At 36.3% G+C, this 63,069-nt stretch overlaps 1 protein-coding gene across 1 annotated transcript; it reads left to right on the forward strand.

The window, feature by feature from the left end:
- Positions 1-7,607: 7,607 nt before the first annotated feature.
- Positions 7,608-52,144, forward strand: LOC121419999 (adhesion G protein-coupled receptor B1-like). Its single transcript, XM_041614509.1, has 12 exons — positions 7,608-7,855; positions 25,221-25,351; positions 31,390-31,499; positions 37,110-37,212; positions 38,903-38,995; positions 41,200-41,324; positions 43,939-44,005; positions 46,004-46,095; positions 46,829-46,955; positions 47,612-47,653; positions 50,205-50,690; positions 51,311-52,144. The coding sequence occupies exons 2-12, from the start codon at positions 25,301-25,303 to the stop codon at positions 51,476-51,478; spliced, it is 1,464 nt and encodes a 487-aa protein (XP_041470443.1). The 5' UTR covers positions 7,608-7,855; positions 25,221-25,300; the 3' UTR covers positions 51,479-52,144.
- Positions 52,145-63,069: the final 10,925 nt, after the last annotated feature.

The following is a 63,069-nucleotide window of genomic DNA, read 5'->3' on the forward strand; positions in this document are numbered from 1 at the left end:
CTTTTTTTTGTTATGATTTACCATTTTTTCGGCGAAGTCATTTGAAGTTGCTTGATTTTTTTTCTTTTGGAGGGGGAGGGGGGGGGACGCTTTAGACCTAATCATTATTTTCAAATCCAATCAATCTCGGTCGCAGCAGGATTGGAATTGTTCATCACATTCAAAACATATACCCTGCATAAAACTGCATGAACATTGTTAACTTTCTGATATCTGTTTAGCACAACAGGTATTTGATTGATGTTGTATTTGTGGTTTTTGTTATTATACGAATTTTTTTATCATATTTATACGAATATTTTTATATTGGGCTTACTCTACAACCTCCGCTTTCTAGCAGCCTCCTACCTTCCAAACCTTTTTTTTATGGTTATCTTGGTTATTTAATAATGATAATAATACATATGATTTATATAGCGTCTTTACCATTTTGTTTAAATGCCCGAGGCGCTTGAGAAGAGAACCATACATCAAATCAAGAGATATAAGAGAAGTGCAAGAAAATGTACATTATGAGGAAAATGTCTGTCTTCAAACCTAGTACCTGCTGGTGAGCAATAGCAATGTTAGGTTGTTGTACATATACTATATATGAATTTTCTTTGTTTTCTTGTCTATTATTTGTCTATTGCAATTATATGTATCGAGATGTATGGAGCAAAACATATAGTAAATGTTGGAAATGGAATAAATACAATGAAATGAATCCCAAAACAAATGAGAGGTGGGGGGGATGGGGGGGGGGGGGGGTTGGCAAAAAACAAAAGAACAGGCGCGACGCCATCTGATACAATGATGCAAGGCCGACGTCAGAGCATACCATAATAACGCCTACAATATCATTGCAACTTAACATTAATTAGAAAGTTTTCGCACAACGACGCGGAACAAATCCCAGAACACAACAAATACATTTAAAATGCAAGTCAAATCACAATGAAAAGATGGGAGGTAATTGTCGAAAATGAGTAAAATCGGAACGGCAGTTTCGCCCTACGTTTAGGAGCTGACGAAAAATTGAAAACACAGTTTGTCCAGAGTCACGGACGAAACTGCCCTTTCGATTTGCCGACCCTCGACAAGCCTTCATTGTCACGAACATGACGAAGGGCATTAGACAATAGATTCTCTACGTTCCCTACAGCGGTCTGCATCTCCGATGCGAAAAGCCCCCAATAAAAATGAAGCGAACCTTCTTTGGCTCCAGAATACCTGGTAATTCTAATTCCCTTTCCGCAACGAATATCAATATTTGTCCAACTGGGAATACAATGCATATCGGACTGATGATATCCATGCCCTAATTGATATCATTTAGAGATGCCCTAATGATTTTATTTGATTCCGTAACCATTAGCAACCCCGTCAACCATAGACCTCACTACCATCGGATATTAATTGAACTCTAATCATCAGCCGAATCTGGGTAATCTTGATGAATAACGCGGGAATGATAATGACCTATTTTTGTTCGCTATTTTCACGAGGTAGTGACCTCCAGTTTATAATTAAAATGCGATTTGCTTTGTTTTGTGTTCTTTCCTTCGGGGCAACCGTTCTATTCTAAGTAGGGCCCCTGTTAAGGGTTGGAATATTGTCACGAAAAAAAGTGTAGTAGTTTTTTTTACCAGTTTCTCGAAACGTCCTTATTCTCATGCATTTCAGTCTATTTGTTCTCGAACCTTGCAATGCAGCGCTGGTTTTCTTTCATTTTATTCTCTTTCAAATTTCATTTCATTTTGACATCCTTCCGAGTACATTAAAGAATCCTACAATATTGTGAACGTATCAGTAGATTCTCTTTGTCAGAGCACATAGTTATTTGAAGGGGTAAAAACTGTTCATCATGTTTTTATCATCATATTCATATGATTACCAGGGCTCAATCATGTAATAAACATGGTGGGTCTGATTAGTGTTTTTGCTTAAAGGGATGGTCCAAGCTGGCAATATTTATATCTCAATTCATAAAGTAAAATTCACAAAGCAATATGCTCACGATGGCGGTCTCCTGCGTTCATTTATTACATAAAATATATATGTTTACAGTTATAAAAGATTAATTAGGTGGTCTGTCATTTATGACAGATCACCTTTTAATTTCGTCAGAATTTTCTTATTAGGTGGTCTGTCTTTGACAGATCACCTCTTAATTTCGTCAGAATTTTCTTATTTCTTTCTTTCTTTCTTTCTTTCTTTATTTTTACGGATTTTCTTGTCGCCAACTTTTCTCCGAATCGGCTGAATCAATTTTGCTGATTTTTTCGTCATACATAGGATCTGTCATGGACACGTCAAAAAAAGCTTTTCAAGGTCATTAGGTTATGATGACGTCATCTAGGCGCCATTTTGTAAAATCACATTATCAATCATATTTCCATTATTAATTATCAAAAATCAATCAAATTAACATCACATCAACTTCAAGTCAAGGGTCATCCGGTCATGTCATCAAAGGTCACCTGAAGGTCACGACGCGCGCGTACGCGCGCGTCAAAATTTAAAAATGCTCAAAATCACTTTTTGACCAAACGAGAGTATGTTTCAGGTCATTTTAAGCATTTCAAAATTTTGCGCGCGTAACGCCTTAACGCAACGCAGAAACACCGTTTTTTTACATTGCATTGATAATAAAATTCTGAACAATTTGATACTTTGATCAACCTTCTACGATCATTAATAACGAAATTAACACCCGTTAAAGTTTGCAGCACGTGTGCGCGCGAGCTCTCACTATAGGCCATATATGGGCAAAAACATGCCTATTGCAAATTCACTGTAGCTCTTTAAATAGTCCGTTGACCCCCATTTTTTTTTATATATATCGATAGAGTATGAGTTGTAGATTTGATTTCATGTCACAGTTGTCCCTCAATTAGATCATGACGTCATCAAAATGGCGCCTAAACTAAAAATTTCATTTTTTCAAAAATGACGTCATCAAATTTATGCAAATTTGGTTGTAACTTCTCGAATATACATCATTTTTCGCCCAGATTTCGATATGTTGTAGTTTAGAATGTACTCTTTCTCCTCAGTAAACATGAATATTCGTTTTGAGAAACGCATCATTGCGTAAAACAGCGATGAAAAGAGGCATGTCATTTTTCCTCATTTTGCGTGTAATCTCTATGGGACATGACTTTTTCTCAAAACCAGATTCGACATTCCTCTATTTCGTGAGCCATATCTCCATTTTTTCTTGTCAGTTTTCTTTAAGCTTTTAGTATGTTGTAGCTGAGATTCTAAGCTTTCGCAAGTGTGCCCACCATTTTTTGATCAGATGCCGGGATCATGCCCGTATTTCACTTGCAAAATTGGACTTGTAATTCTCAAAATTGCTTACGTGTATTCTCTATGGGGAATATCGTGGCTTTGACTGCTTTCTAAAGGGCGCGGGTTCGAGTCCTGGGGTGAACCAGATGATTTTTTTTTCACTTTTTTTTCTTTTTGCCGCTTCTTACATGATCCTTTATGATAATTTAAAGGTATAAAAGTTTAAATTTAGCAAGATAAAACAGATTATAATTACTTTTTTCATATCACATGTATTTTGCGTGTAATCTCTATGGGACATGACCTTTTCTCAAAACTAGATTCGACATTCCTCTATTTCGTGAGCTATATCTCCATTGTTTCTTGTCAGTTTTCCCTGAGCTTTTAGTATGTTGTAGCCGAGATTCTAAGCTTTCGAAAATATGCCCTCCATTTTTTGATCAGATGCTGGGATCATGCCCGTATTTCGCTTGCAAAATTGGAATTGTAATTCTCAAATTTGCTTACGTGTAATCTCTATGTGGAATATCCTGGCTCAATGGATAACGCATTTGACTTGCTTTCTCGGGGGCGCAGGTTCGAATCCTGGGGTAAACAAGATGATTTTTTTTCCATTTTTTTTCTTTTTACCATCTCGTACAAGATCCTTTATGATAATTTAAAGGTACGAAAGTTAAAATTTAGCAAGATAAAACAGATTATAATTACTTTTTTTCATATCACATGTATTGTCATACATCAAAGAGACCCTTTTACAGTGCTTTATCATCTCCCGTCTTTCACAAGCATTCTATCCATAATCAACATTCAGTTGTCATCATGAAGATCACATTGATCTGCATGAACATGGTAATAGTGATCATGATGGCAATAATAAAGACAGACCACCTAATTCGTCCGCATGACGAATTAAATTCTAGTTATTATTTTTATTTATTTATTTTTACGGATTTTTCTTGTCGCCAAGTTATCTCAAAATAGACTTGATCAATTTCAGTGAATTTCATGTCATCTATAGGATCTGTCATGGACACGTCAAAATAAGCTTTTCAAGGTCATCACGTCATGATGACGTCATCTAGGCGCCATTTTGTAAAATCACATTATCAATCACATCTCCATTATCAATTATCAAAAATCAATCAAATTTACATCACATCAATTTCAGGTCAAGGGTCATCAGGTCATGTCATCAAAGGTCACCTGGAGGTCATGACGCGCGCGTACGCGCGCGTCAAAATTTAAAAATGCTCAAAATCACGGTCATTCTAAGCATTTCAAAAATTTGCGCGCGCGCACGCATGCGTGCGCGTTTCCGCGCGTAACACCTTAACGCAACTCAGAAACACCGTTTTTTTTACATCATTGCATTGATAATAAAATTCTGAACAATTTGATACCTTGATCAACCTTCTACGACCATTAATAACGAAATTAACACCCGTTAAAGTTTGCAGCACGTGTGCGCGCGAGCTCTCACTATAGGCCATATATGGGCAAAAACATGCCTATTGCAAATTCACTGTAGCTCTTTAAATAGTCCATTGACCCCCAATTTTTTTTTCATATATCGATAGAGTATGAGTTGTAGATTTGATTTCATGTCACCATTGTCCCTAAATTATATCGTGACGTCATCAAAATAGAGCCTAAACTAAAAATTTCATTTTTTCAAAAATGACGTCATCAAATTTATGCAAATTTGGTTGTAACTTCTCGAATATAGATCGTTTTTCGCCCAGATTTCGATATGTTGTGGTTTAGAATGTACTCTTTTTCCTCAGTAAACATGAATATTCGTTTTGAGAAACGCATTATTGCGTAAAACAGCGATGAAAAGAGGCATGTCATTTTTCCTCATTTTGCGTGTAATCTCTATGGGACATGACTTTTTCTCAAAACCAGATTCGACATTCCTCTATTTCGTGAGCCATATCTCCATTTTTTCTTGTCAGTTTTCTTTAAGCTTTTAGTATGTTGTAGCTGAGATTCTAAGCTTTCGCAAGTGTGCCCACCATTTTTTGATCAGATGCCAGGATCATGCCTGTATTTCGCTTGCAAAATTGGACTTGTAATTCTCAAAATTGCTTACGTGTATTCTCTATGGGGAATATCGTGGCTTTGACTGCTTTCTAAAGGGCGCGGGTTCGAGTCCGGGGGTGAACAAGACGATTTTTTTTTCACTTTTTTTTTCTTTTTGCCGCTTCTTACATGATCCTTTATGATAATTAAAAGGTATAAAAGTTAAAATTTAGCAAGATAAAACAGATTATAATTGTTTTTTTCATATCACATGTGTTTTGCGTGTAATCTCTATGGGACATGACCTTTTCTCAAAACTAGATTCGACATTCCTCTATTTCGTGAGCCATATCTCCATTGTTTCTTGTCAGTGTTCCCTGAGCTTTTAGTATGCTGTAGCTGAGATTCTTAGCTTTCACACCTGTGCCTTCATTTTTCGATTTGATGCCGAGATCATGCCCGTTTATCGCTTGCAAAATTGGATTTGTAATTCTCAAATTTGCTTACGTGTAATTTCTATGGGGAATATGCTAGCTCAATGGATAACGCATTTGACGTGTTCGTCCGTATTGCTGACGTGTAGGTCCGTGTTGCTGACGTGGTGGTCCGTGTAGCTGACGTGTAGGTCCGTGTTGCTGACGTATTGGTCCGTGTTGACGACGTGCTCTGCCGGCATGATCCGTGTAGATCCGTGTGAAGCTGCCGTGTTGATGCCGTGTTCACAGTCATCTGGGGCAAAACTATCCCGGACCTCCCCGGATCATGCCGGCATTGCCGTGTTGATCCGTGAGGTATAATCATCTATCTTGTATGTATCTGTTTGAAGATGTATGTCTGACGATTGTCATCACCACATCAATAATCACATTTAGTAATGGTCAAAACTTATTCTTAGGATGTCTACGATCAAGATTATCAATGATATCTAAATGATTTATTTCATACATCAGACGGCACTGAATGACAAATCATGACAGACCACCTAATTCGTCCGCATGACGAATTAAATTCTAGTTTATACTCACATCCTTATTTGTATTTATCATGTAATATGACCACATTGTTTATATTGTGAATTATTTTGTATATTGTGATTATAAATCATTTTGTATTGTGTTTTTGAACGCAGAAATAAATCCAAACAACAACAATATGCTGAAAATTTGATCAAAATCGGATGACAAATAACAAAGTTATTGAATTTTGAATATTTGCATTATTCCGGTGAAACAGTTCTAGGCATTTGCCTTCATGAATATTCTTTAGGAGGACTTATGATGTCTTATCCCCACTTGTTCTTTTGCATTTTATTATGTATATTGAGGTATATTCAAACTTTTCTACCAAGAACTAAAACAGGTGGATCGACAACTGATTAAGTGCATTAGATATTCATTGCTGCAACTTATTTCATCATAAAGGAGGCATATCATTAACACATTTATGAAAAATGAAACAATTATGATTTCATGTAATAATATACGGTATAAACATCGTCAGCCCTGAATATCCCTTTAATAAGCTACTTCTATTCACCTTACGAGGCTGACCGTGTATACTCAATGAAACTCGATATTGTGAGTTACAATGAATGTCAATTTAGATATAGAACTACTGATTTATTTCTTTGTTTGATTAGAACTATATCATTGCAATTCAAATTTTAGCATTTACGTATAGTGAGGAAAAAAGTACATTTTTGTATAATACATTTCAAGAAGCATTTTATATCATCTTCTTTGTCTTTATGATGTACAATCTGATACAAACATAATCACAGACATCGTAATCACCTCGTTCTAATCAATATTTTTAAAACATTCATCAGTTTTTGTTTTTCATCAAAGTCGACTATCATTCAGTGTTCATGGTCTTAAATCTTCTTTGTACGTATCACTATTCTGTCATTAGCCATTAATATGCATTTACCGGCGTTTTTATCAAATAAAATGAAATCAAACTAAATCATATAAAATTAAAATCTGTAACTATTTGGGCGAGATCGTTTGGGGGTCACTAACCTCTTATAAATTCTCTCGTACATCTGCACCTGCACCCTCACCCACACAAAAACACACCCTCGCGCGCACACACATTCACGCATGTATACACACGAACTCCCTCTTTATCTATAATATACATCATTCGTCTTCCCGTCTTCAGCACTTTTCCTGTCTTTTCAAGCTATCCACGTGCACAGTTCCCTATTCATGTTCCGTAGTAATGATCTTATTCCCGTCCCCCGCAAGCTTTCTCATTTGATGAAAGTCAATAGAAACGAGTCGAAACACAGGCGCGGGTCGCCATGGCTTCCATCTATCTTAATTAAATTCCCATTTTTAATACCGTCGCTCTCAATAACTCGCTCCATTCCTCGCCTCACTCTCTTTGTTTGTGGCTCTCTTCTTTTATTTCATGACTGTCGCATCCAGCTCTCGCCTTGCAGTCGGAGTGTTCACAAGGCAGCTCTTGGTTGAAAGCTATCCTCAAACACCCTTCAAGTCTGCCATTTCGGGGCAAACAGCTAAGATATTCTGCACGCATTTCTCTGCAAAAGGTAAGCTGCCATATTCATTATTACACAGATTTCAACCTATCAATCACTTTCCTAACCTGTGCTTGTACCACAGGGCACTTCATTAGGTACTGTTTTGTTTCTGAAACCTGATGCTTCGCATTGCGTCATCACGATTTTGGCTGAAAATTCCTGCTTGTCTCCAAGGGCTGAATAAAATGTTAGTGACTCAATATCAATCTGTCAAATCATTCACGAGGTGTCCGGGATATGTTGTGTATTGTGGCAATGACTGGAAGTTATTTTTTCTTGTTTCTTGCCGAGATAATGCGATATCGTAAGGACTTCTTGGTGCTCAAATTTATCTTGCTCGAATTTACATCAATGTTGTAAAAACAAGGTGTTGCAAGTCATTTCAAACAAAGTTACCATAATAATAAAGGACTGTTGAAATCCTTTCGCAAGTTTTTTTTTCTATTTTCTAGAAGAACAGTTTGGGTTTTAATATAATGGTACTATAAAATATAGAAAGTGCAAGAATGGCTCCCTTCGACATGTTCGATAGATTTTGATGAAATTTTCAGTGTTATGCTTGTTGAATTTTTCTCTTTTTATTCAAATCAAGTTTTTGTTGGGGTGGACTTTTCCTTTAAATTTGTTTTGATGGTGGAGTTCCATTCAACCTACTACGAAAAATAACTGTGCGATTCATTATTCAATGCGTGAAGAAAAATTAATATACTTGTATAATGCAGTGTTGTAGTGCCTTGATGCTCGGCCTTGGCCTTAAGGCGCATAAAGGCCTACTTATTCAAAGCCTTTGCCTTGAACATTCAACCCTTGGCCTTGAGAGGGCCTTGACCTTGGCCTTGAGGATTTTGAGCCTTGAAATTTCAAGGCATTTTCAAGGCATTTTGTATTTTATACTTTCATTTGTTTTTATGTAAGTAATTATAACTGTTTCAATTGTTCTGTATATCTAATGACACTAAATACTACCAGTCAGCAGTAGCAGCAGCATTAAGTGTACTTAGCAGTGCCATCAATTGCAATCATCATCACATAATTATGTAACAAAGAGAAGTGATGAAAATTAACATTATTTATTGGTAATATGTTGTAATCACGACTAATAAGGATAGTGACAATATCAATAATAATGATAATAATTATGATAAGGATTATAGTGATTTTATGACAGGAATAATATTCTGACAGATCTGACTGCAATTTTGACAATTGTCATACTTTAAAAATAGCTTACTCTAAAGAATGATAACAAGGTTGATTTCTATTCCATTATTTTCTTTGACCAACAAGAATGTTTTAAGTCTTAATGATATTCTGAAAAGATTCGGTAAACTTGAACACAATCTTCAAATTTGTCAATTCCGAATGGGATATGGCATCAATGGCATGATGAGCAAAAAATTTTGAGGGGCCAATGCATGACGAGCAAGTGAGCACAATTTTTCACCCTAACTAGAAAAGCTAATTTTGTGATATAGTGTGACAATATAATGATATCGCATTTAAATCCTTTCCTTTAATTAGTTAATTCTTGTAGATGGAACTTCTTGTCTCTCTTTTTTTTCGGGGGGGGGGGCGCTGATATTTATTAAACAGGCGAGAAGGAGGAAAGGGAAAAGAGAGAGAGAGGAGAAGGTGGAGGCTGGATAGGCAAAATATACTGCAAAATCAGTTAATATGTTGATAAGCAGTACATCTAATTAAATTGTTTATATTTTGTTTTGGGTCTAGTGTCTCAGATTGACAAAACAAAGAAAAAAAAGGTTACTTATTTTTAATCATTATGGTTCGACAGTGAATTTGTTTTTGTGTCAGTGTGGTTTGATAGAGAATTCTACTTTATTGTTTCAAGAAACAATTAGGATTTACCCTCCCCCAACTAATGGTATGGAGTGCGCCTTGTTTATTTTATATCCTTTTGAATATAACTTTATTTTGTTAGTATTCTTTATTCCGTTTTTTTAGGTAAAATAAATGGAGAAGATACAAGAAATGAGAATTGAAATTTAAAAGTGGTTGTAAGCAGGAAAATATGAAAACTGACAAGAGTCCTAAAAATGACTAATTTTCGGGTCAGCATTTGAAAATTCCAACTTGCGCTTTGTGCTTTCTTGTCCCCCCCCCCCCCCCCTCCGGCAAAATTTTCTGTAGGAAAATATGCCTATTTTCCAAAATAAAAAATGACCTTTTTTCCAAATTAAATATGTCCTTTTTAAAAAAGAAACACCTTTTTTATAGTATCAAAAACAATAAATTTTAGGTTCCATAATCAACAAATTTTGGATTGTGCTCGCATAAATTATTGTTAATTAAGGTTCGCATTCCATTTACACAAAAAATGCTTGGAATGTCCAGTTTTCAGGTCTGAATATCACAAATTTTTGAGCTCGCGCTTTGCGCTCGCATTATTTGATTGGCGAGTTGTGTATCCTATTTATGAGTCACTAAATGCAATCCAGAACAGCTTCCTTTTCTGGTCAGTAAAAATTTCAGCTCGTGCTTTGCGCTCGCGTTAATATTTTTAGTAAGATGCACACCTTTTTCATGATTACAAAAACAGCTCGGAATATTTAGATTTCATATCTTATTACACAAAATGTCCAGAAGTTTGAGCTTGTGATTCGTGCTGGCAACATCTCGCAAGAATGCCCTTTTAACAGTGATTAGCACCATAATTGACCCAAAACCGAGTTTTACAACTTCTAAAAAGCCTAAATCAAAATATCTGTCTTATCAATTGGAAATCACTTAATAAAGCTTTGCTGAACTTAATTTCACAAAACACACAACTTCTTCACACAGTAGATAATCTCATTTTGAAAATATCTGTTTGCACCAAAATTCTCATTTTGACTTATACTGTAAGCGCATTTTTGGCTTTGACACCCCCCCCCCAAAAAAAAAAAATATATATATATATTCTGCCTCCACTGTCCCAGGGAGAGGAGAAAGACATGCCAGGATCAGATCACCTTGGTAATAATAATTTTTGCAATGTGAATCGCCTAGAAAAATAATTAGATTTACAAAGGTAACTATAAACTATAAATTATATTCGTTTCAAATGTATAAGGGTCAAAAATTTTGCTCGCTCACACCATTTATACATTTGGTCCTGTGTGTCATGTCTGCCGCCTAAGTATTGTTGTCTAATTGTTCCATATATTGAACAATGAAATGCCTTGGCCTTGAGGTTTTCAGGCCTTGGACTTGGGTTTCTATGCCCTGGCCTCAGCCTTGGGTATTGAAGCCTTGGCCTTGGGTATTAAAGCCTTGGCCTAGGTGGTTTGAGCCTTGACTACAACACTGGTATAATATATTTGTATGCCTTCCGACATACTCTGAAATAGGGGGGGTCACATTTTCATCAGTTGCGTACAGATGGGGAAGGCTTGGGGCGCTTGCCCAACTAAATTTTTCACGACCAGGAGAAAAAAAAAGAAAAGGAAAGAATAGAAAAGAGAGAAGGGTGAAATATGATATTATTTTCTCGATATTGTGTCAGACTCTATCACGTTATTAGATTATTGTAATAAAAATATCGAAATTTTTACTCGCTCGCAACTTTTTTTTTAAAAATAAATATTTGCCTGATACGCCATATCTCGCCCCCTCAAAATATTGTGCTCACTACACCAGTGAGTATTATTGTGCAATATTATGCACAAGCATGTCGCTCATTCCCGCGAATATAGAGATTCCGAGATAATTTCGTAGTTTTACTTTTCGCGTTGGACTATGAACGAATTGATGATATGTGACGAGACTGATTTATTATATTTTTCCCTGTCCACTCGATTCTGTGGTGAATCAATAACTTAACCTTTCAAACTCCAATAAAGGAACGGTGACAAATGGGACTGGTAATCACATCTCTGTTTGATACGGAGGGGGCTGCAAACAGAGCAGCCAGGCAACCGATGCTCGCGAGAAATGATGACTTGTCAATATCACTCTCACATACATAGACACACTCTTGATGTAAGTTCCGATGAATTAATTTGTGGCCATGTACCACGTATCATTCCCACCCCTCTCCCTCTCTCTGTTGTTTATTCCGTTGCCATGGTAACCGACCATAGAACACCGACGTTTAATGTCTTCCTTTCATCTTGGGCTCGTTTGCTTCAATCAGTCTAATGTTTAGTGCTGAAAGCAGAAAAAAATTATGTTCGTATGCAATGGCGCAGTGGCATAATAAACGGGGTGCCTTGGGGGGCATTGCACCCCAAAAGCTTTCATGACCAAATAAGAAGATGGAGAAGGCTGAAGAAATGAAAAGGATGCTAGTTGAACCATGACATTAGCACCTTGGTATAATTCAAAATCTATCACAAAATTAGATATCCACTTCAAAATTTTCAAAGTTTCGTTCGCTCGCAGTTCTTTGGATCCCCCAATCTGCCAAGCTACCCCCCCCCCCAAAAAAGAAAAGAAACGGCAGTGACGTAATGAGTCAAAACTCCTTAGAGGGACAGGACATGACGTATGGGGGGAATCATTTAATAATTGGAAGCGATGAAAAAGTTATACTATTTTGAAATGAAAATCAAGTTTTTTTGTGACAGAATTCAACATAAAAGCCAGAAAATACTTTAATTTTTAACTCTTTCCTTTTGATTTCTTCCGTCTTCTCCAGGTTTTTTGTATTGTGTGTGTGTGTGTGTGTTTAATTCCTCTTTGACCGCGTTTTTTTTAATGCAACTGCCTACCCCTAATCTAAATATACGTGTTTGCATGCTGACATTTCGTGTTCCCATGAGATGCAACGAAACAAATCGAGTCATTGTTGCATTCGTTTAATTTTTCCCCATTTCGGAAATTTTTGAAAATGTTTAAATCTCTAATAATATCGCTATAATCATTTTCCACCCGAATGCTTTGTTGAACTTACAAATGTATTCTCTGTTCCCCGAGTCATGCTGTTGTTTGTAGTCCGTGCATCTGTAACGGTTTCTAGTGACGTCACCATAATGTTCTCGACTGATATGAATGTATGATGACTGATACGTGCTGTCGGTGGGCGGTTGCGTGTCAACATACATATTTGATGAGGCTTTTTCGACATGTTACTCCATTACTCCAAAACCTAGGAAAAAACACGTGATAATGTATACTTACATGACTGACATGCATCAAGATGGATTGAGAAAGGAATGGCGTTTACAAAGTAAATCAAATTATGTTGGTGTCGCTTTGATCTACCATGACGACCACTCCTCAGCATGCGTACAGTAATAAATTCACCAGAATAAAACCATAGATGGAGTGACCGGGAATTACAGGCCACCACCTTCTTCCTGTACCAGATGGTGATGATGATGATGATGAAAGACTGTGATTCTATAACATCATGTTTGTCACATTGGTTATCCAGAATATGTGTTAGCAGGTGGATATATATTTTTACGTTGTACAATTATCTTGGAATTTATCTTCAAAATAAATAACTCTGTGGAAGGGGGAAAAGCTGACAAAGTAAAGGCAAAATACGATACAAAAAATGAAATGAAATGGGGACAACCTGGAGAGAATAGCTTGTAAATGAATGTTTCCGTCAATAATTGATTGTAAGTGACATAATAAATCAAAATATCTTACTTCTTCATATAAATTTGAATATAAATATTCTTTAAACATTTGAGAAGGCTTATTATCCCATTCTCCCACAATAAGACTAAATTATAAGCTTGGATTATAATAAGATGTGACTTCTTTATATAGATTTGAATATAAATATCTTTTCAACAAATTGATAAGGCTTATCATTCCATTCTCCCAAATGAAAGACTAAATTATAAGCTTGGATAATAATAAGATGTGACTTCTTTATATAGATTTGAATATAAATATCTTTTAAACAAATTGATAAGGCTTATCATTCCATTCTCCCAAATGAAAGACTAAATTATAAGCTTGGATAATAATAAGATGTGACTTCTTTATATAAATTTGAATATAAATATCTTTTTAACAATTGATAAGGCTTATTATCCCATTCTCCCAAATGAAAGACTCAATTATAAGCTTGGATATTAATAAGATGTGACTTCTTTATATAGATTTGAATATAAATATCTTTTCAACAAATTGATAAGGCTTATCATTCCATTCTCCCAAATGAAAGACTAAATTGTAAGCATGGATAATAACATATGACAAAACAAGTGAAAGGGACAACACGAAAAAAAAACCTGACAAGAACAAAAAATAGCAGAACGTTACAAAAACAAGGCATAAAAAACGATATAAGGACAAGACATAACATAATAATACAAGGACAGACAAAAAAGACAAGTATGAAAAAAACACGTGTAGATTTTGGTTCCCTCCGACATACAGATCATTTTTGTCACGAGACTCGATTAACGTACAGTTTCATGTATAATATACAAGTCAGTAATATAATAATAAAACAAATCATGTGAATACAGTATGTAATTTATGTATATGGAAAAAGGCAACAAAAAACCCCGGAATAGCCATGCTATTCGGCTTGAGTATAATTGCTTTCTCATTTTATAGTTGAAAGGTAAAACGAAACATAGCGATTTTTTCTGTTTAGAGGCTCCTATTAGGTTAATGAATTGACCGAAATGGCGGATGTTCAATTGATAAAACCTCTGAAGAAAATATCTGTACAATAAATAAACGAAAATAAAAGGTGAAGTCGACAGTCAGATATGGAATGTCAGACATAGATCCTATCCACTGGTAGTAAATATTCAACCCTCGAATTTCCTCCTTATTTTTATGATTTTTTTTAAAGTGCCACTTTAACACATGAGTCTCTTGAAATTTTTTTAGGCCTGTGGTAGCCTAAGGAAGATTATGAGATTCAAGAATAAACTAGTCAATAACTTACCCTGGTAGGGGTAATCCGTCGGTACACAAATTAATGGTGCATCATCACCGGATTATGGCGTACACGAAATCACCCAGATCACGTGGTCATTAGTTTCTGACCAATCAGGCGTTTGGGTTATGTAATATCAGTTGGTTGCATCAAATTAAAATGGCAATTGTTCGTAACATAATCTGGCCACAGTAAATTCGTCCCCGGCAGAGATTATCTGTAGGGTAAGATGGATTAAGGAATGAAATCCGATATTAGAAGCATTCTCATATCATGATTGTTTCTGGCTTTTAAAGCCCCTGGGCTGTGGCTTTACATATTTTCATTGAGCCTTTTTGAGGTCGAATGGAATCTCGGTTTCTTGGCTCTTTTACATAAATACCTGAAATGAATGCATGCAACATTCAATAAGCTAGGTCTTTTAAATTAAATAGCACACATGATTATCTCTTCTACACTGTATAAAAGAAGTGCGAATTTAGCACTTACAGTGCTTGTATAGTGACTGCACTTCGAGTGCTGATTTTCTAGTTCAAATTTAAACTATATCAGCACTCGTAGCACAGTCACTATACAAGCACTGTAAGTGCTAAATCAGCACATCATTTTTTACAGTGTAAGAGTACCAGTGATGATCAGGAATATTTGCATATGATTTGACCGAAGAAATTATATTGCTGGATGATAGTGCACCAATTCTTTATCGACTGAATTTTTACTTCTTAATCTTTTGTCATTTCAGATAAAAGCTTTAAAAAGCTTTCGAATTTCCACTTTAATCAATGAGTAATGCCATGGTCACATTAATTCTACGGCGGCCGTACGGCGAGTCGAAAACAGCCGTTTTAACATTTTTGTTCACCTACATATAGGTGGTTTGAATCAAAATTGATAAAACGGCTGTTTTCAACTCGCCGTACGGCCGCCGTAGAACAAATGTGACCATGGTATAAGCTGTCTCGTAACTACTATTTATAATGAGGGAAATTCCCATGTAACCCGTTTTTTGGCAACAGAACGTAGCCCTTGAAGGACAAGTCCACCCCAACAAAATGTTGATTTGAATAAAAAGAGAAAAATCCAAGAAGCATAACACTGAAAAGTTTATCAAAATGGGATATAAAATAAGAAAGTTATGACATTTTAAAGTTTTGCTTTATTTCGCAAAACAATTATATGCACATCCAGGTCGATATGCAAATGAGGAGACTGATGATGTCATCCACTCACTATTTCTTTTGTATTTTCTTACATGAAATATGAAAATTTTGTCCTCATTGTCAAGTGAAACAACAATTCATTCCTCCCTGAACATGTGGAATTAGCATTGCTTAATACTATATGGTTCAGTCAAGTTGGTCTTTCGCGTCAAATGTTTGAGAAATGAAATATCGTATAATTCAAACAATAAAAAACAAAAGAAATGGTGAGTGGTGGACATCATTCACCGAATCATCTGCATGTCACTGAGTTGTGCATGTCACTGTTTTGTGAAAAATAAGGGAAACTTTAAAATGCCATAACTTTCTTATTCTACATCCGATTTTGATGAAATTTTCAGCGTTATGCTAGTTTGATTTTTCTCTATTTATTCAAATCAACATTTTTCTGGGGTGGACTTGACCCTTAATGAATAGCCTACTCTTGTACGACCGTGGCTATTTTTGGACTACATGTTTGTGTGTATTTCAAACATTGATGGGAATGTACAAATGAGCTCATCAGTGTGGGAAAGAAGAGAGGAAAACTCCTTGGAAATTTATAATTGTCAAATCGGCATGTGAACATGGCCTTGGGGTGCTGATTTTCACAGGCAGCACCCCCAGGTATTCTGGAAGTTGAGTAAAATTGAAAAAAATGTAACAAACAAGACCTTCTTTTGTAGTGAAACCCTTTTTGTGATTTTCATTGTCTCGGGACCAATTTAAGGTCCATTATATAGTTGAAAGCCTTGCTTTTTTCCTTTCCGAATTTCTCGGGAACGATTTGACCTTCGTTTTGTAGTGAAAAGCTTCTTTTTTAAATAAAATCCAAATGAGCGGGGGGGGGGGGGGTTCAGGCAAGAAAGAGCACGTAAAATTATCCACAATAATGAATAATAAATATTATACACAATAAAAATGTTTTTCTGTATTTTTTTTATTCAGCATTATGTGCAATGACGAACCCCCGATGACGCAACGGCAATTAGTATTAGCCGGTATGGTCATTAAATCTGATGTAATTGGCGATCGTGACATAAATAGAACTATCGTAACATCGTCCTCAGCGCTACCACCTCTGGCGAGCGTGTGAAGAGACTTCTGATAAGGGCCGTGTGTTGTCAGGCGTCATATTTTATTTTGGGCCTCTGTACTGCCAAGGTTGTCAGACCTCGTGTATCCCCTCCCCCATTTCCTGCACGTTGCGTCACCTTTCTTTTCCTTCTATCCCTGTATTGATCTTCTTTGTGATCTCCTTCCTTTTTACCTTTCTCCCCGTCCATTACCACTATAAATGCAACTGGGACCCGTTGAAAAAAAATATTTACTTTATTGGTAGTTTTGGCATTTAGCACCGGGAAACTCTCTACAACGCATCGATTCCTTTGGAAATCCAATTAAAGTCAAATTGGAGAGAGGAAAGGCTTTTGTCACAAGTTGGTGGACTGGGACAGCAGATCATCCGAAGAAATACACTACACGAACAATTACAAACATGTCGTTGTCCAGAATCAAGATATTTCGATGCTGTCACAGTCCACCAACTTTTGACAAAATCCGCTCAACTGTCCATGGTGATTTGACTTGCATTTTCAAAGGAATTGATGCGTTGTAGAAAGTTTCCCCGTAGTAAATGCGGAAGGTTTGGACTATTATGGTATCAACCCTTTGTGTCATTCCCTCATCTCCCCAGCCCCCCTTTTACCTATATGTCTGTTTCTATGCATTCGTTTACCCCAAGTGTATTTCTGAAACAGACTAAGGTATGTGGCTTTTGTATTGTTAAAACAATATTTCCTTTCACCCACGTCCCTCTTGCTAATTAATAGAAATAATTGAAATAAAATACAAGCTTTTGCTTTTAAGCGCCTCCCCCATTTTTACAAAGTATAATTTAATTTTCAGTGTCATATTTGTGTATTCACGTATTGCTATTTAGTCACTTCAAGTGTAAAGATGACGCACTCTTATTTCTTGCATTGACTTAGTTAATTCATTTTAAATAACTCTGGATTTTTCTGATTGCATTTTGTTGAAAACGATTTGAAAATTTTGAATCATTTATTCATTTACTTTAATTTTCATTTTATGATTTAATTTCCATTAAAAAGGGATAAACATTAGCAGCTATAGATTACAAGGTATAAGCCTGTCAGATTTAAAATGATTGTCAGTAAACATCGACGATTAAAATGAAGTTGTTTTTTATCTTATCTAAAATACTCATAGTTAATAGAAAAAAAATCAAATTATAAAGCCAACTTTTATCAACCAACAATAAATTGTATTCAACGTAAGTAGGGTGAATTGAAAGAAAAAAAAGAAGTGAGATGAAATAAGACTAGCATCCAACAATATGCAAAGAATGACCAGAAACCCGAGTTTATTGTAGAATTTAAAAAAAAAGAAAATGAAAACCGGTTGCCGTTTAAAAACAGAGATAGTTCACACGATGTACACTATGTAACCATGACAACAGCCCTGGACGCGCCACCAAATCTACAAATGTAATTACTATCACAATAGACAATGATTGCATACACCTCGGCGGGGACCAGGAATGGTACGTACCCTAATTCGATTGACGTTGCATTATCGGCCGCTATCACTCGCCCTCATCTTCTTATAGCGGCGATTCTGTACTACAATCGAATTGAGAAATGTGTGGTGTCCATTAAAGGTCAAGTCATTTTCCAACAAGAAGTTGTTTTGAGCAAGAGGGAGAGAGAGAGAAAAGCACCCAAACGGCCATGAGACTGCAATTTCTATCAAAATCGGATTAGATGGTATTTTGCAAAATAGTAATGCGTAATTATTATAATTAAAATATTTAATATTATCTTTATTATTGTTAGTATTTGTTATAATTGATGTTTCAATATCATTTAAAACATAACATGAATCGGGTACATCTTTGCCTAAAAACTTGCCTGGTCTGTCATAATGATGGGGGGGGGGGGCTTGGACGGCACATTGGACCCCCCCCCCCCGTCCTCTCAGGCAAGAACAGAAAACGAGGGAAAATTTGTATTTTTGCGAATACTTAAATCTATCACAAAATGAAATTAAAATTTGTATTTAATAATGTAAAATGTTTCCTCGCTCGTTCACAGATATCTAGAATACCCGTGCTCTACGTCAGGCCCCCTTCGTAATCTTTAGGCTCATTACGCAACAGCTAGTAGGGAAAAGTAATTTTACTTCATTTGTCGTTAACAAATTGTGAAAATTTGCAATATTTAGCCTTATTCAATCTTACTGCAAATTAATGAATATTCGTGATGATGCGCATATTATATCTAGTTTTACAAAATAATGCTTAAACATTCAATCACTTCCTTATTTGTTATCCGATTTTGATGAAATTTTCAGCATTTTGCTCTGTTAATTTCACTCCATTTATTTAAATATGAATATTCTCAGCCGCGACCATCACTTTAAACCGATCCCATTATTAAAAACAATCGAATGATATTATTTACGCCATAATTATGTAAACAAGAAAAGGGATTTTGCTATATTAGATTCTCTTGCAGTAGTCCGCTTTACTCTATAACCTTTTCCGCGGACATAATTATCAATTTCTTTAGTCCTCCACCTCTACCTGGTTAAATATGAACTGTCTGCAAGTGTTTATTCCACGTGGGAACAACCCCCTAAAACCAATCAAGTATATTCCTCTATCCCAGGCACATGCAATCAAGTTAAATTATTCTATATTTGCCTCCAATTTTCGATTCGTTTGGAAACAGTTTGATGTTATACACGTGCCCACGCAGTGTCTTCGTGATGGCGGCGAACATTGTGCTTGCGTGTGCGCATGTCCAAAACGGGAACTCGTGACCTTTTCAAAGTCTCATTGGAGGAATTCGAAGGGGTTCACATAATAGGGGGAAACGTCAGAAGATTATTGAATACGAAACGTGGAATGAAGGACTGATCCTTTATTCCCCAAGCTGGACACATTTTTCTTTTTTAAGTTAAGTTTTCTGTGACGGGGCCCTTCGTGAACTCTGTTATTGTATTCCATGCATGGGATCATGTGTCTAATGACAAAGTGAAATGCAGATAAAAACGTTTTAAATTTTCTAAGAAATTCACACTTCATCGCATAATTCTCTCACACTGCAAAAACTCCGGTGTTGATTTAACACCAGCCCGGAATCTATATACATGTATGTCCACACTATCACTGTTAGAAAATTTATCCTTAAAATAAAAGAAGTTCCTGCAGCAGAGTCTCGAGAACACCTGTAATCTTACCAGATTGCGTAATCTTACAGGAAATTGGTATTTGGTATATGGAACCTTACAAATTTCCTTTAATAAAACAGCCTTTTCCCCTTTTTAAACAGACCCTTTCTGTTAAATTGCAGAAAAATTCCTATTTTATGAATTTACAGAATGATTCTGTTATTGCTTTTTGCAAAATCTTCTGGGGTTTTTTCTGTAAAATCAGGGTTTTTTAAACAGTGTAGAGAAGTGTTAAACTAAACCAGTTTCGTTTTGGTCTAACACACGGAAGGTGTTTACACACCACCATTTAGTATTAAAACAGCATCGGTTTGATTCCAAACTGGTGTTGTCTCAACACTTCTCTGGTGTAGACATATATAGATTCCGGGCTGGTTTTAAATCAACACCGGAGTTTTTGCAGTGCACTATAACTGATCTGTACTAAAGATATAGAACTGAGAACAGTAAAATGTAAAAAAAAAAAAGGAAAGATGACAAAACACTATTACGACTTTTCGCCTATCTGCCTATAGGGCTTCGTCGCATGTTGTTTTGTTTAATGATAATAATAATAATAACGTTTTATTTACCCAGGGTTGCCACTTCAATCATAACACTGCTCTTTCAGCGGGCCCTGCATAACATAACGTTTTGTCTTGTGTGTCCTTTTCACTTTTCTTCACATCTTGTAATATAATCCAGCCTTGTTTATCTTTTACTTGGGAGAATATGTAAAAAATATACATATTTAACAAGGATTTACACATAATTTTTACAAGAAAGGTATGATGACTTGTATATTTTATATATTTTGAACTTCAACGAGAACGATATATCATTTGTATATTATATATAGATATATATAGTGTTGTTTTTTTGCATGAATATGTTTTATTTGTTGTAGGAAACCTTCGATAACAAGCTTTGCTTTCCAGATAGTTCCTTTTTCATTTCAAAATGTTATATTATATTTTGCTTTACTTTGTAACTTTGTTAAAATTTTGGAATGAATAAATTCGTTATCAATCAATCATCATCAATAATATGTTATTATTACCCTTCTCCAGTCTAAATGCTGAGCGCCAAGCAAGCAGAAGTTCCCATTTTTATAAGTCTGACTTTATAAGTATGACTCGGCCGGGAACAAAATTGAAGAAGAAAAAAAAAACCATAGGCTATGGGGTTATCAAAATCAATTTATATATAAATCTCGCCAGTTTTTAATATTCGTTATGCTCGGGTATCACGTTAAATTTGAAAAGTAGTGTAACTCGAAGTGTGTTACTTGCATTTAGTTCTGACAATATGCTGTGAGACAATTATGGCTTTAATCAGACAAACTCAGACCTTTATGATTGTACATAAAAAAGACAGGATTAAAAATTGACTTCGCAATTTTAATGAAATGCGTATATACATTTAAAAGGTCTGATACCCGGAAAAAATGCAGAATGAGTGACAATGAAGTAGTGTATGAAAGGTAAAATATTCAGCAGCATGGACATCACTACGAAACTAAATATTACAGCAACGCGTCCATTTTTACAAATTTTATTTTGACATCAAGCTTTGGAAAATGCCCATCACCACGGCGTGTTACAAAGTACCAAGCTCAGAATTATATTTCATTTCGTCTGATTAGCAAGCATGCCTGCCTATTATTATGTCGGATATTATAATATATATTACAATGAGACAGCAAGGTTATCCAGCCGTGCTGTTCTTTGCCTTCGTATCCTCCAAATCATGGTATTGATCCGGGCTCATATTCTATTAATTCCCCGGGGATATAATCATTATATTGCCCGCAAGCGACAAATTGCATGGAATATTCAGTTACCAATAAACAACTTCTACTTTAAATGAACTGCGGCGAGAGATATTACCAATAAAAAGTGGTTGGAAAGTCTGTTTCATTGTAGGTAAGGACATTGTTTTCATTAGCACTGTTCTCAATGGAACACTCTAAAAAATGAAGTGCTAATTTAGCTCTTAAAGAGCGTGTATAGTGACTGCACTTCCGAGTGCTGATTTGTCTAGTTCAAATTTGTACTAGACAAATCAGCACTCCGAAGTGTAGTCACTATACACGCTGAACTAGACAAATCAGCACTCCGAAGTGCAGTCACTATACACGCTCTTTAAGAGCTAAATTAGCACTTCATTTTTTAGAGTGAACAATTTCATTATGACAAAGCCAAAATACAAATAAAATTTAAAGAAAAAGAAAAGAAAAAAATTGTTTTCTGAACATCATCCCACGTTCTACACTTACACGTACTTTCACTTTTCAAAAGGAATTGCTTTAAAAAAAGAAATAAAAAACAAGGACAGTGAAAGCTCGAATTTCCAAGTGTATCGTGAAAATATTCATCTTGGATACGATTAAGTTTATAAATATGTATTTCACATATTCTTCAAGTATGCTAATGCCCTTACTTAATATAATTAATATGTTTAATTTCAAACATAATTTAGCAAGCGAACGGAGCGAGCAAAACAGAGTGAAAGAATATACCAGTTAAGATGAAAACAATATCAAACTTTTGATATTTTGCCAGTGTAGACGCTATTTATCATGTTTATGGAATCCCTAAGTATCCCGGAAAAATCTAGAATTCTTAAAATATCGGAATTATCCTTCGGAACCTCACAATTTTATTCAATTCCTGTTAATAGGCAGAAATGGTAGCTCTTGTAATGCACAAAATCCTAAACTATATTATCCTGTTCTTTGTTTTTTATGAATAACTAAAAGTAAGCAATAAAACAAAGCGGTAATCCCGGTATTGGATACCTTCTGTATTATTAAAGACCCTGACCGTTATAAAAACAATCGCATACCAAAATAAAGGTAATGATTCATACAATACAAATATACCAAAAAATATTACATATATCTCCTTCCAATAATTAAAAATATTAAATAAAAATCAAAGAAACTGCTCCTCCAAGGTACGCTTCGATTGAGCACCCCAACGTCGCCTGGAAATGATGATGCACGTTGTGTCTGGAGGGTTGTGATTCCATAGGTTTGTGTACAAAAGCATTAGGTATTTTCTTCCATTTTAATGCTATGAATCCATTTTTTTTCGCTTTCAGATGAAAATGGCACTCAAAATTATTCACTGTTCAAATTGTTGTAAACCTACAACTTTCACTACCTTGTTTTGTGATTTCTTTGTATGGCTCTTATTGGGCCTAAATTGGTATGTCAGGAAAAGATGTTATACATAATCTAAATGCACATATAATTGAAATCTGCGCCAAATAAGCAGGAAAAAATATGGCAAAAAATAGTTCAAACTGTAGATTTCATAAATTCAAGCTTGTGGGAAAAAATATATGTGATATCCCTCTGTGATAGGAGTGAAGAAAATGAAATGCGTTATCTGGAAAGCAAAACAAAAACTCCCAGTTTTTCTGTGTACAAACCTATGGAATCACGACGCTTCTTACACAACGTGACGTCACGGTCTCGGGGCAGGTGAAAAGCACAATAAATCCTATTTTCTAAGCGGGGTTCGAAGCCCGATAATTGCAATATTCTTAAGCAAAATACTCAGCGGGGAAGCGGTGAAAATGCATAAAGCATTCCTTGCTGTATTCAGTAGCTTATAAGCTTTCGATTGGTATATAATTTGTTAATTTTATTTTCGGGTCCGGTCTGGATTTTTACTAGTGATTAACTGTTTGATCATGCGATTTTTTAAAGGAAATTAACTCACATAAAATATATAACCGTGGTTCCGCAAGATCGATCCCTCTGATCATCCGTGCTCATTATTAACGCATAATTATCAGAGCTTGATACTGCACTACCCTCTTGATCGTAAAAATAGGTATTAGCGTTCCAGTTGCCGTACAGCATTCGACATGTAGGGTGTTAGCACTTACATTCAGGTTTTGATAATAGGAATCGGTGGCGTAACTAGCATAGAAATATGAAGGGGCTAGATAGGGCGTCTCGCGTAAAGGTTAGTTGAAAAAAAAAAATTTGCGGGCAAGCGAAGCGAGCAAAAATTTCGACATTTTTCGTAGAAACCAAATTGTGCGATAGATTACGACATGATATTCCGAAAATAATTTTATATTTCACCTTTCTCTCTTCCTGGTCGTAAAGAATTTGAGGCACTGTAAAAACTATGGTGCTAAACTGACACCAGTTAGTGTAAATAGAGGACCACGCCATGAGGTGTTACACCCTAGATAGGAAAGTTATACCCTCGATAGGAAATAACACCAAAGAGTGTAAATGTAACAATATAGGTGTTAAACTCACACTGTCAATTTAACACCGGTGTAAAATAACTAGTGTGATCCTTTACGTGCACCGGTTAAAACCACAGTTTTTGTTGTGTGTGGGGGGGGGGGGCAAGAACCCCACAAGCCTTCCCCTATCTGTAAGCCACTGATAGGAATCAACAGAATGAGGCGACTGAACAAAATAAAGAGTGATTTTCAAGTTAAAAAGGCGGTAATAATACTTTAAAGATGACGAAATTTGTAACAATTTACATGCGTTTGTCTTCGAGAAGTGTATGTGGGAGAGAGTAATATTTTTGCGCACTGAATCTAATCGAAAAAAGAACACCAATATATATTTTTTTCTTTTGATATCATATATATTTTTTCATCATAACTTCAGCACCCCGAAGATTTATTTTATTTATTTACTTATTTCTTTTTTTTGGGGGGGGGTTGTCGCACACCTGGAAATAAATATTGTCCCATTGTCCCCTGTTAGGGACAAGAATGGTTATTTTGCATTTGGGGGATATTTGTATGTACATATGTATTCAAACCCACACCAGACATTTTTACACACAGGAAAAAATGAAGTGCTAATTTAGCACTTATGGTGCTTGAATAGTAACTGCACTACGAGTGTTGATTTTCTAGTTCAAATTTATACTAGAAAATCGGCACTCGTAGTGCAGTCACTACCCATGCACCGTCAGCGATAACATGGCTAAATTAGCACCTTTTTTCATGTGTGTCACTAGTGATTTTAGATTTACGCGTGACCAGCTCTTCAATATCGTTTTTATTTTATTTTCATTTTTTCATTTGTTTCCAACAGGTAATCTATGGGATGAAGCGAACATTCCTGGGCCTTCATAGAGCCTACGTTCACTGATATGATTATATCAACAGACACAAATGATTATATCAACAGACACAAATATGTCAGCAACTGTTACGTCACCTATGGTAAGTCTGAAATCGGTATTAGCGTTGGAGATTAGTCTCTAGACTTTGAAACAGTGGGTAGTGGGTTCAAATCCCAGCCATGGTGTAGCTTCCTTCAGCAAGAGGTTTATCCACATTGTGCTACACTCGACCCAGGTGAGGTAAATACTAAATGGGCACCTGGTTGGAACTCCTTGAAATGCGTGGGTGCCAAGCTTAAGCCGGAGTAATAATATCCATTAAGTCCTTTGGAAGCGCATAATCATAATGTGATATGCGATATACAAGAGCTGTTTATCATTATTATAATTATCATCATCACACTCTAAAAACAAATCAGTAAAAAATGACTAGTTAATGGGGTCATCTGGGTGCAACTGTTATTCTAGTCATATTTGACCATTTTCTAGTCATATTGTACTAGAAATGAAATATTTCTGACTAGAATATATGTTAGAAATGTGAATATCAGTGATTGCCATATCAGTCGCTCACAGCTGACTACTGGTCTAGTTAATTTTACTGATTTGTTTTAAGAGTGCATCATCATCATTTTTATTACGTTTATTTGATAATAATTCTGATAATGATTACACTAACTTATAATAGGCAGCGCCTAGCATTTGCCTTATTAGAATAGAGTCAGCGCTGTACAATAATGCAGCAGGATTTGTTTCTTATATATCTGTTTTTGTAGTGTATGCCATCTTGATTTATGTATTCATTCTTTGTAAATATTGTACATAATGATTTTTATCTCACGGCCCTCAAGGACAGCAGTTTGTTAGCTGATGAGGCCATCCTGATTACATAAAAATGAATATGAAAATAAATTATATAGTTTATTACCACGAATCTATACGCTTACATTTTACCAGCAAAAAGCTTTTTGCATACATATTTTGATTGGAAAACACAACGTGCAATGAACAGCAAAAGCGCACACTCCTTCAACGTTGAATTGGTTATAATAATAATATAATAATATAGGATATTTATATTGCGCACATATCCACCTTGTTAGGTGCTCAAGGCGCTCCCATATTACCCGGCTAAGCTAGGCGCACACAGCTTCTTAAGGAATTACTTCCTACCGGTACCCATTTACCTCACCTGGGTTGAGTGCAGCACATTGTGGATCAGTTTCTTGCTGAAGGAAATTACGCCATGGCTGGGATTCGAGCCCACGACCCTCTGTTTCAAAGTCCGAAGACCAAAGACTAATCCAAAGACTAATCCAAATCCGAAGACTAATCCAAAGTCCGAAGACTAGTCCGAAGTGTAATCCGAAGACTAATCCATGCATATTATGGCAGATGGAAAAAGTATAAGCATACTGACAAATATATTAAACAAAGATATAATTTCCTCAATGATACAAAGACAAATCGGTTTCCCAAAATAAACATTAGACATGAACACCGTTTTCGGAGGTGATAAAATCAACTCCAATTGATAAAAAATAAAATCACCATGGAAATTCGTCGATTAAGTGCATTACATTACAGTATGCTCAATGGACCCACAGATCGTTGCGAAGTCATTTTGAAGATTACAGAGTGAGTGGGCGATATGGATACGGATCGGGATATATATCATTATTATGAACCGATAAAAGTTTACCTGGGCTAATGATATGAATGATATGGCAGTGCATATTATATTATATGCCCCCAGTATAACAGATTGAAGCAATCTAATGGATAATGTATATTGGAAATTTCCCAGTGGAATATCATTTTCTGCAGGTTCAAGTGGCAATGTAATAAACCAAATTAATTATCGAATTGCCATTTCACCCCCACTGTTAAAGAACAAGTCCACGCCAGAAAATGTTGATATGAATAAAAAGAGAAAAATCCAACAAGCATGACACTGTAAATATTTATCATAATTGGATGTAAAATAAGAAAGTTATGACATTTTAAAGTTTCACTTAATTTCACAAAACAGTTATATGCACATCCTAGTCGATATGCAAATGGGGAGACTGATGACGTCATCCACTCACTATTTTATTTGTAATTGATTATATGAAATATTCAAATTTTCTCCTCATTGTCAAGGGAAACAATGATTGATTCCTCCCCGAACATGTGGAATTAACATTGTTTAATACTATATGGTTCAGTCAAGTTGGTCCCTATTGTCAAATCTGTAAAAAGTTAATCATTGTATAATTCAAACAATAAAAACCGAAAGAAATTGTGAGTGAGGGACATCATTTTCCGTCCCATTTGCATGTCACTGAGTTGTGCATATGCACTATTTTGTGGAAAAATAAGCGAAACTTTAAAATGTCTTATATTTCTTATTTTACATCCAATTTTGATGAGATTTTCAGCATTATGTTTGTTTGATTTTTCCCTGTTTATTCAAATCAACATTTTCTGGGGTGGAATTGACCTTTAAAGGTGTGAGCAATTACCAATAACAACAACAATAATGGATCAAACAATGAAAACAAATCTTGAAGACATAATTAAATCATTGAACGAAGAAAAAAAAGTAAATAAATGATAAATACTAACGTCATATTTACCAAGGTTAGCCACGTCAGTCCCGAAAACTATTCTCCCAACTGGCTTTCACACGGCTGCCGTTGCGTTCAAGCATTCGAGGAATTTCTTCCTACCGGGTACCCATTTACTACACTTAGGTGGACAATGGCAAATGAAGATAAACTCGAAACCAGGACCTCGTGATTCATATTCCACAGATTTATCCACTCGCGCGCAACACATCTACATAATAGATAATAAATAATTATTAAAATACGAAGACAGACAAATGAAGAACAAAAATAAAATGACATGGAAATGAATTCATAACAAGCTTGCGAATAATGTTGGTTTTATTGGTGTTGTTATTATCAATAATCTGCTGTTTATGATGCAAAGTAGGAAAAGGGCGAAGAAGAACAAATATAAAATGAAAATAAATTTGAATAAATATATAAATAAATATATATTGATTTATTCAGCGCAGAAATTATGTGCATAATATATTCTACTGCGCTGCAATTAAGACTGGTGAAGTGCTTGAGAACAAAATTAGAAAAGGGGGTAAAGAAATTTATGGGAATTATTTGAATAGGTTTTAAATTTAAGTTTGAACGTTTCTACTGATGGACAGGATCTTATTACATACGGTAAACCATTCCATAATTTTGGGGCTGCACAGGCAAAAGCACGATCTCCCAAAGTTATCTTTGTATTATGAGTGGGGATATGAACGAGCAATTTACCATGAGAACTACGCAGGTTGTGAGAGTGTCTGTGAACTTTCCTTTGTAAAAGCTTAGAAATATAACTGGGGGCTTGGCCATTATACGATTAACAAAATCTTGAAAGACATTCGTTGGCGAACTGGAAGCCAGTGCAGATATTTCAAACGACAAGCTTGTGATAAATGTTGGTTTTTATGATTGTTTATTGATCACTAATAATGCAATGTCCGAAAAAGCGACACATACTTTTATAAGTTTATTATCTAAGTATACAGCGACTAAATACATGTATACTGTTCATGTATATCGAGCAAAACAAATTAGGGAACCGGGCCTAATGTATCGCATTTAAAGGCGCTATGGTAAATATAAGGGACCGAACATTATATTAGATATCAGGCCATCAATACATTAAATTAATGGTTATTAAATTGTTGATCTCTATTAGATATATGATGCTCATGCCCTGCAGGGATAAACACAGTGCCACACAATGTAATCACAGTGTGTTCACATAGTTGACTGCGAAAAATATTGACATCAGGTTAAAATGTTCAAATTCCACAGTGAAGATATTTTCACACTGTGGACACTACACTCTAAAAACACTGAGTGAAATTTGACCCAATATTTGTTAGAAAGGGAACATGCATATTTGCTGTGTATCTCTTTACCCCATATTGGGCTATTTCAACGCAGCATTGCGTAAAATTCACAAAATATTTGGTATATTACTAAATAGGTTCATTATTGCGGATTGAAATAATCGCTAGAGGGTATTCATTTGTCACGCAATCTACTTTGGTCAACAAGGAAATTCGTGATCACTCTCGCAAAAAGTGTTCACTGGCTCTCTAGGAAATTCGTTATCACTCTCGCAAAAAGTGTTCACTAGCTTACAAGTTCACGAGCTTTCGAGTGCCGCTGCAACTCTTTATCAAGTGACACGGATTGTCCGATATCGTACTGTATTTATACTAACCTCCAAGACCGTACGCACAAACGCGAGAACAATAGGTGGGCACTGATCCGTTGTGTGATTGGTCAGGAGTTATTTGGTATATTTTTACCAAACCAACACGCATGTTCCCATTTTACCCAATATTGGGTAAACCTTCTTTAGAGTGTAGACAGTGACTGTTCACAGTGTGTTCCCATGGTCGACTATGTGAAAAATATTATTCACACTGTTAAAATGCTCAAATTCAACAGTTTGAAGATATTTTCAAAGTGTGGACACCTTGACAGTGTGACTGTTCACAGCGTGTTCACATGGTCGACTCTGCGAATATGTGATTCACACAGTTAGAATGCTCTAATTCAACAGTTTGAAAGTATTTTAACATTGGCGACACCTGGGGCCCGACAAAGAGTTGCGATTGTTCGGATCAATCGTAACTATGGAAAGCGAGCAAAGTCAACATATAAAATGAATGTTTGTTCAAAAAAAAAATTCTAGATATGATTGTACATGTATATCCATAAATTCATTGATTTCTTGACAGGTTTGTGTGATCTCCTTTGTTTACAATGGATATTTTGCAAATTTTCTGTAGAAAAAAATTATGACACTGATGGATTTCCATAGAGTTACGATTGATTGGATCAATCATAACTCTTGTTATTCACACCTGTGATTCACACTGTTCAAATGCTCAAATATAAACAGCGTGGAGGGGATTTCACATTGTGTACCACACTGTGAACACATTGTGGCACACACTGCGGCGGCACTGTGTTATTTCCAGTTTAGTATATACATATATATGTATAAGTAACAAAATATGCTGAAGATAAAAGGTAATGCTTTCAATGCCAATATAGTTTTTATTTACTCGAATTTTCGACGGACCTCCGTCTTCTTCAGGAGTATATACAATGTGTGGTATCAATCAGAGAGCGCATCCTCAGACAGATGTTGTTATGATGACTGGCTGAGGATGCGCGCCCTTCACAGAAACATACATAGTAACGCTTGTTTGTAATTATCTAATTGTTACGTAACAATTAATATTGCGCAATAACATTTCTTGTTACGCAACAATAAGAAATTTAAGAGATGAGATGATAGAACGAAGATCAAATTGGTTAAGAGAAAATGGTTCTCTCGAAAGTATTAAGTACGGATAGGTATTATTGAGCAATAAGAGAAATTCCTGTGTGAATAATACATATATATATATATGTGTGTGTGTGTGTGTGTGTGTGTGTGCGAGGGTGTGTGTGTGTGTGTGTAAAGCTTTACATGCACAACAGCTATTTAGCAACTCTTTTTTATTTAAATATTGTAAAGAAATGGATGAAGAGAACAATGGTGGGCGTAGCTTAAATAAAGGTTCCCCAGAGCTATCTACCCTTTGGGAAAATATATATATATATATATATATATATATTCAGTGGTACTAAAAGTTAGTGAACCCAACCAGACAACCAGAAAATGCTCTCATTCATTCATGCTGAGCGTTGAATGGAGACAACATCACAAACTTTTTATGGTCTGTCAAATATGTACAAATTGAAATAAAGTGAGTGAGGGACATCATCGACTCTCTCATTGCATGTTACCTAGTTATGCAGTAACTATTTTGTAAAAAAAATAAGCGAAAATTTAAATTGTCATAATTTTCTTATTATACATACGATTTTGATGAAATTTCAGAGTTATGCTTGTTTAATTGTTCTCTATTGATTAAAATCAACTCTAATTTGGGGTGGACTTGATCTTTAGGTATGTTCATTTTCTGGTGGGGGTAATTAGTTTTTTTGGCACTACTGCATTTCTCATTTTTCTAATTGTTCACTTGTCTATAATGGTTTTTATTTCATACAGACGGTTACTCCAATAACGACGGATTCCCTTCCACCTGAAGTAACTGCGGCTCTCATCATCTCCATCATCCTCATATTCTCAACGCTTATTATGCTAATTTATGCAAATAGGTGAGAAAATATGCCCACTTGTATTAGATCACGTGTGACAATGTGCCCATGATGAACATTATACATGGGCTAGAAGTTTCGACACATGCGAATGTTTGAAATTTAAGAGCTGAATTAGAAAAAAAAAACGGAAGAAAAAAGTAATCAAAAGAAAACAGTGAGCGAAAATGAAATGTCGCTTAATATTCCAATGCCAGTTTGTATACTGTCAATTGGTGTGAAGGAAAATGAACACTTTACTTCCCATTCCCTCATCAATTCATGATTTTTGTAAGAGATATTGCTACCAAAGGAGACAGAAATCTCATGAATTTTATTGTAATATGTTCGTAATGACCGTCGAGGGATTGATTAGTGGTTCCTGAGGTTTTCCATTCCTTAATATCAGCTGTCAGGATTATAAACCGCGATGTGAAATGGATAAAATACCAAAGTTCAAAGTAGTTGTTACTGTCTGTCAGACTGTTCCACGTTGTAGGCAACGTCTTCTTTCTTTTTTTCCTTTTAGTTACAGTGTATGAAAAGGATTAAACGTGTCCTTTGGTAGCGGATTGTAAAGAAATGTGAGTGTGGGTGTGTGTGTGTGTGCGTGGTAGATTGGATGTGTTTGTATATGACTGTGTGCGTGATGTTATGTGTGTGTGATATGTCTGTGGGTGTTTGTGAAGATCTGTGTGAATATGAGCATGTACACTGTGAGAACTGCGGTGTTAAAACTGACACCAATTGGTGTTAAGAGAGGACCATACCCTGGGGTGTTAAAATTACACCCTAGAGATTAAACATAACACCAAAGAGTGTAAATGTAACAACAAGAGGTGTTGTAATAACACCTATAGGTGTAAAACTAACACCACCAATTTAACACCGGTGTAAAATAACTGGTGGGGTCCTCTATGTACACCGGTTAACACCACAGTTTTTGCTGTGTATGTTTGGGTGTGCGTGAGTGAGTGGGCGGGGTTGGTGTGAGTGTGTGTGTGAAGGTGCATGTTTATGGGTCACATGACAGTAGAAACAACGCAATTCTACTTTTCCTTCAGGATATTCTCAGCTATTTATTTATCACCCACAGATGCCCTTGCAAATTGCTAATTTCATTTATCGAAAATAAATTTTACTTTTTACCAAGTCTCATTGTCATAAATTTTATTCATGTCTATATCTATTCATCTCATACACATAATTGGCAATTTCCAAAGTTAAATTGCATTATAACTTAAAATCTCCGAAAATATAGTCAAGTGAATAAGAGCTTTTTGAGAAAAATTTGAATCCCCCTATCTTTCTCGCCCCTGTCCTCCCCTTATCTTCTTTCTCTCCTTTGTTGTTGTCAATAAAGTCAGTACATTTTTAATTTGTTTACCTTCACTTTATCAATAATACATAGAACGGTTGAACAATTCCTTTATACCCCCGTCACACTTATTCGGAATCAACAGGAATCAAGCAGAACCAACCGGAATGAAAATTTTTCAAAATTCGAGCAACATTCGGGAGGGAATTTCGAATTGATCTAAATTTGTAAAAATGCCGTTCGATGACCTCAATGCTCCTCAGTGACTCCTCGGTGCTGACTGACGTTGCAGCAACAGCTAGCCGTGCTTTTATGCGATTCTATTCTCCCACGAATGCGATTGGAATACTTGGATTGTGGTTGAAATGTCGTCAGAATATTTGGAATGCAGTCAGAGTGCTGTTGGACTGCACTTTGAATGCCGTTCGATATTTTTCCAGTTCGAATGCACCTCGAAAGTTTTGAGCATGAGCAAAACATTCGGGCCGGACACAAGAATGGACCCGAATATTTGGAATGCACTCAGAATGCAGTCAGAATTTTTAGAATGCACTTCGAATATCCAAGAATGTTCCAAGAATTTTCATTCTGATGGCATTCCCGCTCATTCCGCCTCTAGTGTGACTAGTACCTCCGTCGTATGCTAACTCACAAACCCACACGTTTAACACCCACTTTGGTGTTTCCTGAAATAGTCGATTTGACATTTTCCGAACCTAGAAATGTTCTTTCCGATGAAGTTTTTTTCTTGATTCGTGTTCCTATGGGGTCCTAGAACAAATTCAGCTTGGTTGCCAAAAGTTGCCATTTGGGCAATTTTGCTAATTTGCATAAATCCAAAATGGCCGCCAGATGCCATCTTGAAAACCTAACTTTTGAACCCCTGTCCACAAAATGATGAGTAATGACTCGTTTTAGGGGTTTAGAGATGTGTAGAACTGATTTCTGTAATCATTTTTTGCAATATAAGGTCATCTTTAGGTCAAATCCAAGATGGCCGCCATATGCAATCTTGAAAAATTGACTTGTGTTCCCCTTGCCCAAGAATGACGAGTAATACCTCTATTTAGGGGTTTGGGGTGTGCAGAATCCATTTCTGCTTTCTATTTTGCAATATAATGTCATCTTCAGGTCAAATCCAAGATGGCCGCCATATGACGCCATCTTGAAATATCAATTGTTGAACCCTTTGCCCCAGAATCATGAATAATAACTCTATTCATGAGTCATTAGGTATGTTGATTCAATTCATGTAGTTATTTTGCACAAAAGATAATCTTCAGATCAAATCCAAGATGGCCGTCAACCGCCATCTTGAAAAATTACTGTCTGAGGCTTATACGTGTTAGAACTAATGTAAAGGGATTTCAGTAAGAATACTCATTTCTTTTATTAATTCTCGAGTTTATTTCAACATTAATTGCTCAACTTAGAATGAATCCTCTTTAGGTTTGGGCTATCCATTTCGAGTGTATTTTTTAAAGGTCCATTCATACCTTTGTACTGAAGAGGCTTTTAGGGTCTTATTTCAATTTGAAAGTGTTTTATCAATATTATTTTTCTAAATCAATGTGTCCAATGATTGGTAGGCATCAGTTCGCCTTAAAAGACGATGGTGTAGCGCTCATGGCGCTAGGCCTTACATTTTCGAGAGTGACTATAGAGCTCCACTCTAGAGTGGCAGTCTCTAGAGAAAATTTTTACAGATGAAGGAGGATGGCGCTGAGACACGTTTATATAGAGATGCTGCCCTAGCCTTCCTCCTAGGCCTTTGGTCTGCCAATTTAGCATTCCGATTATTTTCTGACGTCTTGACCCCTGTACTTAGTAGCTCTCCATAGAATGGATGGCGACTATCATCTACACCTTCATAAGTGTTAGTGTCTATATGCCGGCAAGTTTTATGTCATATTTGCATGTGTCTTTAAAACGGAGTGTGACCTATCGATGGGGTGAGACCAATCACACAGCTTACCTTACCTTGGCGAATCCAAGAAGGGATTCACCAAGGTTTCATTGGGCAAACATGCCCCAACCACCTGAGGTGCCTTTGACTAAGGAGCGAGAATAAGCTTTTGATGCTCGCACGTGCGCTGAAGGGCCTCTGTATTTTTCACTTTGTCCTGCCATCTAACTTGCATGATAAGTCCGAGGCAGCTGACATGGAAGGTGTTTAGCCACTTTTCTTGGTCGGCGTACGTTTTCCAGGACTTACTTCCGAGCAGGAGCTTGGCCATGGCTGTAACAGATTTTACAATCCTGATGCTTATATGCTTGTCCTGTGAAAGGGGACAAGAGACATATAGTCGGTCCAAGGTAGGTGAGGAGTCCACCATAACCAGACGAGTGTGTGCTGTTGATATACATATCTAGAGGACAGTCGGTGACTTGAGTCTATCAGGATTTCTGACTGTCTCAAAGTCTGATGGATGGTCCAAACCCCTTACATGCACAAGACAGGCAGCTGTTATGTATGACTAGGTCTTGTACTCCCACTTCTTGAGAGGCAGGGGCGACATCGTTTCCGTAAAACATTTCACGAATGAGAACAATCCTGACCGTGGAACAGTCTTGGGGAGTCTATCTTCTGCAGGAGGCTCAAGAGTGCACTCCTGCTGACCAAGTCAATGGCTCTTGTCAGGAGGAGAAGTCCAATAATAATTAAAAAGGAAGTTAATAATTAAATCAATTATTTTGAAAAAAAAAAACGGAGAAATCACTTTTTAATTCAAATAATACTTTAAAGTAATTTCACTGGAAAAGTATGGTTGCACAGAAATAAAAAAGGGATCAAAACTCCTGAAATCATAGCCCAAACCTTGAATGGTATAATTCTAAAGTAAGCAGTTAATGACGAAATCTATCAACCATCTGACCATCTTAGACATGACTTGACCTCGAACTAAAAATGGAGTGATTAAAAGAAATGAATCATTCTCACTGAAATCCCCTTACATGAGCTCCAATACATAACAACAACCTTATTAGGGACAGCACTTCTTCAAGGTTCAATAGTCTCGGAAGTAGTTTTTTTTTATTTCTTAATATGGCGTTTAGTGGTCATGTTGGATTATTTTGACCTGGAGATGATCCTACATTGCAAAATTATGAACAGAAATTGAATAAACATACCAAATAACTCACGAAAAGAGGGATATTATTCATGATTCTGGGACAAAAACTTGAGAATTAATAAAAGAAATGAGTATTCTTACTGAAATCCCTTTACATTAGTTCTAACACGTATAAGCCTCAGACAGTAATTTTTCAAGATGGCGGTTGGCGGCCATCTTGGATTTTATCTGAAGATTATCCTTTGTGCAAAATAACTACATGAATTGAATCAACATACCTAATGACTCATGAATAGAGTTATTATGCATGATTCTGGGGCAAAGGGTTCAAAAATTGATATTTCAAGATGGTATCATATGGCGGCCATCTTGGATTTGACCTGAAGATGACATTATATTGCAAAATAGAAAGCAGAAATGGATTCTGCACACCCCAAAACCCCTAAATAGAGGTATTACTCGTCATTCTTGGGCAAGGGGAACACAAGTCAATTTTTCAAGATTGCATAATGGCGGCCATCTTGGATTTGACCTAAAGATGACCTTATATTGCAAAAATGATTACAGAAATCAGTTCTACACATCTCTAAACCCCTAAAACGAGTCATTACTCATCATTTTGTGGACAGGGGTTCAAAAGTTAGGTTTTCAAGATGGCATCTGGCGGCCATTTTGGATTTATGCAAATAAGTAAAATTGCCCAAACGGCAACTTTTGGCAACCGAGCTGAATTTGTTCTAGGACCCCTTAGGAACACGAATCAAGAAAAAAACTTCTTCGGAAAGAACATTTCTAGGTTGGTGTATTGAGCCTATGAGACTGTCAAATCGACTAAAATAACCATCCCCAATCATATCAGCTTGGACCTTTTCACACGTGAATATTGAATCATCATTGTAATGATTGCTATTGCAATCGTGACTGTGATTCGCGTTTGTGATTCTAATCATGTTCTAGTTTGGTTTCACACGTGCTAAATAATAATAATAATAACTTAGTCTTATATAATAGCGCTTTTCATGAAATCCATATCAAAGCGCTTTACAATGTAGAACATACGAAATATACAAACAAAAGTGAAATTAGAAATCATATAACAAAAAAAATAAAATTAAATATTTGTCATTAGCCTTAATTTTCACTGAAACCATCATTCAAATCACGATTTTTTTTACCGTGTGAAAGGGCGGTTCGTAACATTTGAACACTAATGAATGAATATTCTGAATTTCCTCCTAGGAGGTTTGAATCTGATCGAGCCATCACCGTATGCTGCTTCCTACTGACGATGAGTGCACAGCACATAACTCTTGTTAGCGGACTCTATTCAACATCAAACCAAGTGAGACAGAGTTCTTCTCTTTTTTCAAACGTTCTTTCCTGACGAGGCCTCCATCTATTTCAAGCTCCAAGCTTAAGATGAAGGTCTCCCACATTTCAATTTGTTCACATTATATATATATATATATATATGTAGACGTACATATCATTGTGAAGAGCAGGGACCTATTACATTGCGAGGTGCTTTCTTGTAAATATTTAAGAGGATGCTATAAATACAGCGAGAATAAGCAATGAGACGTAGCCGGGGTTCAGATCATCAAGTTTGACAAGCTTTTCGGCCATAATTGGGCCTTCTTCAGGTATCTGAAGTACAAGAGAAACAAGTGGCCATAATGTGCAAACAAATTTGTGGAATATGTATACACAGAAGGGGGTTACTACAACTTAACTACGGCTTTTATATATATATATATATATATATATATATATATCAGGTTTCTGCGATATGTTCTAATAATTTAAAAAACGGAAATATATCAGGGCCCGTTGCAGAAAGAGTTGCAATCAATCGCAACTCAAAAAGTCATACGCAACTTGATTTCCAACCAATCAACAGCGCGCATTTTTGACTTGCGATTGATCTTTCTGCAACGGACCCCTGGTTTAATTATATTTCGATTGCAACGTTAGATTGTATGTAATGTATATGTTATTAATTATGTCATTTACCTGTTGTTATGTTATGCTGAAAAATATTATTAGACTTGTAAATACGTTTGTTATTGGAATGTGGAAATAAGTGAATCAAATCAAATTCATCGTTCACTCGGACCTTTTAAACTCTCTAAACAGTTAAAGCGATTTATACACACAGTTTCATAGCGAATGCATCAACTTTCTAATTTATTCCAATTATTATTGTTTAATTTTCTGCATGCCAAATACTCTGAAACCCACGTGATCTCCCTTCTAGTTTGACTTTCTTAAAATGCTATTTTCTTTTGCTAGATTCTATAAATCTGTAACAAAAAACCTAAATTATAACATTAGATATAAGTCGAGTTGTAGTAAATACTGTTTTCTTGGGAAAGACAGCAAAACCATGGCTACTTACAAATATATCGTCCTACGGTATATCGAATTCTTGTTCTGTTACATTGACTAATCATCGTGAAATCAAATCTAAACTGACAATTTCGATTACACTTAAGGTCGCCAAAACAAATATGCACGTGCTTATTTTGCTCATTTCTCAGCAATTACACAATTTTCTTCCAAAATCCTTTTGGGCTTTTGCACATTTTCTTTTTTATTCATATGTAAAGGTACTTTGGTAATTGGATTACGTACGAACTCATTTTGATAGCTTAAACAAGTGGAATTTGTTAAGGCTAAGTTTGCTTTCAAGAAAAGTTTTGAAAAAAATGCCAGAAAAAATAAAAGATATAAATGAATTTTTCATGAAAATCCTTCAAAGATTAAGAAGGTTATTAGAATTTAAGTCTTGATTTGTGACGTCAAATATCAGCTTCTAGTGGCCGATCGGGGAAAAAAGGGGTGAAATATTTCAGCCCCTCCCCTTCTTGGCAAAGGCTGGACCGTCCCTGCTGCAAAAAATTGTTGGTACATTGTGACAGGTTATAATGTAACTAAAAAAACAAGATATGGCCCAATAAAGATTTAAAAAAATAAATTTGGTCCACTCATTTATCTATTTATTTGTTTATTAATTCATTCAATCTCCACAGGCTGCTTGCATCGCTGTTGCTTTAATGATCCACTTTTTTGAATTATCCGAAGCATTCTGGACTTTAGGGATGATCGTTCAAATCGTCTTAAAGGTACGTTATCCCGTTATTATATTTTTTTTACTTTAAAAGAGAATACCTATTATCATTATTTTTAGCGTCTTGAAGGTAGGCTATCCCGTGACATTTGTGAGTTTTGAAAGAAAATAGTAACCTATTATAATACGTTTTTCTATCGTCTTGAAAGGTAGGATATCCCATGATATTTGAGAGTTTGGAAAGAGAATAGTTTCTTTAATGTAAGCTATCCCGGAATATTTGTGCCTTTAAAAGAGAATAGTAACCTAGTATTATTATTATTTTGCTATAGTCTTGAAGGTAGGATATCCCATGATATTTGTGAGTTTTAAAAGAGAATAGTAACCTATTACTGTATTACTTTTTTTTCAATCTTCTTAAAGAAAGCTATCCCGTGATATTTGTGACTTTAAAAGAGAATGGTACCCTAATCATTTAGGTATTAAGGATCTGTTAATGAGGAACACACAACGTTCTAATAGTTACACTGTAAAAATTGTGGTGTTAAAACTGACACCAATAGGTGTTAATAGAGGACCACACCCTGAGGTGCTAAAACACCCTAGAGATTGAATATAACACCAAAGAGTGTAACTGTAACAACCATAGGTGTTGTAATAACACCTATAGGTGTAAAACTAACACCACCAATTTAACATCGGTGTAAAATAACTGGTGTGGACCTCTATGTACACCAGTTAACACGAAAGTTTTTGCTGTGTAACAATACTATAATCATTAATAATGATAGTAATAACATCAAAAATAATAATAATAATTATATACTTAAAGTGATAATAATGATAATTAAAACAATAATAGTAATAATAATGATAATAATTATAACAATTGAAGTGCGTACGCGTTATATAAAGATCGCCTGATGCAAAATTTTCTCTATAACTCATTACAGCGGTTGTAGAGCCGTTGTAGGCGCTTTGTAGCATTACTCAATGGTAAGGTATACTTCCTTTCCGTTTCGTTAAATACCGTGGAAACCTTTGCGTCGTACTCTCAAATTTCCTAGCTTGTAAATCAATAAATAGGATTACGGTTCCACGACATTTGCTCCGGCGACAATTGCTCCGATGAAAAATCTGCACGTTAAGCCAAACATAAAATCTAACCTCCAAGGTTAATAAACCCTAGTCGTTATCTTTACATTATTCTGAACCAAAAACTCGATTACAATCCGAACTGTATATGCCTTCTGAGATATTAAAGGGGAATGAAACCTTTGGATCAAATAGGCTTGTGTAGAAACAGAAAAATCAAAGAATAAGAATAAAGAAAGTTTGAGAAAAATCGGACAAATAGTGAGAAAGTTATGAGCATTTGAATATTGCAATCACTAATGCTATGGAGATCCTCACATTGGATGTGTGATGTCACTGATGAACAACTTTCCCTTTGGTGGACTATAAAATACCCTCAAAATATCTCTTTTTGCTTTTTCTTATGATGATACAAACACTTTATCCATGATGTATTCTTAAAAAATATGTATTACATGCCCTCATGTAGACAGAACACATGATTTATGGATAGATGTGATAAAAGAGGCAATTCTAGTGAAATATATACTAAAGTAATGGGGAGAGTTGTTCACAAGTGACATCACACATCTTTGTCGCATTGCCAATTTGCTATCTAACATAACATTAGTGATCGCAATATTCAAATGCTCATAATCTTCTCATTATTTGTCCGATTTTTCTCAAACTTTTGTTGATCTGTTTCTTTGATTTTTCTGTTTTGACACAAGCTATCTTGTTCCAATAGTTTCATTCTCCTTTAAGGCCGGAGCAAGTGTCCTGCCACCTTGGTGACTGTTTCCTCGATTAGATTAGACAGGGTGGCCCGTATTCTGAAGTCAGGTTTAACTTAAACTCGGGTTTAAAGCTGTGGTTTAAGTATATATGGGAAGCCAAGAGAATCAATTTTTTTTATTAAGTTGAACCTTTCTTATGTTTACCGTGCTCTCCTGATTCATCGATGGTGAAGACAATAATCTATTTATACTTCCTAGACAGTTATGAATGATTTGAGAGCCAAATGAGCTGAAATATGATATCTCTACCGTTAGTGATTTATGTAACAATTTGCTATCCATACTTAAACCACAACTTTAAACCTGAGTTTAAGTTAAACCTACTATCAGAATACGGGCCCATATGTTCATGAGACATTTATTATTTATTTTGTTTGCTTGCTTGCAGGCAACGTATAAAACTCCTGACATTGGTAGCACGTCACAGTACTGCGCACTTGGTTGGATAACACCGTTATTTGTGGTGGCCAGTACGGCGGGTTTACAACTTGATAAATACGGCAATGCAAAATAGTAAGTATCGCAATCCTCAGTGCAGCGAATATCCTGCAAAACGTTCCTAAAATCCATTTCTGATGAGGCAATGTATGACTATTATTATGTCATCTTAGGAAAACCCCAAGCCCACGTTTGGGATATCATGGTATTTGTTTGGTATTTATAGTATATGAATTTAATTGTATACTTAGAACGCCATGATTGAAATGCCCTTGTAGCCACTTTTTAATGAAATACTTATGATAAGATTTATAAGATATGATCATTCGACTTTATCTTTGAAAAAGTACCCTTCAAACCGTAATATATCTTTTCTTTAGAATTATTATTTGAATCCTTTGCGAGTTAAAGACGAATCTTTAAGATAAAAAATAGATCACATAAATCCCATATTCGATTGTTCCCTAGCCACTGTCCTCCTGGATTTATTCAATTCCCTGCAATTTAGAGTTTACTCATTAATGATTGTGAATGTGATTATTGTAACACATAACATATAATAACGAGCATGACCAGTATTCAGTAAACGTGTTTGTAAGCTGAGGCATGTACTAGCTCAGATGGAGGCAAAAACTGATGAATATTCGAAACAAGACGGCTAAAGCTCTATTATACTCGTTATGCTTTGATTTGTTTATCGATTGGTGGATTATTTCAATTTCATTTGTGCGTTACCACAACGTTCTAATTATGTATACAAGAAAATAATTGAACAGTGACATACGCAATTGAGAAACTCAAGAAATCTTGATAAAGGATTTTAGCTCTCTGAAATCATTGGATGATATTTCCTTAATCGATTGGTAATAAAGTCTTCCCCTGGATTAGTCTTTGCAAAGATTGATTACACATCCGTTATTTTGCCTAATGTTTCATTTAACCTGTATACCTAAACCAAGTAAGGAAAGGTGATGGATGGAACTGTCACATGTTCATCAATATTAAATGATAATTTCAGATTATGTTATCACTCTCTTTGCTGAATTTGGTTCATGGCCATCCTTTTTCAATAAGCTGGCAAGTTTATTGCCTAATATTTCATTTAACCTGTGTATTCAAACCAAGTAAGAAGAGGTGATGGATGGAACTGTCACATGTTCATCAATATTAAATTATATTTTCGGATTATGTTATCACTCTCTTTGCTGAATGTGGTTCATGGCCACCCTTTTTCAAGAAGCTGGCAAATTTCGCTCATGAATTATGATTAATGACTTCATATGTTAATAACTAATTGACGACTTGTCTTGTAAAGCTTTACTTATGACGCTTGCGGCAGTTATCTGAGAAGGAGAGCCGCCAGGTTATACATAGCGCTGAACATGCTCAAGTATATCACATCTACAAATGAAGGTTTTTTTAAGAAAAAGCAGAATCAGACTTTCTAAGACTTTTATCAATTAACAAATTTTGTCGTGTTCGCTAAAATATGCAAAACATACTAGGGTCCGGGAACGACATTTCTGTTTCTGTTTTCTGTTTTGTGGTAACTCCCGTAGGAACTCGGCAGGACAGCATTTTGCTGGTAAACGCCAAGCTGGTATAAACATGATAAAACCAATTACCTATGAAACGTTTTACGTCTAGGTTAATCAGTCATAGTGGCTGACGTTATAGACGACAAATATCACTCTCGGGCCTTTTTATCAAAGTGGAGACAATGGCAGAGTTGGGATTCGAACTCACAACCTTACGATTATGAGTCCAATGCTCTAACCACTGGACCACACGACCCACACTGGAGGAGGATGTGATAATTACCGGGATAATTAAAGAAATAGGCTCGACAAGACAATTTCTTGTTCACTACGAAATGAATGTGATTACGGTCCCCAAAAATTGAGAAGAAACACCAAAATGGATTTAACTCCCACGTGAAATATAAAGGTGATTTTGGTCTGAAAAAAATAAATAGCAAAAAAAAGACAAAAGAGTCAATTACATGTGATTTTGGTGTTAGTAGGAGTAGCTTTGCTGATAGAAATGTACAAAGGAAAAAAAAACATTTCAAACGCTCAAATCAAGTTCCGGTTATATTTTCTGCTGGTTTTATGTAATTAAATTGCTGGAGATTCATTAATGATTGGTGACATTTATTAATAAATTTCATCCCCTTCCCCCAATTCTGCATGATTGTGTTCACCGTGTGTTCATAATCACTGGCGTACAGATGGGGGACGGATGGGGGGAGGTCTTGGGGGCCATGGCTCCCTAAAGTATAAAAAAACAAATGAATCTCCCCAAAGTATCATAACCAAGAAAAAAAAGAAAAGGAAAATAAAAGGGTGGAGTATTATATGATTTTCTGAATATTATGTCAAAACCTATCAAATTTGTATTAAATAGCTAAAAACGTTGTTGCTCGCTCCCTTCGCTGCCTCGCATTTTATTTGTAATTTTTTTTTCTCTTTATAATAAGCCATATCTGCCCCCTAAACAATTTTGGCTCAGTGCGCCACTGTTCATAAAGAAATTCCGTGGTCTGACGGAACTTAAATTCAGTGAAATTTGCTGTTTTCTTTATTATGGCTCAATGTGGACTCTACTCACCATTGCTTTGTCATGATTCTAACTCAGATCACGTGATTAATATGACTTCTTTTCTTAAATCTTTTATTCATCATTCCAGCTGTTTTCTTCCCGTCGAGGATAATATCATATTTGCCTTCCTAGTTCCTGGTCTACTTATCATCATGGTAAATACGCACAACAGTTTTTCACTTAACATGTTGTTACGATACTGCAACAAATAACAATGAAAATTTAGTTCTAGATTTTATTTCTTTTTCCTTTATTGCAGGAAATAGATAATTCAACAAAATTAGAAATAAACAATGATCTTACATGTCTTGAAGAGTTAGTCGTGCAATCCAAGGTTATGATATAAATACAAATAACATCCAATTGGTTGGCGAAGATTCCTTTAATCAAAGCTCACAATGATGGCGATAATGAGATTGATGTTGAAGCACGATGAATAACAAGAGTCACTGTAACGAGTTGAAATGTCTGTGAAGACGATGTTGATGATGATTAACAGTCAATTTTAGCAATCCATGGGTTGAAAAGCGTTTATTAAAACAGGTTGATGATCTCGATGAGGACTGAGAATTCCTCTCTCAAAGTAACTACAAACAGTTCATTGATGGCGTGCAAATAATTTCATAGAAGATAAATGTTGTATTCCAGTTGGAAATAAACTATGCTCTGACATAAAGTCTGGTGTGAAACTCTGAGATCTGATCTGATATGATGATGTCCTTGAAGAAACTGCCAGCTTATATACAAATTATTCACTATTCTGGAAGCTTCTAGTATTGTCTACTAACAGAACATTCTGCCAATTTCTAGAGCAGTCTAATTTTAGAAGACTCTTGAATGACCTCAGTGAAATTAACAATGTAAACAACATAGCTAATTATATTGTTCTTCTCACTGCCACTAGGAATCTATTGTCTGTCTTAGCACATTCAAGAAATAACAGATTATTCTATTTCATTAAATAGCATGCCTAACAAAGCTTAACTGAGTCATTATGGAATATCCTTAATCATTCTATACTATGAATATCCTTAAAGAGAAAAATGAATAAACGAATGTAATTGCTCTTACAATTCCTATATATAACAATGTTCAAAGATATTCTCTAGTGAGTTTCAAGAACCAGAAGTTAAAATTAGTAGTTTCATTTTGACGTCGTCGGTTCCACAATAGAAGTATCGATAAAACATTGAAATGGGACAAATCCTTTATCAATCAATCTTTCAATCAGTCAATCAAACAATCAATCATTTAAAAAGATGCGTCTAATTATGTGAATATTACAATTTATGAAAATTATTTTACATCAGTATCAAACTACAAATCACACACGTTATAACATTTGGAAGCATCGAAATGAGCTTTGGTAAGATATGAATAAGTAATATATTTGTTATAGCAGTAACTATGACCTTTTTTTCTTTTAAGGGGGGGGGGCTGAAAAAAAGGATGTGTATTCTATCACTGAATGTGCGTTATAAATAGCTACCATAGAAATGTGCCACTTCAGATATCTATTGATAGTAATGAGACTTTGGTCTATTATTTCATTAGTATTGTAAATTTATTACTTGGTTTCGTTATTATTGTAGCATGAATGTACAGAGTTGTGAGTTAAGGTGTATCATTTAAGTGGGCCTATATTCAAGACTATGCAGTACGCCCTTCAGAATATTGCATTATGGGTTAGGAACATGGCCGGATTTGGGTAGATTATGACTCAAGGTAGTGCTAAGGCTTCTGGGTCCCGTAACACAAAAGTTAACGATTGATTGTACGCTTAATTTTAACGATTGATTGTACATTGTAGTAAATGAAATCAATCGTAGAAAAAATGTTCTACGATCATTTCTAAGCTCTGTGTTACGGGCCCCTCGTTTGAATTTGTTAAAACTTTTCTGATAAGTTGCGAGAATCAGCTGTTAAAAATCATTTAATTCGTTTTCAATCTTCTGGCTCAAAGTTTCACTACTAAAAACTTTTATGATTGATTATTTTGATATTATAAAATGTTAAAACATTCTTTTCAATATTCTAGACTACAGCGTAAGTCATAACATTTTAAAGTATCGAAATAAGCTTCGTTCAAACCTAAATGTGTTAGTAATCTATCTATTATGGCAATTAACATTTTTTTCCTTGTTTTTCCATAGACCAATTACACATGTTTATGCTATGTTCTTTATGAATACATCACGACGAAGAAGAAAGATAAAAAGAATCTCCCGCAAGTCTTGTCGGTGGTGTAAGTATCATTTCCGCTTACACTCTTATTGAGAAATTCTGCATAACTTCAAAATGTCATCAATATCTATTTGACACCCATTTCATGTAACGTTGTCGTTTTGCAGTACATTACATTATACCTTATTACGTTGATGTATCTTAGTGGTCTTTTTAGGGGCTCCGTTTTAATGTTTTACATTAATTCATAAATCATTCATATATTTTTAATGAATGATTAAGACAGAGGTTTCTTCGAAAATCTTCTCTGAAAAAAAATCAACGCAAAGAAGGATGAAGGCGATACATGAAATTAACTTTTATTCAATTCATTTATTTGCATATTCAAATCGAATAGTATAAAAAACATAATAAATGATACATAACAGAGTTGGTTAAAAATTACCAAAGATAGCAATATCAAAAGCTACAAAAATTACAAAGAACAAACCAAGAAACAAAACACGTATGTAATCTGAATATGGAAGAATAGCCAAAAGCCGAAGACAATTATTATCAAGGGCAATCCCAGATTAATTTTGGTATAGCCTTCTCAATATCACTCTACCAATGTTTCCTAGGAAATTGGTTATACACCAGCTTGGCGTCTACCACCAAAATGCTGTCCTGCCGCGTTCCTACAGGAGTTACCAGAAACAGAATTTGATTCTCCTTTTATCATGTTTACCATTGCCATTTTTCTCCAATTTCCCCTCTAACGTATCCCTATTCTAATCTCCTATCCTCTATGACAGGCCTAATGCGAGAGCATGTGCAGTGGTATCAGCCTTCTTACTTCTTGATTGGTCTTTTTTCGTGTTAGCCCTTCGCCTCAATGTCACAGCAGTCAACATCTTATGGGCTTTTAACAAATTAGTAGAAGTAAGTACTTTTAGTTGTGGACGCACCATGCTTTCTTCTTGATATAGACTCCATCCATACGAAAGTCTTTTATGCCTCAGAAGCTCCGTGCCTTTTTTCATTTGTTTTACTTCCCCACTCTTTTTTTTTGGGGGGGGGGCATAAGAGAGGGATATTGGTCTTCCAATACCGCTTTCAGTAACTCACTGATCCGGACCAGTCTGAGACTAAGTCGTAAAATACGAGTTTATGAAGGGCAGTTCTATGTTTTGAACACTCTTTTTTGATCGTTTGTTCCAATTAATCTCGATCCATATCTGATGTTAACAATTTTGTGATAAACAGTCATTATAACACGTTTTAGAAATGGCAAAGAAAAAATGAAAAATGCAACAATTATATATGGTTTTATTTGTATAGTTCAGGGAAAATCTGTCGCGAGAAAGCGATTCTTTACTAATATTTATAGATAAACGTTCATTGCACTCGGTCGCAAACAACAAGCCAGAAGAGCTGGCGTTAGGTCAAACTGGCATCACTTTGGTTAGCTCGAGAACATGTCGACGGATACTTTAGGAGTAAATATTTTATTTATATTTTTATTTTTTAATACTTGTATTTATACTATTGGAGGAGCATTATAATTAACGCCTTTCTTATTCTTTGTTTATTTTCAGAGTATTTGCATATTTTTCCTCTTTGGAGTCTTCAGTACAGAGGTAAAACGAAAGTGCTTTTGATATTTTTTATGTTTAATCAATGAATTTAGTTTTAAAATTGGTAATTTGTTATTCATTTGATTTTCATTGAAAAAAAGATGTATCGTTATTTCCGTTATGTTCACAATGAAATTACTCTCGAGGATTAAACATGTTTAAAACCCTCAGATTTCTATACTTTCTGGTATTAAATATGTATTTCTGAAGTGTAGGTTTCTCCTTTATGGCATCACAGCACTTCTTGAGTTAATGATATGATTTATAATAAATAAAGAGGATTTAAAATAGGAGGTGGAAATAATTTGTGAACTAATTTTCGGCATTACTCCTATGTGTCTAAGATCGCATGCTCGATCTTTAATGAAAATCATAAGTCAAATAATTTTGGAACCAGTGGGATTCGAATCTGTCATCTACTGTTTTCTGGGCAGCGACTCAGCTACCAGGCTATTCACGATGAACTGGAATACAAAAACCCTCTATCCTCTTCTTTCTGACTCATTAACATGCAAATGCCGTCCGTCGTGGACAATAGATAGTAAATAAAGAGGCTTTTAATAGGAGGTGATAATACTACATGTATTTGTGAAAAAATTTCGGCATTACTCCTTTGTGTCTAAGATCGCATGCTCGATCTTTAATGAATCGCTGCCCGGCAAGCAGTAGATGACAGGTTCGAATCCCACTGGTTCCAAATTTTTTCTCACTTATTATTTTCATTAAAGATCGAGCATGAAATCTTTCACACATAGGAGTAATGCCGAAAATTTGTTCACAAATATGATTTATGATTATATCTTTTCTATTTAAAGAGCGTATGACTGAGGTGGTAGTCAACAGTATCCCTCTTTCTCTCTTGAAGACTGATATAAACATGATAAATAGGCCAATTATCAGTGTACACTATTTGAAATTATTATTAAATCATCCACACTTTGCGGTTCATTTATTTGTAGAGTACATTATTCTATACATGCATGTATTGTCAGTCGATTGAACTGTGGCTAAGAGATCGTAGAACATTATTGTCACGTATAATTCTGAAGGGACGAGCTTATCAATGGGTTTTCGCAACCAAGAAACGCTTTATGGAACGTAGAAATATTGTCCAATGCCCTTCACGGCAATAAAGTCTTTGTCGGGGGGTGGAGAATCGAAACAGCCGGTTGGTCCGTGGCTCCGTACAAACGACATATTTGCATTTTTTTCGTAAGCTCCAAAACGCTGAACGAAGCTGCCGGTCCGATTCACCAATTTTCCAGAAAGATATCTCAGCTTTCCATTGTGACTTGACTTGCATTTTAAATGCATTTACTGTGTGCTAGGATAGATTCTGCGTGACGGTGCGAAAACTCCCTAATTGTGCTTGCTTCTTATAGCGTTTACCACTTACTTTATCAGAAATCTCTAAGCGCTCTACAGTAATGCAGCATAATTAATGATAATAATAAATAATAATAGTGATCATGGTGTTCCAGAGACGCTCATGGCGCTAGCGCAGCAACAGTTCCTTCCAGTGGCGGACCGTGACCCGAAGGAGACCAATGATTGGAGGGCACTGTATTCTTTGTGAACAATGCTGTACCCCTCCAATGCTGTGTCTCCTCCGGGTCACAGTCCGCCACTGGTTCCTTTGGATATAAATATCATATTCACAAACAACTATAAAATATAGTCGACAAAGAAATCTTAAATCACTACATGTAGTCTTGCAGCATTAACACTGAAAATCCAGCTCTACATCTTGGTGGGGCCTGGTGCCCATGTGCTTGCTGCTCCATTCACCGACAACCTAAGGGACAAGCCCGGTCAGCTCAGAAGTCACAAGAGCTCTAGCAATTAAGGGCAACAGCCCCAATAGGAAGCAAGTCAGACCATGTGTGTGATGATAAAAGAGTGTACTTTACATGCATACAAAACAAAAATTATTTCTATTTAGGCAGAGCAGCTTTCACGCGCTCTGCGTTTCAAGGAAATAAACTCTTACCAGGTACCCATTTTCTTCACCTGGGTTGGGCGCAGCACAATGTGGATGAATTTCTTGCTGAAGGAAGACACACCATGGCTTGGAATCAAACCCACGTCTCTCAGATGAAAAGACGAGTGTCATGACATTTAGACCACGACGCCCCACGAAGCTTCCCTATTTGGTTTTGATGGTTCCATCCTCAAAAACTTTGTCTACTCAGAACATTCCAGGGATAGGCCTTCTTCATCCATAGAATTGCCATTACCCGATAGCATCTTCATCCAAACCTTGGAACAAATTTAACGATCATGCTTGATCGTTGCAGAAAGAGTTGCAATTTAATGGAAGTATACAAATCATGCGCAGTATAAAAATCAGAGGCGCACGCGCTTGCTTTTTATTGTTTGCATTCAAACTTAACCCCTTCTGCAATGTGTCCCTCTAGGCCTACATCGTGGCGTATTATTAATATGTGAGATGTCAATGCTTGAAAAATGATGTATTTAGCTTTACGTTAATTTTATTATCACAATACTGTTATTCATTTTTCCTTTTCCCTTTTTCTCCCACCAACATTTGAAGGTACAAACGGAATATGAAAGACGTGTTGGACCATGCTGCCCGTGGTTTCGCAAGAGTTCTCGAGCGGTCATGGACTCACCGTCACCGCGACCTGGCTGGCGGGACGAGATCTCACAGATCAGTAACATGGGCGAGAACAGTATCGCTATGGACAATGAAAGCTCTGTTGTTTACGCTGGTCTTAATTCCAATAATAATACTACCAGCGTTGCATCATCGTCTTCGAATCACGCACCGGGATCAGCGACTTCGCGGTTCAACGCAATCCTCAACTCCAGCCTCAATTCGAGTGGGAGAGCGAGCACGATATCAGGCGCGTTGATGAGCAACGGTAATGGGGAAGCCCACGGCTCAGAAGGGACCAGCAAACAGAACGGTCGAAACGGATCCAAAAGGATACTTATTGATCATAAGAAAGCGAAGGACGCCCTCAACGATTCGACTTCATCCATTGCTTCCACTGTTGCGTCAACGTTAAATCTAAAAGTAATTTCAAAGAACACTTTCTTTCGCAGTGTTGCTATTTTCTTCTTTCATCTCTTGTTCATCTTTCTCACCCTCACCCGCCTCTTGATAAAAAAAATGCCAAATGATGAATAGTTAAAATGTGGGGTATATTTGCGACACTTTTACTCAATTTTGACAATAAGTCTTGCTTTGCAAGGTATTCAAGTTATAAAGTATCTAAGATTTTCTTCTTTTTTTTTGGGGGGGGGGGGGAATTACATTTGCTATGGTGTAAATTCAATTATGTGGTAGAGTTAACTTAATTTTGCAATAAAGAAGAAATGGAGGCTACCAAAGTTGAAGCACTAAAAACATTATGTACATTTATTTCCACGTTTCATTTTACTAAGTTCACATCTAACTTAGATTAAGTTGTGACTAACTTTAATTAGCTTTCAAGTAAATAGTATAGTAACCATGCAAATGTTGTACTTAGTCTTTATGGCCTTGAATGTTAACATGAAAGATACGAAAGTAAATAAAAAAATTCAAAGTAACATCCTCTTAATTCTGAATAAATCCAATTCTCTTGGAATTTAGAGTGAACTTTCCGATGTGTGTTATAATGTGTTGTTTTCTTTTAATTTTTCTGTATGCAGGCCAAGCTTAAAGTGTTTCCAGTTCGTAAAATGACAGATCAGACTGAGCATGTGAAGATGACCAACACGGACCAGTCAGACTCTCCCGATGATAGCCGGGAGACCAGCCCTCAACCGGCGCCGAAGAAAAGAGTCGGCTGGGGAAAGATAATGGCGGGAAAGACGTGATCATTAAAATCAAGGTTGATCTATATAAAGAACACTACTTTGGCAGAACCGCGGATGTGTCTTTCAAATAACTTTACATGTTAACCAGCAAAGACGGAGCACCTAGCAGGATCAACTTGTATCAACTGGGTTTTCTGATGTATCCGTCTCCGGAGAAGAGAAATAGAAATTACAGTTCAGATGAAACTTATGATATCGATATAAATAGATGTCGCTTACTTCTTGATGCCATACCAATTCTGCCAATAATTTTCGGCATGCTGATGAAAGAAAAATGCAGAGATACGATTCATGAGAATGAAAATCTGAATAAGTATAGCATCGGAACGGAGAATAAATCTTACAGATCGTAATATGCACAAAATATAGGGGCGGTTCCATATGACGGGACATTTTGTCAACAATTTTTAGCCTCTTAGCTGATTGCTTGAGCGATGAAAAATTATTTTTGGTCAATAATAAAGCTATAGTGGGTAGTCATGTGAAAAACTGATTACCAACAAAAAAATATTTGATTATGGCTGAATTAAGGGCGAAAATTTAGTGTGTCGTACGGGACTCAGAAATGTCCCGTATACGACATGCAACATTTAGGTCATTTTTTACACGACTATAACAACAAACATAAAATGAAAATTGTCCCGAAAAGTCACTCACTAGCTAATGAGATGACAATAATGTGATCTGAATCAGTTTTACAAACTGTAAATAAGTTTTGGAGCAAGGGGAAGCAATCCAAATTTCAACACCAACACTAAGGCCAACACCGGACTTGAAATCACCCATTGACTAATCAAACAAGAAGTGGTACTTGTTCTGGCTGTACGAATAGGCCTATATAATTCATGTAATGAAAATTTTGATGCCAACCATTTTTCTTTATCAGACTGATTTCGTACATAGGAAACATTATTAAAACAATTTAATTGACACGATGCCATCATTCTTTATTCCCTGTAAGACAGTTTTTCCACTGATTTCCAATAATCGATTTATGATCATAATTGACATATGCAGGTAGTCAAGACAGAATTAAAACAAGAGTAGTTGCAAAGTCACTCAATTACAAACTGAGTGGTACTTTTGATGCCTTAATTTTCTTGAAAGACCCAGATAAGTTTTTAGAATATTCCTTACGCAAACTACAGGGGAAAGTGATGAATAAATACCATAATTGCAAGGAAAAGTACAGCGCCTGTTTTTTTTATAATCTTTTTTTAAAGTCTTGCTTTGGCCCCGCAGCCTTTTACAGCGCGGTGGTATTCCAAGGAATAAATTCCTGCCAGGTACCCATTCATCTCACCTGGGTTGAGTGCAGCACAATGTGGATGAATTTCTTGCTGAAAGAAATTACGCCATGGCTGGGATTCGAACTCTCTGTTTCAAAGTCATAAGACTAATCCACTGGCCCACACCGCTAATTCTCGGGTGTGGATCTTTCGTTGATATGCCATGTTGTGTAGAGTTTGCCAAAGTTGTAAATGCCAATAAAATGTCCAAAAGTAAATTTAAAAAAATATCTAGGTCTACCCTAAGTGTCCACAATCTTATACATGTCGTGCACACTGTATTTAAAGTTATATATATTTTTTCTACAAAGCCAGTCTTTCTGTTCAGTTTGCCCGGGGGCGTTAATCTTCCATTTTCGTAATCGTGTCGATATTTCTTTTCGATTTCGTCCTATTTTGTCGACTTAAGAGTGATTTGCTATGTTAACAAGCATTCTTTCTGTGAACCTAATTGATACCACATTGCTGTATATATATATCTTGCATTATCATAATTATGCTGATGTCTACTAGTTTATATAACGGTCTTGTTCATTTCGTTTTCCAGGGGGTGTTTCACAAAGATTGAAGTATGACATAGAGTCTCAATTGAATATCTAGTTGCATGGGGTATAAAAGGCATGGTCGCATTCATTTGGTCAGATCATGCTACGTGCATTACTGTATATATAAATCAATAAGATTTCGCGCTGCATATCATGTACGCGTCGACATTTTAGTGCGACTTAAAGCCATACTTAAATCTTTGCGAAACACCACCATGCAGGACATTTTCAGGTGTTTACTTAATTCTGAAGATAAGGGTTTTTTAATGTCTCTATCCGCCACGTGTAAATTACAGTTTTAATACTGGCTTTTACTGACATTGGCCCGTATTCTGAAATAGGGTTTAAATTAAACCCTGGTTAAAAGTTGTGGTTTAACTATAGAAGTCCAATTGGAGTACAAATCCCTAATAGTACACATTCAACATATTAAACTTATATTACACCCACATATTTCATAATTTGCTGGGAATGATAACTTCAGTATTTTTCTTCATTATGAAAGGAAAAAAACAAAATAGTAAACCGAATTATTTTAGCTTTGGGCTCCCCATAATCTTAGCAAAGAGTTAGACCGTGATCTAAGTTAAACCTGACCTCAGAATATGAGTCATTGTGTCGCCAATAACAACAGGAGTGCATAGATATTTGTTATATCACCATTTTGTGACGAGGGATTTGGGCTTGTCATTAACACCCATCGATATCAATAGGTGGATAGAGCTTCCACGCACTCATTGAATAATAATAATATATGTGATTTGTAATGCGCGAAATCCACTCGGCAGAGTGCCCAAGGCGTAGTGAAAGAAGAAAGAAATAACGAAAGAGAAAAATTACAAATATAATAGTAACAGACTTAGGTAGAGTAGGAAACATTGAATAGATGAGTCTTAAGGTAACGCTTAAATGTATCAATGGACGTGCATTCACGGATTGTCAGGGGAAGATCATTCCATAGAACAGGGCCAGCGTGAGCAAATGCCCGAACCCCCCATGTCTTAACGGATTTAGGAATAACTAGGGAACCAGAGTTGGATGAGCGTAGGGACCTGACAGGAGTGTGTTTGTATTTTTTAAGACAGTCGGGAACAATCAAAGTACTAACCAAAAGGTCAAGCGCGCAAAAAAAAGTTCCACACAATCTTTTCTGTTGAGTGTACTCTGCGGGCGCAGACCCTGATTGAAACTTTGATCAATAGTTGGGTCTACGCGCAAAAGACTAGCACGTATGAAACTTTCTGGTTCAATTCAGGCCTTCAGTACATGAGGCATTAGTGTAGGCTGCACATTCAGACTGCAAACTCGAGTGAACGGTTTGCGCAGCAGGCTATATTGTGTGTGCGGGTGTGTACGAGGAGTACTTAACGCGTTGATATGGCCATTATACTGTTTATTGTGTCATGATGATGAAGTACCTTTCCTCCGCCTCAAAGGTCGTAGGTGCGCGCATGCAAGCTCCATCCAGCTTATTGATATCAATGCTAATAGAGTCAACTGATGCATTATGGGTCAAGATGGATCGTGGGTTAGGACTGATCTGGGACCCGTAACACAAAACTTAGCAGTGATCGTAGAGCATTGCTCTACGATTGATTCCGTTGATTACGATGTACAATCAATCGTGAAAAATCAAGCGTACGATTAATCGCTAACCGTTGTGTTACGGGACCCTGATCATCAGAAGAAAAATCTGATTACCAAGGGAGCGTTTCATTATCATTTTCATCCGACAAGTTGTCAGATCTGACATCGTTTCCTGATCTTAATTGGCTGAGAGGCACTGTTCCTATGGTAACTGTCGGATAAAATGGGACTTGTCGGATAAAACGCTCGACAAGTCCTTTTATGAAACGCTACTCAGATAGCAATGAACGTTAATACGCAAATTTGAATTAGTGCCTGGAGAACTGAAACCTGCTTAACCATTCATACAAGTATATACAAACTTTTGCCTTATCGTCTGACAGAACAAACCATGATATCATGTTTGAGTATAAATGAACAAAGCAAAAACTAGAACAACTGTGGTCTATAATTTTGTGTGTAATAACCTTCAATACTGATATCATTCAGTGTGTTAATGTTGCTAATATACTACACATTGCCATGCCATGATTATCTGCGTAACAGGAGCATTGTATTGATGTCAAATTATTGGAAATATATTGTGTTGTATGTTTTTGTTATCGAATACTCAAAATGAGTTAATTATTCGTTGTGCCCATTAATTTTGTGCGTTAAGCTATAAAATCGATAATATATAGGGATTGAAGAGAGATAATTTTGTGAAATTGACAAGGGAATGCCAGAACTAAGGAATCGAGCCCCCACAATACTATTTATAAGTACGAAAGAATATTGTTATCAATATAGCGATGTGATTATACTACAACCCTTTCCAAAAATAGAATATGTATATCATAATGAATGATAATCATGATATAGGTATATTTACCCATGCAGGGAAGCCACTTCAGGTCTGGAAACTGTTCTTCCAGCGGGCCCTGCTATCATTATTACCCCGGCTTTAGCTGGGCTGCCCAGGCAAGGGGATGCAGTACCTCCTAGCACAAAAATGTTATTTTTCCCTGATGTCATTGGTGTTCATTTAAACATCATAGGGCAGTTTGTATTCTATACATGATAAACAACAATTTGCTGGGAACCTCTCATTTTATTGGGCACTCTTTGTTTTCCTACAACTATGATCATTATTGCAAAGAGACAGTCATTGATGACTTGAAATTGTTAGCGAGTATTTCGCACTGTTGGATGGATGGAAATGGAAATGGATAACGAAATTGCTAGACCAGATTTACATTATTCGATCTATATCAACGGTTGATGTAAATGAATATCGAAATTGTGAGTCCATGGCCCTGTTGTACAAAGAGATTGATCCGATCAATCGTAACTATGAAAATATCCATCGGTGTCATAATTTTTTATACGAAAAATTTGCACAATGTCCTTTTTATGCAAAGAGAAGCGCAATGAATTTTCAAGAAAACAATGCATGAATATACATCACAGCTACAAAATATTTTGAACAAACATGCATAATAGATGTTGACGTTGCTGGCCGTCCATAGATGTGATTGATCGGATCAATCGCAACTCTTTGTACAATAGGGCCCTGATTTATATTAGTCGATCTATATCAATTGTTGATGCAAATAGATATCGAAATTGTGAGTCCAGATTTACATCAGTCGATCTATGTAAATCATTATCACGTCATAAGTCAAAATTACGTCATGACATCGTAGTCGACTATTAAAGACCTTAAAATCATGTCCGGATGACGTCTAATACTGGTCATAAATATGTTATAAAGACGTGGTAAGTGACCATTAATTACGTCATAATCACGTCATAAAGATGTCATAAGTGACCATTAATGACGTCATAATCACGTCAATATACGACGTCAATCTGACGTATAATACTGGTAATGAATACGTTATAAAGACGTCATTAAGACGTTGTAAATGGCCATTAATGACGTCATAATCACGTCATTAAGACGTGTAATACTGGTCAGGAATATGGTGTAAATACGTCATAAAGACGTCGTATTCGACTTATTAAGACGTCATAATCACGTCAATTAATGACGTTAATATGACGCCGTGCATTGGTGCAAATACTTGTCTTTAAGACGGCTTTTACAATGTCAAAATGACGTGATACTCGTAAAATGACGTCAATATGACGTCTTTTTACCCAGTTTTTGCTATCAGGGTATCAACTGTTGGTGTGAGTGGAATGGTTGAAATATTGCCCGGGGGGCCACTTCCATAGACGAGTGGATACCATGCGCGACCATGGGGTCTCGAAAAGCACCCTAAACACGTAATTACCACATTCTGAAAATGCACCCCTTAACAAGTATTTGCGTGTGAAATCCTACCCTTAACAAGTATTAGGAACAAAACAATACTCTTGGCAAATATTCCCTGAAATGAACCCCTAAACAAGTACAGGAATATTCTATTGTTATGTCACGGGTCCTTCGGTCGTCGGTTTTCATATGGTTTATATAGTACGACCCCACCTTCCACACCTCGTGCAAATCGGACTCTAAACACGTAGTGTTTGGGTAAAAAGGACATCCTTTAAACATTTTAATTTTGTTTGATCATCCCCGCAAATTTGACCCTAAACACGTAACTTCCCTAGACCTTTTTAATTATTTTTGTAGTTTTGACACCCTTATCACGTTACGTACGTAACGTGCTTTATCGTGAAAAAGACATTACGTGTTTTTTGGTCGCGCATGGTATCCACTCGTCAGTGTAAGTGCCCCCCCCCCCCCCCGGGAAAAATTGACGCCCACATCCACCTCTTGCATTGCTTACGCATGATTAATGAATACAACAGTTAAAGGGGAAGTTCACCCCGAAGAAAACTTTGTTGTAAAAATAGCAGAAAAAATAATAAAAAATATTGGTGAAGGTTTGAGGAAAATCCGTTTAAGTGTAAGAAAGTTATTAGAGTTCAAAGTTTTGGATTTATGACGTTATAAACGAGCAGCTGCCCCATGTGTAATGTAATATAAAATGCATGAACTTCAAATTTTGTATGGTTTCTGATGATTTAATTTTGTTTTCTATTCATGATCGGGTGTGAAATGATTTGTTTATTGATATACAAAAGGTACAGTGAAAACCATTTTCAGTTTTCTGAGAAAATGACATTTCATTGATTTTTTGTCATTCGCTATGTAGGCCCGGAATGCTGCTCGCATATAACGTCACAAATCAAATCATTGAAATTCGAATAACTATTTAATTACTTGATGAATTTTTCTCAAACCTTCGGCAATATTTTTTATTATTTTTTCTGCTATTTTTAAAATAAAGTTTTTTGTCAGTGTGAACTTCCCCTTTTATAATGTGTGTAATGGAGGCCTTCGTTTCACTTTCATGGACATGACACCCTTATAATCATGGACCTACAAGTAGGTCCATGCTTTATACAAATACATTTGACCGTTCTTGGCAATGTCGGCATAGGCGAAGGAACAACAGCGACCGAGCGAGACAAGTTACAAACTTGTAACAGCAATCGAAAATGTACTTTTTGACAGCAATAACCAAGTTGTAACTTTTAATTTCGATGATAGTTAGACTTCTCAAATTAGGAATATCCGATTCACCCAAATAGTTTGACGGAACCTTCGATATGCAAAAACTGGATAAAGCTTAAAATACAACGCGCTCTTTTGAGACCATTAAAATACAACGAAGGGCAAAAAGTTCCACACTTTTTCCATTGCTTGTGAGTGTGCGTGCTTTTATTTTTACACATCGGTATGGTTCCACATACTCTTTATTGTGTCATCATTAAAGGGGAACCCAACCTTTGTCATAAATGTTGTGTTGGAAAGGAGAAAAATAAAGAAAACAGAATGGCGAAAATTTGAAAGAAATCGGAAAAGCGATAACAAAGTTATGGCTGCTTTAAAATTGAGATCCCCAAGACTATGTAGATTTCAAATTGGTAACTGGGTAAGTAAATTATGACAAGCAGCAAAGACAACTTTTCCATAGGCCATGTGTTATCAGGAATTTGTGGTTTTCTTTTAAGAACCCATTCCCCTGGGGCAGTAATCTAAATATAATCCAGGTTGTATATTGTTTTATGTCCTCATGAAAGAAAATTTAACTTTTGAAAAAAAAATGACATTTTAGCCATTGTATTGGGGTACATGGAAGAGTAGTCCTTGCCTTACATCACTATGACATCACACATGCGGCCAATTTGAAATCTCCATGGTATAGTGATTACCAATTTTTACACCTTTCAGATATTCATAACTTTCTTATTGTTTGTCCGATATTGTTCAAGCTTTCACCTATCAACTTTTTTTCTTTTTCGTCTAAAAACAAGTTTTTATTGTCTCACCTGCATAGCAGAGTGAGACTATAGGCGCCGCTTTTCCGACGGCGGCGGCGGCGTCAACATCAAATCTTAACCTGAGGTTAAGTTTTTGAAATGACATCATAACGTAGAAAGTATATGGACCTAGTTCATGAAACTTGGACATAAGGTTAATCAAGTATTACTGAACATCCTATTGGAGTTTCATGTCACATGACCAAGATCAAAGGTCATTTAGGGTCAATGAACTTAGACCATGTTGGAGGATCAACATCGAAATCTTAACCTGAGGTTAAGTTTTTGAAATGTCATCATAACTTAGAAAATATATGGACCTAGTTCATGAAACTTGGACATAAGGTTAATCAAGTATCACTGAACATCCTGCATGAGTTTCACGTCACATGACCAAGATCAAAGGTCATTTAGGGTCAATGAACTTTGGCCGAATTGGGGATATCTGTTGAATTCCCATCATAACTTTGAAAGTTTATGGATCTGATTCATGAAACTTGGACATAATAGTAACCAAGCATCACTGAACATTTTGTGCAAGTTTCAGGTCTCATGATTAAGGTCAAAGGTCATTTAGGGTCAATGAACTTTGGCCGAATTGTGGGTATCTGTTGAATTACCATCATAACTTTGAAAGTTTATTGATCTAGTTCATTAAACTTGGACATTAAAGTAATCAAGTATCACTGAACATCCTGTGCGCGTTTCAGGTCACATGACCAAGGTCAAAGGTCAATGAACTTTGGCCGAATTGGGTTATCTGTTGAATTACCATCATAACTTTGAAAGTTTATGGATCTGATTCATGAAACTTGTACAGAAGAGTAAGTATCACTGAACATCCTGTGCGAGTTTCAGGTCACATGATCAAGGTCAAAGGTCATGTAAGGTCAATGAACTTTGGCCATGTTGGGTTTTTTTTGTTGAATGACCATCATATCTCTGTAAGTTTATTGGTCTAGTTCATAAAAAGTGGACATAAGAGTAACCATGTATCACTAAACATCTTGTGCGAGTTAGAGTAGTTTTCAAAGTCAGCACGTACTGCTGCTATATTGAACTGCGTGATGCAAGTGAGACGGCCAGAGGCATTCCATTTGTTTGGGTTGGATTCCCCTTTAATTGCCGTGGAGTGCTGTGCTCCAAGGTCGTGTGTGCGGCAGCATAGAATGAGCTCTATCCAGCTTTTTCATATCGATGGTTTTAATCATTATACAATTAGTATTCCGAGTATTTATTCCCCCTCACGAAAACAAGTTACGGGTCTTGTATATTTTGGCCATGATTGAGTTAGATGCTTTCAGTTGAAACATCTAATTGAAAATATATATGATTAATGATCAGTGGCGGATCCAGGGGGGGACACATCAGGCCCGTACCGGAATATGTCGTTTATACACAGTGAGGACCTTTTTTTTTTTGCTTGTCAAATTTTCCTAGGGAAAATGTGCCCCCTTCCAAATTCCTGGATCTGCGCCTGATATTGATAAACGAAAAGTACGTGTGAAATAGAAGCTTACAAATAGATCGATTCATAAAAAACCCTTCATTATTTGCATAAATATATCGCAGTTCTAACCACATGTTACGTAATCGATGTGTGCAGGAAATTTGTTGTGATTGAGGAATTGTACAGAAAGTGACTTATTTATATAACCAAAACTTTGATCAAATAATGCATGGAAATAATAAATCAGATGATTTTTAACAAGCTTATTTGAGGTGTAGAAGCTCATTGTTTTCTTTCAGGCAGAGAAAGTGATTGACCGTGAAGGAGCTTCTAAGAAAATTAGGAGGGAGGAGTAAAACTAAGAATGGAGAGAGGGATGGCGAGAGAGAAACCCGAGGGCCGCTTTACATTGACGAGTGGATACCATGCGCGACCAAAAAAAAAATCACGTAAAGAAGGATGTCTTTTTCAAGATAGGGCACGTAACGTAATAACTGCACAAAACACATTAATGAAAAGGGGTATCTATTTTGCTAGGAAAGCTACGTGTTCAGGATCAAATTTGCGAGGGTATTAACAATTAAGACTAAATTTTTTTATAATGGATGTACTTTTTGTCCCAACAGTCAACACTATACGTCGTATTTAGAGTACGATTTGCACGAGGTGTGGGAGGTGCACGGGGCCGTAAAATGGACGACCGACGTCGTGACATAACAGTCAAATAACCGATGTATCAGTACTTGTTAAGGGGGTCCAATTCAGGCAAAAACTTGCCAAGAGTATCATTTGTTTCCAATACTTGCAAAGGTCGGGTTCCACACGACAATACTTGTTAAGGGGTGCATTTTCAGAATATGGAAATTAATTCTTGTTTAGGGTGCTTTTCGAGACCCCATGGTCGCGCATGGTATCCACTCGTCAATGGAAGTCCCCCCCCCCTCCGGGGGAGTAGGAGGGGAAGTATGATTAGGAGAGGAAAAGGTGATAAGCTTATATATAACCACATTAGGATTTGGTCATTTGGTGGGGATGTGAGTGTGCGCGGGAGTGTCTTCAATTATTCGTGGGTTTCTATACTACCATAGGGCCCATTTTCATTAAAAAGAGTTTCTGCTGTCCACTTTCATTGAAAGGCAATTGGAAAGAAGAACAGTCATTTTAAATCTGACAACCTTACCCCTATTAGGAATAATTAATTGGCAGTTCATTGTTCATTTTCTTGCTACTTATTGTGCGTAATGCCATGTTACGGGACTTTCTTGTCCCTTTAATGACGTCAGTGGTAAATATACATGTTAGGCGGATCCAGGGGACCGAAGCCCCCCCCCCCATTGGTTGCGCGAAAAGAGGGGGGGGGGGAGAAAAGAGAAAGAATAGGGCAGAAAAAGGAGGAAGAGGAGAGAAAAGAAGAAAAAACAGAAGAGAGAGAAAAGTTAATGAACAAGGGGAGGAGAAAATAGTGAAATCGTGGGTGTGTCGTGGTCTAGTGGTTCTGACTCTCGCCTTGGAAACAGAGGGTCGTGGGTTCGAATCCTAGCCATGGCGTGTTTTCCTTCAGCAAGAAATTTATCCACACTGTGCTGCACTCGACCCAGGTGAAGTGAATGGGTACCCGGCATGTTTATTTCCTTGAATGCACTGAGCGCCGGTGATGGTAGCTCCAGCTAAAGCAGGGGTAAGTGTATGTCAAAGAATTTCGCGCTCTTATTATTATTAGTGAGATACGTATGACCCTATCCTCTGAATGAATTCAAACAGACAGAATGGCCCAGGGAAGCGGAGTGCTGGGGGTGGGGGTGCTTCACCCCAATTTTCCTGGGTGCGTGTGTTATTTTTCATAGGTAGCGCCCCCTGCAAATCTGGAATGTATATGATGAATGGCAGAAATGTAATGTAAATGAAAGATGTTCAGGATCCCCCTTAAGAATTTTCCTACACAGTGCTTGAACCCCTTTTCAGATCAGAATATCAAATATTTTCAGCTTGCGCTCATGATGTTACTAATTTCACGTTTATTTGTTGGTACAAAGATTAAGACTTTATGGATTTTAAGAGCCTAAAAAATCTGTAAAATCTTTAAGAAATAAAATGAAAAGAGATCAAAGATGCCTAGTATATGGCTAGTAGTAGTACAAAAGTATGGCTGCAAAGAAAAAAGGGATATTTTACTGTGTAGCCCATCTCATTTCATTCTTATTTTTCATGAAGTTTTTTAAAGAGTGCTTTGGGTAAATATTTCCGCGCATGGCACCTGCATGGGGTAGACCCCGGGGGGGCCACTTCCATTCACGAGTGGATACCATGCGCGACCATGGGGTCTCAAAAAGCACCCTAAACACGTAATTTCCATGTTCTGAAAAAGCACCCCTTAACAAGTATTGGCGTGTGAAACCCTACCCT

Source organism: Lytechinus variegatus, chromosome 8 (assembly GCF_018143015.1).
Source record: "Lytechinus variegatus isolate NC3 chromosome 8, Lvar_3.0, whole genome shotgun sequence".
Classification (NCBI taxonomy): domain Eukaryota; kingdom Metazoa; phylum Echinodermata; class Echinoidea; order Temnopleuroida; family Toxopneustidae; genus Lytechinus; species Lytechinus variegatus.

Excerpts from the sequence above, each read along its gene's own strand:
- LOC121419999 (XM_041614509.1), top strand. The coding sequence starts at position 25,301 with ATGATTATATCAACAGACACAAATATGTCAGCAACTGTTACGTCACCT. Across the intron at positions 44,006-46,003 it reads CTGGTCTACTTATCATCATG|ACCAATTACACATGTTTATG; the intron begins GTAAATACGCAC and ends GTTTTTCCATAG. Across the intron at positions 46,096-46,828 it reads CCGCAAGTCTTGTCGGTGGT|GCCTAATGCGAGAGCATGTG; the intron begins GTAAGTATCATT and ends CCTCTATGACAG.